The sequence below is a fragment of the Myzus persicae genome, unplaced genomic scaffold (assembly GCF_001856785.1).
Source record: "Myzus persicae strain clone G006 unplaced genomic scaffold, MPER_G0061.0, whole genome shotgun sequence".
NCBI classification, from domain to species: domain Eukaryota; kingdom Metazoa; phylum Arthropoda; class Insecta; order Hemiptera; family Aphididae; genus Myzus; species Myzus persicae.
Genome location: NW_019104357.1, coordinates 1 through 68,546, shown reverse-complemented (window position 1 = coordinate 68,546; position 68,546 = coordinate 1). Strand labels below are relative to the sequence as shown.

General features: G+C 30.2%; 9 protein-coding genes, 2 long non-coding RNA genes and 1 pseudogene across 15 annotated transcripts; 3 read left to right on the top strand and 9 right to left on the bottom strand.

Moving 5' to 3' along the window:
• Positions 1-67: 67 nt before the first annotated feature.
• On the bottom strand, positions 68-1,167 carry LOC111041472 (the record flags this gene model as incomplete). Its single annotated transcript, XM_022325750.1, has 2 exons — positions 1,164-1,167; positions 68-478 (listed from the first exon to the last, which is right to left on the bottom strand). Coding segments are annotated over exons 1-2 (415 nt in total), but the record flags the coding sequence as incomplete, so codon positions are not given.
• An 8,000-nt stretch (positions 1,168-9,167) lies between these two features.
• LOC111041481 lies at positions 9,168-13,144 on the bottom strand. Of its 2 annotated transcripts, none has more exons than XM_022325756.1 (7): positions 13,039-13,144; positions 10,809-10,880; positions 10,505-10,749; positions 10,162-10,411; positions 9,866-10,067; positions 9,696-9,803; positions 9,168-9,316 (listed from the first exon to the last, which is right to left on the bottom strand). In XM_022325756.1, the coding sequence occupies exons 4-7, from the start codon at positions 10,380-10,382 to the stop codon at positions 9,257-9,259; spliced, it is 591 nt and encodes a 196-aa protein (XP_022181448.1). In that variant the 5' UTR covers positions 10,383-10,411; positions 10,505-10,749; positions 10,809-10,880; positions 13,039-13,144; the 3' UTR covers positions 9,168-9,256. The 2 variants fall into 2 exon arrangements, with proteins under 2 accessions (XP_022181448.1, XP_022181449.1); XM_022325757.1 differs by having other exon boundaries at positions 10,570-10,749.
• On the bottom strand, positions 11,329-11,697 carry LOC111041471. Its single transcript, XM_022325749.1, has one exon. It carries the CDS (start codon positions 11,695-11,697, stop codon positions 11,329-11,331), a length of 369 nt encoding a protein of 122 aa, XP_022181441.1.
• On the top strand, positions 13,046-13,809 carry LOC111041482. The gene is made up of 2 exons (XM_022325758.1): positions 13,046-13,371; positions 13,455-13,809. Exons 1-2 carry the CDS (start codon positions 13,077-13,079, stop codon positions 13,472-13,474), a joined length of 315 nt encoding a protein of 104 aa, XP_022181450.1. The 5' UTR covers positions 13,046-13,076; the 3' UTR covers positions 13,475-13,809.
• A 154-nt stretch (positions 13,810-13,963) lies between these two features.
• Positions 13,964-15,145, top strand: LOC111041474. The gene is made up of 4 exons (XM_022325751.1): positions 13,964-14,172; positions 14,346-14,512; positions 14,581-14,700; positions 14,796-15,145. Exons 1-4 carry the CDS (start codon positions 14,066-14,068, stop codon positions 15,077-15,079), a joined length of 678 nt encoding a protein of 225 aa, XP_022181443.1. The 5' UTR covers positions 13,964-14,065; the 3' UTR covers positions 15,080-15,145.
• A 5-nt stretch (positions 15,146-15,150) lies between these two features.
• LOC111041475 lies at positions 15,151-16,302 on the bottom strand. Its single transcript, XM_022325752.1, has one exon. It carries the CDS (start codon positions 16,222-16,224, stop codon positions 15,703-15,705), a length of 522 nt encoding a protein of 173 aa, XP_022181444.1. The 5' UTR covers positions 16,225-16,302; the 3' UTR covers positions 15,151-15,702.
• Positions 16,303-40,991: 24,689 nt separating this feature from the next.
• LOC111041480 lies at positions 40,992-41,896 on the bottom strand. Its single transcript, XR_002605338.1, has 2 exons — positions 41,295-41,896; positions 40,992-41,031 (listed from the first exon to the last, which is right to left on the bottom strand). It is a non-coding gene; the product is annotated as an uncharacterized LOC111041480 (long non-coding RNA).
• Positions 41,897-42,237: 341 nt separating this feature from the next.
• On the bottom strand, positions 42,238-43,374 carry LOC111041470 (zinc finger BED domain-containing protein 1-like). Its single transcript, XM_022325748.1, has one exon. It carries the CDS (start codon positions 43,372-43,374, stop codon positions 42,238-42,240), a length of 1,137 nt encoding a protein of 378 aa, XP_022181440.1.
• Positions 43,375-43,487: 113 nt separating this feature from the next.
• LOC111041479 lies at positions 43,488-45,044 on the bottom strand. Its single transcript, XM_022325755.1, has 2 exons — positions 44,250-45,044; positions 43,488-43,847 (listed from the first exon to the last, which is right to left on the bottom strand). The coding sequence occupies exons 1-2, from the start codon at positions 44,432-44,434 to the stop codon at positions 43,511-43,513; spliced, it is 522 nt and encodes a 173-aa protein (XP_022181447.1). The 5' UTR covers positions 44,435-45,044; the 3' UTR covers positions 43,488-43,510.
• An 11,932-nt stretch (positions 45,045-56,976) lies between these two features.
• On the top strand, positions 56,977-62,114 carry LOC111041478. The gene is made up of 3 exons (XR_002605337.1): positions 56,977-57,308; positions 57,375-57,626; positions 61,245-62,114. It is a non-coding gene; the product is annotated as an uncharacterized LOC111041478 (long non-coding RNA).
• Positions 58,594-61,245, bottom strand: LOC111041477 (annotated as a pseudogene).
• Positions 62,115-62,723: 609 nt separating the features above from the next.
• Positions 62,724-65,603, bottom strand: LOC111041476. Of its 4 annotated transcripts, none has more exons than XM_022325754.1 (5): positions 65,409-65,603; positions 64,844-64,993; positions 64,621-64,729; positions 64,469-64,553; positions 62,724-63,868 (listed from the first exon to the last, which is right to left on the bottom strand). In XM_022325754.1, exons 2-5 carry the CDS (start codon positions 64,882-64,884, stop codon positions 63,855-63,857), a joined length of 249 nt encoding a protein of 82 aa, XP_022181446.1. In that variant the 5' UTR covers positions 64,885-64,993; positions 65,409-65,603; the 3' UTR covers positions 62,724-63,854. The 4 variants fall into 4 exon arrangements, 2 of the variants coding, with proteins under 2 accessions (XP_022181446.1, XP_022181445.1); XR_002605336.1 differs by having other exon boundaries at positions 62,746-63,868; positions 64,469-64,562; positions 64,621-64,779; positions 65,409-65,602; XM_022325753.1 differs by lacking the exon at positions 62,724-63,868 and having other exon boundaries at positions 63,881-64,553.
• Positions 65,604-68,546: the final 2,943 nt, after the last annotated feature.

Sequence of the window (68,546 nt, the reverse complement as noted above, 5' to 3'; positions counted from 1 at the left end):
ACCATAAAATGAAAACTTTCGTCTTCAATGATGGGGTTTTTTTTTTGCGAATTTTCATTTATTTTACTAAAATGATGTAGTTTTTGTCTTTCGATATTAAGCAAATCACTAATTGCATCATTTTTATTAGTTTTTTTTTTTTTCGCTGGTAATTGCTCATAATATGAAGAATCCATACCCATTGTTGTTTCATGTGATTTTTCCGATGTATTTAAGTCTTCGTTTACGACGTCAATACAATCGCTTTCTGGTGAATTAATATCCCTAGTGTTTTCCAATTCATTCACCGACATTGGTGTTGGGATATTACCTATCATTTGTCTTGGTGTTTCAATATCCTTTAAGAAAGACAATGTTTCATAAAATCTCCACTTCGATGAGCTTCCTCCAGACCCAGATCCTGTTGGTTTTTTGTTCTTGTTTAATTCTTTTTTATAGGTATCTCTTAAATTTTGCCATTTGGTTTTTAATAGATCGCCTATATTATCAAATAATTAAATCAAATAAAAAAAATTGTAAAAATGATGTTAATATTTATTTAAGAAAAATGTTGTTTCTATAATTTTTTAAAATGTAATTAATTCTGTTACCAAAAAATCTAAAAAATATACATAGCCATAGTTTTAGATTCTAAGCAGAGCGATGAATGTGGCAAAGTGAATCTAGATGGTACATTCAGGAGGTCAGTAAAAATGTCCCAATAGTTTTCAATAGCGCCGGGAAAAACAAACAAAAAATCAAGGAAAAACGGGAATTTTAAAATTATTTTGTAGTTAAAAATTGATAAAATGTTCAACTTTTATAGCTAAGGATTTAAAATTAAAAAGAAGGTACCATGTAAGTAGGTTATTCTGTAATTAAAAATATAAACACACAGTTTTTTTTTTATAGTTATTTTTTGTTCATATTAGGACGAAATTACATATAAAATAACCAAGAAAAACGATTTTAGTTATTTTGTTGTAATTTTAATTTAACCTCCTGCGAACCGTATTTATAATAACCAATAAGTAATTACAATATATAAATATAATATAAAATATCCACATGACAAACCGTCTCAGCTCAGAATTGTTTTTCGTATACAATGATATTATATCATTGAATTCAAAATTAACATCCACTTGCACACCTACTGTACAGCAGAGCGACATCAACTTAACCCATCTTTTTTGATTTTTGAGTTACAGTATAAACTAACCTTTTTTTAAAGTTTTTAATCCTTAGGTATACAAATGTAAAATTTTATACATTTTTGCTACCAATAAAATAATTTGTAAATTTTCAATTTGATAAATGTTGTCAAAATTAGAACTTAAAATGCTTGCAAAAAAAATCTTGCCTATGTATTTTTAATATTTTTAAATGGATATTGAAACAATGTTCGAGGATTATTGTATTATAAAGTAAATTTTTTTGATGCAATGAATACAATTTTATTGACATTTGTAGAAAAAAAAACCAAAAAAAATTAAAATTGAAACAGCTCAAAAAGACTCAAAATATTTTTAGTATGTATTTCATTAAGATAAAATAAACATTTGGTGTAATTTGTATGTAACTGTGGTTATTCGTTATTAAATAACAAATGAAATAAGAAAATCGTTCCGTGAGAAATCTATTGAAAATCGAATGTTGTAAAAATTTTAAGTTTTTCTAAAAAACGCTTATAAAAATTTAACTTGACTCTCCAGGAAACATATTTTTATTGTTTAAGGTAGATAAACTTGTTAGGAACTTTGTACTTATTAAATTTTCATATCTATGATATTTTTATATTTCCAACTCATTACTCAACTAATTTTGCAACCTTCCAATGTACTAATACTAGATTCTCTTTCCCAGCAGAAAAGATACTAAAATTGAAAATCGAATCATTATTTCGATAACTTATTGTGTACACACTGAAAAAAACATCATTGTAAAATCATTACATATGCATACATCGCTCTGCTCAAAATCTAAAATAGGCTATTTTGAGCTTTAAAAAAAATGTACATAAGATATTTAATTTTTTTGTTTTCTGTAATAAAAAATAATAAACGTTGTACTTGATGTCACACTCTTATTGTAATCTATAGGTTACACCAACTACAAGTGTAACAGGAAAACATGAAAAAAAAAATGATGCTACTTCACTTCAATGTAGGACAAAAATTGAGGAAATTATATTATTAGGTAAAAAATAATTTAAGAAATATACTCATATCAGCAAATTCCTAAAAAAAATATTTTGAAAAAAGTTATTACGTTCTAAATTAATTTACTAAAAAAATATTGATATTGTAAAAAATTCTAAAAAATAAACTACTTGACTTAGATAATTAATGTTTCTACCATAAAATTGTAAATCATTTAATCTGTCAAGTCTTAATATTACACCCTGTATATGATTATGATTTTTGTATGATTAGGTGTTTTTCTTAAGTGTGTAATTAGGTTTAGATTACTAACTTACACATTTTAAATTATGTTTTAGGTTTCTATCTACGGGAACTCCTTATAGATCATTAGCATTTTCATTTCGTATGGCACATAACACGATCAGTGGAATAATTTATGAAACATGTAACACAATTTGGAATGTTTTTGGACAAATTCATATGCCTTTTCCGACGAAAGATATGTTTTACCAGATTGCTCACGATTTTGAAACTCTGTGGAATTTTCCTAATTGTATCTGGTGCATTGACGGTAAACACATCCGCATAAAATGTCCAAAAAAAACTGGTTCAATGTTTTATAACTATAAAAATTATTTTTCGGTACACTTGCAAGGCGTGTGTGATGCAAAATATAAATTTATTACAGTGGACATAGGAGCGTATGGAAAACAGAGTGATAGCGGTGTATTTACTGAGTCTAATATATATAATTACCTAGAAACAAATTCTTTTAATGTACCACCCAACAGACCACTTCCAAACACAAATATTCCAATGCCTTTTGTTTTATTGGGAGACCAAGGATATCCACTAAAAGAATATTTGATGCGACCATATCCATGCACCACAAATTTGGATCCAGAAAAAGAAATTTTCAACTATCGTCTTAGTCGAGCCAGACGAATGATAGAATGTACATTTGGTATATTAGTATCAAAGTGGAGGTGTCTAAAAACGGAATTACAAGTTAATGAAGATCACGTAGACACAATAGTTAAATGTATCTGTTTATTACATAATATAATTATCGATCAGGAAGGGATTGATGATACGCTTCTTGTAAATATTCATCAAACCAATACAGAAATTGAAATATCAAGACGAAACAATCGTTCTAAAACTGCAGCCTATGCAATACGTGATAATTTCAAAGAGTATTTTAATAATGTTGGAGCTGTACATTTTTAAAATACCTAATTAAGTTAGTAATATGAAATAATTTTAACTTAAAAATTAATAAATTGTATTGACTATAAGTATTTATTACCTATATATCTAACCTTTGATTTTAACTAAGTTGTCAGGTAGATACCTCGATAGATACCTATACCAACCTAATTTAAGATTATTAATAATTTTTAAGATTTAAAATTAGGTTAATAGTATATTGTAGGTACCTATTAGCTTTAACCTTACTTACATTATACTATTGTATGAATTATGAATAGAAAAATTAATTTTTATAATAGTTTACTTTAATTTGAATACTCACTTTTAGTTTCCATTTCTGTACCTAGCTATTTCATCCCAAAGTTTCCTAATTATGTCTCTATTGTGGTAATGTTTAGATTTTTTATTCCACAAGGCATTGCGGTCATGAACTAAACTAATTAATTTTTCTGAATCAATCATTCTTAGTTTATTATTATTAGTTTAAAAGGATACTCAAATCTGATAAAATTTAAAATATTCAATACAATTGAAAACACAGGTCCAACCACTCCTACGAGGTTCACGTAATTGCACAAAATGAACAAGGTACTGTAAATAACTTGCAAGAAGAAATATACAAAAATAATTTTATAGCCCAAAACAATTTTATATAAATAAATTATAAGTGGTAAAATATGGCCATTTTCGTCAATATGACGAAAATAGTTCATGGCTTCATGCTGAAACGGACTCCGCGTCGGGCGGATTCGGCCGGAAAAAACAAAATATTTTGATTTTATCCGACGTCGGACGTATTCGTCCGAATAATTCGGACGTAATCTGACCACAACAATTACATTGCGGGGTATTATTGTTTTCGGCCGAAGACGGCCGTCTTCGGCCGAACTCAATTCCGTCCGAATTCGGATATAGTCTGACCGTAACCTTAGAAACAGAATTAAATTTATGTGATATTCATAAAATTAAATGTTGCCATAATGCCATGGTGCAGTTTCTAGCTACGATTTTCCTGATGTTAGACAGTCGTTTGGAACTCAATACGTTGAGTGCAATGGACAATGGTGACATTTAAAATGTCTAATAGCTCTACAAGACGATGATAGGTTAAACATAAAATGATTATTGCTAATCACTCGTCAGTTTTTAATTTTTCACATTTTATATTTTTATTATAGTGTCTGTAATTTATGCATATGGTGTAAAAGATAATTATTTTCAATTCGTAAAAAAATGGCAAAATTAAATAAAAATAAACAAATTAGGACACATTATTCACCGAATAAAAAAGGAGCCCACCAAAATATGTTAAAAACTGCAAATATTATTAGGAAAAAGCATAGTTGTACTATCAATATAGCTATCTAAAGCCGTGGTCACTATCAATCATACGCATGAGAAATAAATGAGTACCATTTTTACGGCAGTTTAGTTACAGAATTGTCCACCAGGAAGAGCTAAGAAGGCCGATTTGAAAATATTTTATAAGCAATATTGTCTATTTAAGTATATTTGTTTTGAATAATATACATATCATTAACATATTGATGAACATTGTTTATTTATATTTTATTATTCTATAGTACCACAGTACCACACTACCTATAGTAGAAATATAACCATCCACACCTACCTAAAACTAGTAAAACTTATTATTATTTTTAAACATTTTTCATATTGTGCTAATTAATATGCCCAACAAATGTTTTGTTCCCGCATGCAAGTCTGGTCACTTAAGTAACACTAAAATAATAAAATCAGCAGGGAAGAATGTACCAGCCATGTTCCATCCACCACAAGTAACACTTACCCGATAGTTATTGTTTTGTTTTAAATTATAATATTTTGTATACTTAATTATGTACTGTAACATGCTTCTAACGAAACTTAACACGTTGACCACCGAGAGGAAGCCTAAGTCCACAAATTTTTTTATTATTTTACTGATCTTTATGTAACATTTTTTTTAAGACAAAAGAAAACTACACAATACATATAAGTAGGTATATAACTTAATATTAAAATAATTAAAATATACAATTAATTATACAAAAAACCAATAATAAAGAACAGTCTGATTTTTAATAAAAATTTAATGTTTGCATTATGTCATTTAAATCAAAATGTTCTCTAGGGTTCTTACATTCTAAGTTATCTCTTAGAGACATTTTATTTTTAATAAGAGTAACAAATACAATGTTTGAATATGTAGTCTAAATTATTTAAACAATATTACTCTACTGTATATTTATAATTTACTGTGCGTTAACTAAAATTTTATGTATATCATTTAAGTTCTTCAAAAAGTTGTCAAACTCTGAAAGCTTGGTCTAAAAAAACAACCAGAAAAGTTTTGTTAACTTAACAATGTTAAGGCAACAATTGAAGACTGAGAAAGAAGCTTGTTTGAAAGCTGAAAAAATCATTTTGGGCTTGAGCCATCAGTTGACTGAATTCAATACTGTTGATAATTTTCTCTCCCTGTGTGAGCAACATTTGTCACCTAGTGTACTAACCATTGTCAAATCGCATATGATGTGCACAACAAGAAACCCTCATGGATACAGGTACACAAATGATATGAAACAATTATCATTAACTATTTACTTCTTAGGCCCATCTGTGTATAGATTTTTAAAAAGTACACTAAGTCTACCTTCAGTTCGGACTTTAAGAAGAGTTACTTCAAAATATGACTTGATTCCTGGATTAAATGATTTTTTATTTGAATTTGTCAAATTCAAAATTTCTAATTTTAAAACTGAAGCCCTTGACTGCATCTTATGTGCTGATAAAATGTCATTAAAAACACATTTGTACTATTCACTTCCTAAAGATGAAATTATAGGATTTCATCAGACAAATCTCACTAAAACTTATGAGGCAGCCAAGTATGCGTTAGTTTTAATGATTAGGGGAATTAATGTATCGTGGAAGCAGCCAATAGCTTACATTTTTATGTCGGGAAGCTGCCGTAACCTAGATTTAAGTGATATTATAATGTCTACCATAAAAAAATTATTGAATATTTCTTTAAATGTCAAAGCGTTTGTCACTGACCAAGGCTCAAATTTTGTTAGCTTCAGTAAAAGTGTTTATGTAAGCCTGCATCGCCCTTATTTTACAGTTAATGGCAAAGAAATTGTGTATTTGTTCGATCCACCACATTTGTTGAAGTCAACACGTAACATGTTTTTCAAACATCATTTTGGTATTGATGATGAACTTACTGACAACAAGTATATCATACAATTTTATAATGAGGACAGCAAACTTAATTTAAGATTTGCACCTAAGCTTACTCATGCTCACATAAATCCAGGACCATTCGAAAAAATGCGAGTCTATTTGGCAGCCCAAGTTTTTAGTGAATCTGTAGCTGCTGGAATGAATACTCACTTAGAATTGGGTAAATTACCATTAGAGTTAAAATGTACGATTAATGTCATAGATAAAATGGATAAACTATTTGATATTTTTAATTCATGCAAAGTGCCAAATAGCAAATCATTCTGGAGACCTTTTAAAAATACATCAATGCAAATGGAACTTCTTTCTATGATGATTTCATTTTTTAAAAAATTAAAAGTTATTTCGAAGATAAGTGGTATAGATGTGACTAGCAGAATGAATTTTATAAATGGTTGGCTAATATCCATTAATGGGTTATTAAAGTTGTGGGTTTCTCTTCGTGAATCAATGACACATCCCAGTGATTATGTATTATTTACCAACCGTTTGAACCAGAATTGTTTAGAAAATTTATTTGGTATGTTTCATAATAAGAATGGAAACAATCGAAATCCCACTCCTGTTCAATTTCATATAGCTTTTCGGAATTTGTTTTGCTTAAACTATTTTCAATATTCACCTAATGCCAACGCCCAACTGTATAAAAGATCTTGATGACATTTTGTGCCATATGAATTCTTCAGAAGTTGGCATTACTAATGTTGTGTTGCCAGAACCTTCACCAAGAGGTACATATTTCAATTTTAAAATATTGGCACTGTTGACTATAGATACTTAAATTTACCTGAAAAAAATGCTTTACATTATGTTTGGGGTTATTTGTAAAGCAAGTGTTTAGGTCAACATACCTGTGATTTATGTGTAGATTATGGAAGGTACCAAACAAATTTAGATCAAGCATTTTTATTGTGCTATTTTAAAGCTTACACCAATACTGCACAGACAACTTATGGTAACCTTCAAATGCCTAAAGATGATTTTTATCAATTCATATTTGAACTAAAAAATATATTTGTTCAACGTTTTCCTTTATTAGCAGTTGGTAAAGGAATATCTTCTAATTTAAATGTATTTTTATGTAATGTACTTTTTAAGCACCCATGTCTAAATTTTGATTATGTATATTTAATTAAGCTATTTGTAAGGTTTAGAATTTTTTCCTCTGTTAAATTTTTAAATAGAGAATTAGTGTCAGAACGTCAATTTAAAAATAGAAAACTGACAATACCAAGACATTTATAATTATCATGTCATAATGTAAAATTCACTATATTCTAGACAAATATTGTTCAATTAATATTTATTATTTTTGTTTTTTTTATTTGTACAATTTAGTTTATAAGTACTTGTTTACTTGCCTAATTTTCAATAATAGAGCTATTCATTTCAAAACTAATAATATGAAAACATCCACTATTTTTATATCATTATTTATTTATATTTTATTAAAATACAATATATAACACCAAATAAAATTGTTCATTATAAAGATTTTTTATATACCTATAAAAATTGGTTTATTTATTATTTATTTACAATTATTTTTGTAAATAAAATTATTTGTTATTAAATCATGTTTGTTTTTTTTTCATTTTTCTTATTGATTTATTGGTTGATATCATCTACAATTACCTATTGGTCCTATTGCATAATGAAGAAAATACATTTTTACAATAGGCTGCAACATTAAATATCAAATAACCTATAATTTTATAGTAAGTTTGTTAATTAAACTTATTTATATCAATTCTTACAAATATTTATGTTTTTTAAAACATAAAACAAAAATTATTTATTACTAGAAAGTACCTATATAAATCTAATTTATTTCCATTTCAAATTGAATATAGAATAGAAATATATGTTATATGTATGTATTTCGCGTACAGTTTTTTGGTAAAACTGATCTTAATTAACTCATATCGATGAAATATACTCTAAAATATAATATAACATAACCAAATTTCAAATCAACTGCAACCGCCAACGTTGAATATGTTTCAATACAAAGTTATTGCGTGCATTTTCCCAGTTTACATGAATGTGGAAGTAACTTGTTGAACTGTTTTCAGACATACTCATATGCCTTAGCAGAGAAGAAATGGAAAGATAAAGGAAATTGTCAAACTTCCGGAGAATACTTTTTTAAGTTTTTTTTGAACCAATTCTTTATTAAGTTAGTATGCTTACCAAAAAGAATCCAACAACATATCATTTGCATCATCACTTACAAGATTCTCCTTTCTTGATTGCAATACTATTTCATTTAATGAAACTATTTTCTTATTTTTTCGACGAATAGTTTCTTGAATGAGTTATTATCGTTTATTTTTTCACTATACTTCATCGTTTGATTGTCGAATGCCATGTTTTATAAATTGACGTCTTGGTGTACCTATTAGCGTTTGTAAGTACTAGCAGCCAAAAATGAAGCCTTTACATTTTGCTAAAAACATAATAGTAAGATAAAAAAATTTCTTGTGCACAAGTTACAAAAACTTACTGTCTACCTTATATTATTGGAAACATTTAATTTGTCTTACCATAAATATTATTGGAAAATAAAAATACAAAATAAACTTCTTATATAAAGTATAGCTTCTTTATTTAAGTAATGAACAAATCACAAAATAACATAAATTGCATTAAAAATCGTCTTTGATCTCAAATTACTCAAAAAGGTAGCTTGCTCCCATTGAATATTTGAATCCATAGTTAACACATGAAACCTAAAACATAAAAATATACACAAACAAGTTAAATAATTAAGGATAATTTTTAAATTACTTGTCGAATGGCAATTTGAACTGTTCAAAGTAAAAGAATTGCTCCGATTCTACAGTAGTTTCTAGATCTTATACAAATATTGTATTCCTAATATTGGCATATATTAAAATATTCATTACATAGATAAGAATAATTTATTTTTACATTGTGAACTTTATGCTTATATGATATATCAGCTTCAGAATGACTATCATATAATAGCTATGTTCCTTCCTCAAATAAATAACTAGTTGAATATATGCATATAATTTTGTTTTGTATTTATCATTATTATTAGAGTAGCCATAAATAATAAAAGCATAAATTAATGGATTAATTTACCTTTACTAATTTCTTTTGGACTTTATAACTTGTACCACTTCCTTGCTGGACAGCTGAATTTGATATTCCTGGAATAGGTACTGTCATCTTTGAATAATCATTCTGAGCCTAGTAAATTTCAAATAATTAATCAATCTGTTTTTATGTAATGAAAACTAAGGTAAACATACAGATTTCACTCTAGAAACTATCAAGGGTGGTATAGCATTTTTCTTCAACAACTTAATAATTTTGTTGTTATCTAGAAATGAAGATGGGTGAAAATGAGCTGAATAATGAACGCTATGTTTGGTAATATTGTTCAGACTTAAAGAATTTTTTAAAACAAACTGATTCCCAATTTTCTTTATTAGTGGCACATTGACAGGACATCTAATTAAAAAATTAAAAATGTAATATTTTATTAAACAAAATTTAAATGATGTAATTTATTCACAAATAATATGTACACTGAGTTACTTCTTACCTATGAAATGTTATGTTTTCTACTTTACTTTTATTATTTCTAGATTCACCGCATACATGGCAACAGGGTATGGTGCAGAATACAGTTGTAGTATAGATGTAGAAGTTTTTGGTTCTCTTGGTCCATGAACCCTTGGTATGCATCAGCGGGGAGACCACTTCCATGCCTTCCTTTTCGTTCACCTGAATGTTAATGACTTCCACATTCTCCCGTCCCACCATCTGTACATTCTCGGGAAAACTTTATGTACCTATTGTATTTGGTTTGAAGTTTAGCATCTTTAGTTTATAGGTAGTATAAATAAGTTTGGTATGAAAATGACAGTGCAGAAGGTACTTGAGACCTGTGTTTACAAATAAGTGAATCTCATGCGGAAGGTACAGCCTGAGGATTTATGTTGGTAATTACTCATTACAGACGGCGCTGCTCTAGCAGATAGTCAACGATGATATACGGTTGCTCCTTAATCACGTCCAAAAACAGAATGCCATGAACAGAGTTTTGAGTGAGCCAGTATCTGTTGAGTATTGACACCATTGTTCTCGGCGAACATCACCCATTGACGATTCAATGGAATAGACTGGAAAACTAATTTAATCATCGTATTATGAATTGTTATGTTAAAATAATTATTGTGTTGTGAATACCAATGCACAGAAACACCAGCCACACCTTCGACGTTGCCACAAATCACACAATGCTTGAAAATAGTGATTGGCCTGAAATAATATAATATAATAACATTTTCAAACAATATAATATTACTAGCTGAATTACCCGGCTTCGCAAGTGTGTAGTTTTTGTTTTATCAAAATTAAATTCTTAAATCAACACAAATTGTTGTGTTATAAAGAATTATAAATACCACAAAAATAATAATAATAGTAGTTACAAATGATACAAATGATTCTAATGATTATATACACATATTGTTTTTAAAAAATGTTTCCATAATTATATATAACTTTTTTTATGAATATTTACAAATGATACGAAGTTGCTTAATTTTAATATGGCTTAAGTCAAAACCTCTTGGTATACCACATTTAGAGTTTTATTTTGTGGTGCATAAACGTACAAATGGTCAGGTCTTCCAACTCTAGAAAATGCCACATACAATCGTCCATGTGAGAAACAGTTATTTTCTAAATCTACTCCACAATAAGTTTAAGTCTGACCTTGAGTTTTATTTATTGTCATTGCAAAACAGACTTTTATTGGAAACTGAACTCTTCTAAACTTAACTGGAAAATTGTTGGGGTATAATAGTATTTTCGGTAAAAATATTTTTTCTCCCTTAGCACATCCGGTCAAAATTTCGGCTTCGATGACATTTTTTGTAAGAGAAGTGACACGAAGCCTAGTCCCGTTACATAATCTAGGAGAATTCAAATTTCTCAATATGATTAGAACCCCCAACTTCAGTGATATTTTATGAAGAGGCATACCAGATGGTGTTTGTGAATTTAAGAACTCTGTAGGAAAATGTACCGATTCTTCACTATCAATAACCGTATCGATAGAAAAGTAATCCATTTCTAGTGCTCGAAATCCACTAACTATTAGTGAGTTTATTGTGTCAGCTCAGTTATTGGTAGTTGTTAAAATAACGCGTTCGCATAACCATTCACTATTCAGATTTTTCAAATTTCCAATATCTTGGTACACACTTTGTATCAGTTGTTCCAACGAATTGTTGATACTGCTAGATTTTTTACCCATCCTTATCATTTACAGTTCAGCTACCAATATTTAAGAGTAATGTAGAAAATTCTCCTGCGTGTATATCTTCTGTTAATCTGGTTCGCATATTTACAGTAAGAGACAATTTTTTTACTTTCAACCAAATCGTAGATGATTTTATGCTAGCATTTATTTGATCAAATCGTGTTCCCCGTGGAACAACCGGTAATGTTTGTCTAAAATCTCACGCAAATACTAATGTGATGCCTCCCATAGTTTTATCTGATTATTATTATTTATTCCAATTTCAACCCTTTAAAATCAAAATTTTGAAAATCGGGCAATATTATAGGTAGATTGTAGAATTTTACTTCTCGGAACAATTTATATTTACATGCCGATTCAAACACAAAGTTAGACGAACAAAAAGTTATGGTTGCATGTCGCTATGGAAACCCACAGGTCGCCAAACTGTAAAACATATATATAGATATACAATTAGAACGTAAACAATCTATTTTGACCGATTTCAACCCTTTAAAATCAAAATTTTGAAAATCGGGCGATGTGGTGACACTCATGGAGGTATTTGGAACAACTTTGTGAAAAAAAATTGGAAAAAAGTTAAATAGCGTCGTCACAAAATTGGTACATAAAAAGGCCTGTACTATTATATATATAAGGATAAATTATGATCATAGTATCATAGTATAATGTATTAATATGGGAAAAAAATTGTAATTACTAATTACACCCTGTGATCATCTGAAGAAAATATTATATTACCTTATCATTATGTTATCAGTTAATAAAAATTCGTTGTGTGCACGATTAAAGATATACAGTATATAAGTATATAAGTATATCTTTAATCGTGACTAGTATATAAGTCATAAGAATTAAGAGTTCCCTGTCCCGTAAATAAGTGCACAGCTGGTTATTACACATTTTTTCACATACTGTGGTACTGCTTTTCTAAAAATAACACACAACGAATTTATATTAACTGATAACATAATGATAAATAATAAATATATTATATTATAATAAATATACCGGACTTTCTTTCGCGAAATTTCTATTGCCGGACTTTAGTGAGTACATTCCTACTCGATATCTGCTTCCCGGTTTTTTTGTAATTAATGTATTAAATTATTTTAGATGTACCAGCCAACCGATCCTTCTGCCACAAACCTGAACTCGTCTTCAATGGCGTTCTTGTACCAGGCGCAATGATGCCGGCACAGCAGCACTCTCCATATTATCCCGCAACATACTCGGTAACCACCACGTACCTGGTGCCGAGTATGTACCAGCCGCCCACCATGTGCCAGTACCAGCCGCACGTCATGGTCCAGTACCAGCCGCCTTTCATGAGGCAGAACCAACAGCCCTTCATTCCACAAACTGCCGCAACTTACCAGCAGCCCGCCACTTCAGATCCGACCGCCGTGACTTACATGCAACAGCTCGCCACTTCCGCACCAACGGCGACTCCAAAGCGGCAATCCAATAAAATGAAAATTAGTAAGTTAAATGATTTATTCAACTTCAGTTAATATATGTACCAAGATTAAAACATTTTAATTTTTAATCATAATTGATTACAGAATGTCTAATTCGCCATTAAATTGGTCACCGGGCGACGGAGTGCCGCAACGTCCGCAACCGACTACGCCAAGGCCCAAGAGCCTCGGAGACCGGAGTAAGATTTATTCTGTGGTACTGCATTTCTAAAAATAACACACAACCACGATACTAGTACAACAGAATATCCAGAACGTTCAGTTAATGAGAACTCGAAAATCCGTGAAAAATGTTTGGGATATCAGTGTAGCCAGGATTCGAAAATAATTACAAATTCTCTTTTGCTGCTGAAACTGAGTCTGCTCATTTTTGATGTTATCATTGTAAATATTTTATTTTTCAGTGATAATTTATTGATATACGACATATTTTGTTTCATGGTTGTTACTNGAGGGGGGTGTTTACAAATTCGGAGATTGGATTTACAATTATTTACAATTAATTTACAATTGTTTGCAATAATTTTGAAAACTTTTGCACAAAGTCGGGGGGCCAACTTCATGTACGTTGTTACTTTATTTGAATTTGAATTTTCTGTTGCAGATAGCACAATTTGTTTTTTATTCTGAATTCTGAAATTGTGTTTAACATTTTTAGCTTTTTAATTGTAAATAATTGTAATTGTTTTACTATAATGTATTCGGGTGGCCATTCATGTTGTTTGGCGAATTGCAGCAGTATTTTCTTTGGGAAAAAACAAATTGAAACGAGGTTTCATAGATTTCCAAAGGATCAAGAAAGGTAAGAAATACCAAAAATGTACCAACCCATTTCTTGTAACTTAATTGTATTTAGTCATTATATAGTGTATGTGTTAATGAGCAATTTCTATCAAATTCATTGATGTTTATTTTCTATCATGCATCACAAATAATTGTTTTAGTACCCACTACTAATAGTTTTAATTATTATAGATGTGCTGTCTGGATTGAAAAGTGTAAGCCAATTAATTTACCAACTATTGACCCTGATATTCTGAATAGGAACCACAGATTGTGTTCACTTCATTTTGAAAATATAATGTATGTAAATGTTGAAAAAACCAGATTATTGAGTACAGCAATACCAACATTATTTAAAAGTAAGTCAATTAAATAAGGGGTAAATAAATCTTTATTTGTATTGTAAAACAATATTTTGTTCTTTTAGATGATTGTGTCGTTACAGAAGAAACATCAGATCATGTTGATATTCCATCTGAATCTTTGGATGATGACATCCAAATTGAAAATGTTATAATTGACAATTCGCCTAGATGTTCAACTCCTGGTATGTTGATTATAAATAAATTTTATTGTTAGATATGATAACTTTTAGTTCATTTATTAACTTATTATTTTAATCCACTATAATTTTATTTTTAGTGTCATCTACTCTTAACACTACATCAGTTTCGGGTTGTACATCAGTAGATACGTGTTCCATAAGTATTCAAACTCCGAACTCATTAACTGCCAAAACTCCAAGGAAACGAGTACTTCAAGAACGACTTTCCAATGCTTTGTGTTCAATTAAGGAACTAGAACAACAACTAGAACAACTAGAGCAGACTACAACTGTTGAACATTGTATGAAAATGTGTGAACAATATTTATCGCCATCAGTCTACCTTCTAGTTAAGAATAATATTATAAACAAAGATAGGTAAAAAAGTGGACAAAAAAAAGAAAAAATAGAAAACTATCTATTTTGAAACATTTGTAAATAATTATTAGATATTGTAAGAGATTATTACAAGATATTGTATTTTTAGAATTATGTATTAAAAAAAAATGAAATTAACATTGTGAACCTACGACATACACATTTTGTAATTAATGATTTATCATGAAAAAAATAAATTACATTGATGTGACTATTAACAGTTAATGTGTTATACTACTTAAAAGTTAAAGTTCAACTTTTTTTTAGTTAAACTTAAAAGCTAAAGTTCAACCTTTTTTGTGCTAGTACTGCCATTTATCAGTGGCGTAAGACGATCTAGATATTATCTGATAATATTTACAAATAAATTTCATGAGAATTTTTTATTTTAATATTTTGTATTGAAATTATTAGTTTGGCACGATTATAGGATATTGCTTATGTACTAAGGTAGTACTCAGTCTAAAAACTTTAAAATAACAAACAACTTTTAAGTTTTTAATTTATAGGTATGTATAATATTAATTATTATAGAATATAGATATTAGATTATGATTTACAAAATTTAGACAGTTTCTTTTTTTTCGCATTTTCTTTAAGCTGTTCCTGGTTTGTTTGCCTAGTCCATTAACGCATTCTCATATTTATATAATATTTTATAATGTATGGTAAAATAAAATCTTTATGTTCCGCACATGGAAATGTGAACGTTTCACACTTGGTTATCAATGCTTCTACTGTGTCTTCAAAAACACTTGTTTTACTTAAATTGTTCATCAACTCATCTTCAACAACACTCAATAATTTATACAAATATTTACTTGGATGTTTCAGCCATCCCCTAGATTTAATATTTGTCAAATCAGCCTCGGAGGTGAAACATTCAATACTTGTGACACTAGATTTACATTTTGGACAAGAACTTCTTTTGATTATTTGGGGAGTTAAATAACTAGCTATACAATACTTTAAGCAGTCCACAATTGGAGCCAATGAATAATTGTGTTCAATTATATCAGTAAATTCCCATTCACCTTCATTAATAAGACCATTTAATTTGGTTTTTAGTTTGTCTATTGCTGTTATAGCTTCATTATTTTCATAACAATTCTTTATAACAGAAATTGTTATTAAATTTGTTTGTTGCATATTATCAACAGTAAAATTTCCATATTTAGGAGGTTTTAATATAGCATAAACTGAAAGCAGTTTATACACTTGTAAAAAAGTCGGTGTAGATGGATGGTCATTTGTACCTAAAGCCATTCTCACCGTACCAAAAAAAGGCTAAAAAAATGTTTAATTTATAATATTCAACAAAAATGTATGCCTATGTATATTTTGTTACATTACCTCTAGTGAATCTTGGTTAACTTTTCCTGTGAGAAGGTAGTTCAAATTATACTTATCTATTAAATAATCGGACAAGTTTATAGACGATGTAAGTGTAACTCTCAGTCCTTCTGTACTCTTGGTTAAAAAATCTTGAGATTCATTTTTCCCAGCTTCTAAATTTACATTGAATAAATAATTAAACACTTACACAAACACAGAATACAATTTGGATACATCTAAACTGTAAATTAAATTGTAGGTACAAACATAAATCTTGTCACATCTAGAAAGTATTAAGGTGCCTTTACATTTATTATGTCTTAGATAGAATTTAAAGGCACCTTTAGTAGTTCTTGTTACAGTAATTTTCAGTTCTATATATAGGTACTGACTAGAGAAAATTGATATAATACATATACAATTAACACAAATAATAGTTAGTCTTGTTAGTTGTTATGAGACATTCAACAGGTTGAATATACCCATATACCCCTTCAGTAAAACTGACAAAAGCAATCATTATATACAGTTGTGTAGCTGGAGTTCAATCAAGGGGAGGGCTAATTTATTACCTTTATAGGCTATAACTGTGATCAAAGCATCATCAATAAAAAAAATTGAGGGGTGTCATCCATCCCATCCCCAGCTAGATCAAATAGTTTAATAGCTTAACTTTTATAAATATTGTGCAAATTATTTCATGCATCATGCATACAAACCATGTTATAATGGAATTTTACAAACAGATTATGTGACATAAGTTAGTATTTTAATTGTATTATTATATTACATAATGTATGTAATTTCCTTGTGAATAATAATATTACATTTACATTTTACAATATAATACATTAATTAAAAATAAACAAAAAAATATAAACAATTTAAGTATAACAAACTTGATAATTTTTTAATCCAGGTTTAATACCTTGTACAGGAAATTTTGCGTTTAATGCATCAAATAAGTCATTAAAGATCAAACAAAAATCTATTGTTGTATCACAATTACTCAAACCTTCTGTATTGTGTTTTTTTTAAATTTTAAACCATCTGCGACAGATTTACTAAAAACCTGTAAAGGAAAAGAAAATATAACGTTTTATAAGTTATATTACCTAATGACCTATAGGCTATAAGTACCTGTGTTGCAAGACGTACACGCATCTTTAAACATGTATTTAATAATTTTACATGATTTTCAGTCAACTTTGGACATACTTTTAATTGGCTGTTACAATTCTTCTTATCTTGGGCGTGTAATATTTCAAAATATTCCCACTTCTCTGGATTTTCATTTAGATTTATCTGCTAGTAATGTATGGATATTGAATTGTATTATTATTGCCAAAAAAAAAACTGAATATTACCCAAAGTTGTCATTATATAGCCGGTTCCTGAGTCCTGACACATTTAATTAAATGGGGACTATCAGAAAATGCGAAAATTTTTCTACTACTGTCAGCGAAATGTTCAATATGAGTTTTTGAACTACCTAATTTTCCACTTATACCAAACTCAGACCATACTCGTCGGTTAGTTTGAGCTCCATCTGAAACGAACCCATGGACCCGAGCACCTGCTTTCTCAAGAAGCATCACAGCTTTAATAATTAATTTTGTCAGTGTTTGTCCATTAACTGGTCCTTTGGATGCAAACACTCCGATAGGTTGTGTATAATTATCAGCTATGGGTTGGAACATACAAACTAACCCATGTGTGGCTTTAGAATTTATGTCTATTGCTTTTGGTAAGTTCATTTCATCATCTTCTCCAAAATCTATTAAGCTTGTATAAGTGAGAGATGCAGAATTTACTGCAACACTTTCTCTAAGCCAGTTTTCGCCAAATATCAAAACACCATGCTTTTGAAGATCTGTTTTAGTATCTAAATGTTTTTTTAAAATATCAAAAAATTGTTTGTCAAATCCACATGTATTATTTATCATTGACAAATACTCTCTGATTCTTCTGACTGAAGGTAGTGGTAATAATTTATTATTTTGCATAAAAGAATAACCAGCTGGTGATCTAATATGTAAAAGCATACATAGCATTATCCAGTCTTCTGTATATCGATTACCTTTTGAACTTTTTCTTTTGGAGGTAGCTATTATTTCCTTTATTACCAATTGATAATTTTTTATGCTAAATTTTTTAATATAGTTGATTCATCTAAATTACTACATTTTGTTTGACAGATATTTATCTGACTTTTTAATTTTTTAAATTGTTTTCCAGCACGACGATTCAATTCTATTATATTTTTATTACACTGACGAAGTAACTTAAGCTTTTCAAGTTAACTTGGAGTACAAAGTAAACAAACACGGTATTCAACAGGTGTATTTTTCATACGCAATTTTTTTCTTTGGCATCTAATCAATGCTATCTTACAAAATTTACATTGTCTAATTATTTTATTATCATTTAATCTATTAATAGCTAATTCTTTATTAACTATTTTCAACATCCAATTTGTCGAAAATGTCCATTACTATCAATACATAGAGTATTTGTTTTATATTTCAATGCTTCTGTTGGTATATTAACTCCTTCGCACATTATAGCACTATCCAACTTACAAATCACGTCTTCTAGTTCTTGTATAATGTGTACCTAATTTTAATTTAATTTAAGATGACTTATCTGAATTGTATCATTCATATATGAACATTTTATTGTTGCATTTTCATCTATGCTTGCAGATTGCTCAAAGTATGGCTTTAAATCAATTTCTTTTAATAAAATTTTACTATATATAACACTTTTATTATTTCCAGGAATGATTCTGCACCATTTTGAAGGAAACTGCACAGAGTCCATATTTAAATATATATTTGTTCAAAAATATTTTTTATAGAATTGGTTATTTTACTATGGTCAAGTATTTTCTCTCTTATTAAATTTGTATGAACTGGAATACTACACATTTAAGTTCTATTATTTTCATATTATTTCTAAGAAAAAAGCAAAATTATGAGTGACAGAATATGTGAGTGAAAAACGAAAATATAATATAAAAATATAAAATTAATGTTAATATTTACCATTCCAGAAACATTATATGTGGAGATAGGTAAAATAGACAGAGCTAATTCATCAGAATTATCATTGGAATTCTCATGACTAATTATCAGTTTTGTACAACACTGTTTGATTTCGAAGGCAGTTGATTTGTATGTATATTGCCTTCATCGACAATTGCATCAACAGTATCAGGAATATTATTACTTAAACCTATATTCAACTATAGGATATGCATCTGCTTTTAAAAGTACCTTATTATAAAAATATATGTTAAAAAAAGAATAACGTAAATAATATAATGTAAACGTATTATATAAGACATAGTACATACATCACTATACAGTGGATATCTTAATATTATATTGATTCTATGCTTGCGTAGTAATGAACACGAAAATATAAATATATGCTGTATTAACAATGAACACGAACCATGGCACGTTTTAAAGTAATAAACAATATTGTGTGTACTGAAACGTTTGTGCACGATGAGCAATATAGAAAATGAATAGCCATTAGCCAGAGATGGACAAGATTTGGCGAATGTTGTACATACTGATAGTGCGGTTCTATTCGGTGATATTTATTTCATCAATGTATATACTTCCCTGGACAAATGTCGATGGCAGTACCGCACCACAGAATAGAACAATAAATATTTCCATATGGTGTAATTTCGAATGTGTACAATTATTTATTTTTAAATTACCTACAACCAAATAAGAAAATCGCTACATGAGAAATCGATGAGTGATTATCCAATGTAAAAATATCAACTTCTCTTTTGATAAAAGTAGACAATCTTATTTGGAATCTCGTATTAAATTTTCTAATCTTAGATATCAAATGAAAATATGTATGAATTTCCAACTCAAAATATTTGCAAATTTTAGTTATTACTAATTTTTACGAGTTTTGTCAAAAGTCTGAATTTAAACTCTCATAACAAAAAAATTGTGGATTCACTCACAACTTTTTTTAATTTCCACTAACAAAAACTTACGAGGAACTTTGCATTACATTTTCAAGTTTTTTTACAAAGGGAAATTATCGACAAAGTTTAAAATTAACTAATAATAGTCAACAATTTCATATGCCCATAAATAGTTTAACAAGAGTCAAAATATTTTGAAAATTGTATGTGATGTATAGAAAATTCTAATATAGAAATATTAAAAAAAATGTCATGTACCCAAGGTCATTTGTTTTAGAGTTAAGTACACCAAAAACAAAAATCGATTTTTTTCAAAACCCGTTTTTCCTTAATTTTTTATTTGTTTTCCTGTCGCTTTTGAAAATTATTGGAAAATTGTCACATTCGACTCACCAAAGTACCAACTAAATTCACTTTGCTACCAGAAAAATTGCTGTTGAAGACAATTGAAGCATTTTTACTGTCCCAAAACGTGATGGCGACCTAATAAAAAAAATAAAAAACACATCATTGAAAAGTCAATACATTCATCGCTCCGCTCGGAATTTAAAACGTACAACGATATTTTAAAATAGATAACTATAAGACATATTTATGGTACCTTAAAAAATCTCCTCCAACTTCCAAAAAAAAATAAACAAAATACTACTCACTCGATAAAATATCAATGGATAAATACAGTTTTTACAGTAAAATAACCCGTTGTATAGTTATAAGTTGTAAGTTTATATAAAATATTATGACAGTAAAAAAAAACCTCATGTTTAGTAGCTGCATGTAAACAAATTACTATTCAACCAGTATAAAGGTGTAAGAATTTTACAATCGTAATTTTAAATATACGTAATGTGTTTGGAAATACATTTTCCACGTATTATATTTTCAATTTTAAACAATATTTCGTTTTGTTGTCATGGATATTTAATGTATATTTATCCGTTCGATTTGTATTTTGTATTAGTTTATACTTCATCGAAACATTTCTTTTGTTACCTACCTATTAAATTTCTGTCGCGTATAATAATATATTATATTCAATTTCTGAATTCAAATCATGGACAATTCTGCCCAAGAAAACGACGTTACTACGCCAGGACGTTTGGATAGTCTGGCTGTGGAGAGTTTGCAGCATTGCAGCGATTTGCCGTAAAGTGGTTTGAATAATTCGTCGGAAAACATCGAATAATGGGCGGCGGACGAAATATCGTGCACCGCAGAAAACTCCGAACACGGGGTGAACGACGTAGCATGGACGTCAGCTGATCATGAGTACACGGACTACAACCGACCGAGACCGAAAATGGTGTGCCCCATCAGTGAGCTTCGTGACCAACAACCGAACACGGCTACATTGACTTCGGAGAATTTCAAGGTGTTGGACGAGCTGACTGAAGAGTTGCTGGTGGCCCCCGTTCGGAGGTCATTAAATGTACCACCTCCCTCTGCGAGTCCGTAAAAACGAACAGTCATCGCCAACTTCACGCGATGGTGGCATTACACGTGCGTATTCGCCGATTGAGATATTGACGCCAGTTGTCAAAAGTGCGGCCACTCAACAGATCGATACTCAGGCTCAAATGAAATTGTTAGATGTACTGATGGTCGATCGTTGTTTAGTCCAAGCCGTGGACTTTGAGAGCGTGGCCGGAAGTGACGGTGACGGGCTGGAACTTGAAGAGTTGGATGCGGTGAAGTCTGCAGCAGCAACACCAACAGAACAACCGCGGCAAAGTCGTCGTAGGTCGTTCATGTCAGCACTGAGGAGGAGACTCCTTAAGGTTGGCAGGATTATGAAATGTTGCTTCTGTTGTTGTCCCAACAATATTTAGTGTGGTACACTGGTATCACAATGTGGTGGGACGCCATTAGACGTCTGAGAGATAATGACCGTTGCCGCATTGATCAAGGAAGCTTTATGGGCACCGTCAAACCACAATAATTCGTTTACGTCTGAAGATGTTTACAGCAGCACGTGTATCGTAATTCGTAGTCGACACTCGACAACGACAACGTGCCAGACTCTGGCTGCTCGGTGACCGCCCGGCAGCAGTAGGGACAACTATCCGCGGGCAACGAAGATGACGGTACGGCGGTTAATAGAGGTACTGTCGCGGGCAACAATCCCGCACCGACTACCGATGATGACGACTTATTACGGCGACAGCGGAGACTTTTGGCGCGGGGTGAGGTGGTAGAGATGTGTGTTGGCCATTAGTATCACGGAAGTCAGCGTCGGCGTCCCTAGGAAACGATGACGACAAAGACGCGGCTGAAGCGACAACGCCAGTTCGAAAATTAGCGAGATCCGAGGTCAGCGGTGAGTTGCACCGCGGCCCGCTGGGCGTTGACGGCTGACGATGGGCTTTTCGCCCAATCCCACGTGGACAGGGACGCTTGTTCATCGTGCAGGTCACCGCCGATTCCGCGGTCGCCAAATCTCGATGAGCTCGCTCCGTTTCCGCCGGGCCCCCGCTGTCCGTTGTCTGAGTTGTCACCATAGACCATCAGAGCATACAACTTCGCGCACCAGCCGCTGCCGTTTGTCGTCTTCGACCATCGCTCCCGTGGCCGTCTAGGTCTGGCCTCTCCACTGGCCACTGGGCAAGGTCGTCACGCGTCCGAGCAAACTCGCCCGTCCGCAGGACCGGTGGTGGAAACGTTGTGGAGATGACCAGTAGCCAAACGTACACATTTGCACCCAATCGAACGTTTAATCGCCGCTACTGACTTCAACGAGTTCGACAGATTCAAGTTCATATTCAATATTTACAACTTTATTTGTGGCAGCTTGTTTCAGGTGAAAAGTATATTATTATATACATTAAATTAAATAGTGTCCATTGACGTGAATAGGACAGAATTTAAAAATAATTTGTTAAATTATGAGAGTGAAATAAGTAATAACTATAGATAGGTATAAAGTATATTTTTTTTGAGTTCTCACAAAATTTATTTAAATGCCTATCTTTTGATAATTTTTTTTAGGAATACTATACATTTTTTAAATACCTAATTGTTTTAAATTACAAAATCTGATCACATCATGCTATGAGTTAATACATATTACTAATTCATAAAAGAATATTTGATATATTTATTAGAAGTTGTTTTCTATTTTTTTATTTTTTTATTTTTCAAGTGCACATACACAATCTATACATTTTGCACAATAAGCTTATATGATATGAATGAATTGCTTGAATAAGAAGCCATTCATTAGTGGCACTTGACGTGATGTCAAGGGTAATTATAAGGAGGGATATTTAATTTAAATGGTCACTACACCATTTCCTTTTGAGTTTAGAGTTGTAATCCACATACGTCCATATTGGTTTTAGGAGAGTTTTGTATACTAGTAGTTAAGTAATTTAATTTTTAAGCTAGTAAATTTATTTTTTGTTAAAAGTGTTTTTAGCGATCTTGATCGAGCGTTAGTTTATATTGGCGTTTATTATTCTTTTAAGATGGTGTCAAACGGATTACTATTGTTTAGTTTTGATCACATAAATTCCACCATTTATGAGTCCAAACAATTTATGTCAGTACTGGTTTATCGGTTTATTATATTATTGATTATTAGGTACCTAAAAGTAATGGAAGGTATTTTCCTTCGAATTATAAACATTATATTTTTATTTATTTATTATTTTTATTGCACTTCAGCGACTTTAGCCTTTAGCTGTTGTAGGGGTTATGAACTGTAGTAGAGGTAAGTTTGGTACGGTAGGTTGTTTTTTACGATTGTTACGGTTGTTACGGTAGCTGGTAGCAAACACGTGTATGTGTGGCAAGGTTTTTAACTACTATGAACCCGGGTGGTGGTCACCAATTTTCGTCATCGCTTTTGTTGACTTCATTGTCGCTTTCGGCCTGCTGTAGTATTTTCCACGACTTTAATTGTGAGACGTGCGCTGTAGTCGCATACACCTCTCGACCGTCGGTGCCCAATTCTGCTACGCTATTCGAATAATCACTGACCGGGGCACCTGTTGCACAAGGAGAACTTTGAAGGGTTCTGTCGGCAACGAGGGATTAGTTATACCCTCAACTCAACTCGGCACACGCAGGCAAATGGGCAGGTTGAGAGGGCGAACCGAACCATACTTCCACTGCTCAGTATGATGTCTGACGACCAACAGCATTATGGGACGTTCGTTTGCCCGAATTGTAGCGACATCTCAATTCGGCCGTGAGCTAGGCCAGTAGCAATAGTCTCCGTTCGAGGTGCTGCACGGGTACAACCCTCCGGAACCACGGTAGCGTTACGTTCGACCATAGTCACACCCGCGACGATTGGACCGACCCTAGCGCGCTACAGGATCAGGCACGACCAGCCATCGAGCAAGGTCAGTCCCGCATGAAAAAGTGGTACGACCAGCGTCACCATCCGGGTGTGAGGTACGACGTCGGTGAGGTTGTGGTGATGCTGCGGCAACCACGGCACGACCAGAACACCAAGTTGCAGGCGAAATACTGCGAACGAACTCTATAGGTCATCAAAGTGCTACCAAGTGACACTTCACACTTATAGAGTAGCAGAGTTGGGCACCGACGGTCGAGAGGTGTATGCGACTACAGCGCACGTCTCACAATTAATGTCGTGGAAAATACTAAAGCAGGCCGAAAGTGGTGTAGTTTCGTGGTGGGCGGGCCGGGGACATGGAGCTTTAATATACTATTTGTTAAACGAGGACGGCGGCACACTGTGGTAATAAAATCGTTTTAAGTATATATTAACGTAAAAATATGAAATATTATATATAATTACAAAATACTGAACTGATTAAACCAAATATTATCGTAAGTAATCTTACCCGTAGAAGTAGCTCAGGGCACTGACGCAGACTTCTACCATGGCCGCCTTTTTGGTTGATCCTACAAAAAATAAATTAATAGCAATAATAATTGATTTTTGTAGAAACTATTTTTAATAGAAATATTAATTAATGCAACCAATAAAATTAATCGATATGTGTTCCAAATATTATTAAGTTTATGCTACGTGAATTGTAATTATATTTTTTATCTTACCTATAGTCATGTTTTAGATTCTGAACGGAGTTAAACAACGTATTATACTTAAAATGATGTGTGCCTTGTATTATGTCAAAATATATTGTAATTATGTAATTTATTTTACTATTAGTCTTTAGAACAATTGTACTTTGTAAACAGTAAACAGCAGGTTAAATTAATTTTTGCCAAAAAAATTACATTTGTAAATGTCATGGTGTGTATAAAATATAACAATATAATTTAAAATTTGTATACATAGGTACTCTTAAATTAAAAAAAAACTAAAAACGAACGTTATTCTTGGCGTTACTAAATATATTCATCATAGTACGAACTTCAAATTTTTGTAATTGTGTTTATATATTTTTTACATTATTTGATTACGCAGTATAAACTATTTATGAGAACCGTTGTTTTAAATTTTTATCCTTAGCTATAAATTGAACATTGTATAATCTTTTAACTACAAAATGATATGTTAATTTCGAATTTAATAAATTTTGGCAAAAATTGAACTTTGAATACTTATAAAAAAAATCGTGCTTATATGGATCTTGAATATTTTTTTTTATATTAACTTTTATTAAAAATGTCAGTACCTATACCTATAGTGTTGTAATACAAAAATATTACCTCGTCCAACAAATAATATATCTTTCATAGTCATGGACACCTCGATGACTGGTGGAGGGTTTGATCGTACCAGAGTGTGGTACCGGATTCCCGGTACCAACTGATTGAAGAGAAGCACCGGGTGGTATTCCGAAGGATTCTTCGGGAAATTTTTCATTGCCTATATTATCGTAAGTAATCTTACCCGTAGAAGTATCTTATGGCACTGACGCAGACTTTTACCATGGCCGCCTTTTTGTTTGATCCTATAAAAAATAAATTAATATTGAGTTGTCCACTTAACATTTTGAGGATGGATTAATATTATAATGTCAAGCTCCACTAAGAAAAGATTTTTCAAAATTTTGATTTTAAAGGGTTGAAATCTGCAAAAATAAATTGTTTACGTACAAATCGTAAATCAATATACCTATTTTACAGCATCTGTTTTGTCTTTTTATTACATGCGATTCCATTCAAAACTTTGCGCTCATTCAAATCCACTAATTAAAAATCTATCCACTGCCTCACTCATTCCTAGAAGTTTAAAAAGAAAATGGCCAAGAGACCTGCTCAATATGCTTAAAAAAAAAACAAAATTAAATTTCTGGTCAGGTGGCACTGCCTTCCTATTATGTTATTATGCCAACATTTGGCATATTTAAATTGACTATTAATATTTTATTATTTATTTCTTTGTTTATACAAATGCCTGACTATTAAATAATTTAATTATGTATGTCAACACACTTACTCTTACTCATTACCTTTGTATCGTATTATAGATTGTAAATATATTTTGAAATTAAGAAAAAAAATATTTATATTGTGTATTTATGACAGATATACGGCAATATTCCCGTTTTTTCGGACTACGGATAATATTTTACACGTCTTAAATTCAACACTGGCAATGAGGGTAATGGGAAATTGTCGATTAGAAGAGGGATACTTATATTATTTTATTAAATCAAAGTTTAATAATACAACAACTATCAGTCAATTGTCAATTTAGCTTAGAATACACAATAGGTATATAATTTGTTCAAGTTACAATCGTAACCGTTCCCCTTATTATAAATGTCTGACAGTTCGACCATTCTCCTCAGCGTGGACATAGGCCTAAAGTTTAAACTTGGGGAAACCACGATAAAAAAAACGCGCCACGTACAATACCTCATGCAACATTTCATTTAATGTGCTAAGGTGGTGAGGAAACTTGTGCAATAAATTATAGTAATATTTGTAATATAATATTAATATTACATAATGTACAAAATATAAACTAAATTAATGTATTATATATATATATATATATTCTGATTTCTGATACACTGATATTTTTATCTTGACATTTTTTGAAGGCATCACACACACAGCTAGTACACGGGAGTGACTCCAACCACGATATACATACGCTTACGTTTAAAAGGTCATATCGATCATTTAAAACGAATAAAATTCATAAAAAAAAATGATTATTGGTTTGTTTCAAATATTGAGATCTTATACATTCCATATAGTATTTGAGTGCCCAATAAATGTCTGTAATAATATTGTTATTTAAGATCAACTATGATAATTTTTATATATTATGATGCGCCTGAATACGGGTAAAAGTACGCAGCACACTAATTGTATATTTGCATATCTTCAGAGCCAGATTTTTTCTGCATATCATTCTACACACGTAACTGTAAACGGATATTGGGTCGTCCATAAAAAAAAGACATCGACACTGTGACGGGCTTGGAAAAGTGAAAATTATAAATAATTAATGATAATAAAAGAATGTCGCAAAACCTTGATTAAACTGCCAGTTTAGTAGGTACTTGCCTAACCAATTTAATTTTTGATATACCAACCTGCAGATTGGACTTCATTTTGTTGTCCGCAAACAGAAGCATTGATCCGAGTTGATCATTTTTTGGGAATCCCGATGCAGTCAGACATTTATGGACTTCCCAAAAATGGTTTGACCATTCACCATTGTGTATGTATTTTTATAACGTCAAACTACGCAATAATGTTCAACAAATTTAATACATGAATAAATGTAATACCGTTCATAAATAATTCAACAAATGTATTGCAACAACAAATGTAGACTTAATCACAAACAAAAACTAGCAGGTATATCATAATTCAATACGAGAAATGTAAAAAGTGCAAAACAGTTGTTATGATAGATGGGTACGCCCATGCATATTTATTATATATAATGCAACAATGACCTGAAAACTCTAAAAAATAAACTTAAGAAATGATCAAAAAATGTACTTCGATGAGCGAATAAAATGTAATTTTAAAATCTATGATTTTTAATGACTATATTTTTAGTCCTTCTGCGGTGACGATTTTTTTCATAATGTGTCACTATGTGCTGGATAAAGTTTTTCCAACTATATTTCTATATTTTATACTAAATTAACACTGAAAAGTAAATAGTACTACATATTAAAAGTATGTATAATAAGTAACACGTAATATATGAGTACAGTGAACTTCAATATTTCATATGGACAACTACGTAACATTACAAATATTTGAAAATTATTTTTAAAAAAGTGTCTAAGCAATAGGACATTTTGGCAGATAACCGAGCTTTAAAATACGTTTTGACTGGTTTACTGGTTAAAACATTTATTTAAAAATAATCTGAAACATTTATGCCAAAACAGCTTCACGGCTTCACGGCTTCGCCAAAATAGTTTCACGCCAAAACGACCGCGCCAAAATGTCCCATTCCCGCCAACAGGTGAGCGGTGAACTGGAGGTGGAGTCATCATAGGTGGCGGTTGCAGTGTCAGTGACGGCGGCGGACCAATGAGAAACGGCGATTTGCTATGTAACCTTCCATGGGTAGGCGGAGGGAGGATGTAAACATTTCTTAATTAAAATAACAATCCAAAAGAAGTACCCATATTGATAAAAAAAACAGTTTTTAATTTAATATTAGGCATTTGTAAGCTAAACTTTTTAAGACAAAAATAAATTGTATTTATTTTAAATTAGTAATTTCTATAAATTCCATTCCATTATGTTCCTACAGAGGTTATTTCTTCTGTAAATACTATAATTATTTAAACTACCTTTTCTTCCTTAGATGAGTGAATTATTTGAAGAAGGTATGTTACAGAAGTAATGGATCGAGTGGTGTGACTCAAATGTCTAGACATTAACAGTATGGTCAACTGGTGGAAATGTGGAATGGCTATAAACACTCAAACAATAACATCTTCTTCCATCAATAGATTATATTCAGAACGCATAGAAATGTTTTCACCAGTTTTTGAGGGTTTCTATTGTCACAGACATTAATAAAATAAGTCCAAAGACATGGATATTTTCTATATAGGTACCTAATTGTAAATTAAATTTTTTTCATTTTTTTCCTTTAATGTTTTAGACATACTTATAATATGTTTGTTTGAGAACATTTGATTCATACAAACTTCGACAGGTTCAAAATGATTTTCATTATTTACAGCTTTATTTGTGTCTTTAAATCTGTGAATTTAAAAGTTATTTAATACATTTATTACATTTATCACATTTTGTTTCATACCATTAAAATATCATTTGTATTATATTATTTTTTCTTAACACCCTAATTTACAATACATTTTGTTTTAGAACGTGATATTGCTAAAAATTAAATTTATTGGATAATTTAAAATGCGTAATTTTTCATATAACTCATAAATCTTATATATTACTAACTAGACAAACAATGAGTGTATGTAAATTATAAAAATAAATAGAACGCTTTTTGATTACTCAATTACTCATATACACGGTAGCAGGATAAGATATTATATATAGATTATTGTATTTTTTTGTAAAGGTAGTTACTGAGCCCTCATGCTGTTGTTATAAACAGTTCTTGTCTAATAGTATAAGGTTATGATTTTGCAAAGTGATTTGATTTTGATTTCATCTATATTTACTGTTATTCCAATAGTTTATTTCAATTTAAAACATTTGCTTCTGAGGGAAATATTAAGCAGCTTCGTTCATAGATGATTAAATCCAGTATTAATATATGGAACCAACTACCAAGTGTTGTTGAAATTATTTGTTTAAGAGATTAAATACTTATATTCTGTATTTTGTATTATATAATTTATAACTGTTTTGTATTTATGTAAAGTAAATTATACGGTATTGTATTAATTATTCAAATGTTTACTATTTTATAGAACTTATTTTATTTGTTAATACTATTGTTATAATTAATTTATTCAGTGCCATATTTCCCAGTAAACACTATAAGCTAGTGCTTAGGGCGGCAATTTCTCAAGGGCGGCAAATAATTTTTAATATTACATTTTTACTTCTGGAACTAGAACTAAAATAAAATGAAACTAATTATAAAATGTTTTTAGGCCAATGGGATTGTGGTAATATTTATATATTATGTTTTCCAATTTCATAATCGTAGAGTTGTATGTTTTTATTGTTCATCATCAAAATTTTAAGTAAAACATAAAAAAACTATAATTATATGCTTTAATAACATTTTTTAGACTAGAAAAATATTTATAATAAAGGCGGCAAATTATTTAGTGCTTAAAGCGGCACAATGGTTAAATCCGGCACTGAATTCATTAAATAGTAAATCTTAACATTGATTAATTGGGAACATTCATATAAAACCTACAGCATTAGTTGTACGCATTAACAAGTACAATTATAATATATTAATATATAATAGTAAAAATTGTGGCGTGCCCATAAAATCTTTTCGCATGCCACCTCGGGCCCGCGTGCCATTTATTTGCCATCCCTATTCTCTGGTATAAGTGCATTAGTGTCAAAATTGTATTATCATGCTTACTTTAAATTTAAAAACACCTTTTGTATTGAGTTTGTTTATTGTTGCACCATTCAAGTTTAAGTTACAACTTACAACTGCAGAAGATATACAAACATCACTAAAAAGTTGATATTGATAATATTAAGTTCCATAAATTCGAAACCTAACGAAAATAACTATACTAAAAACTATAACTAACTTGTCCTTACAAGAACAAATTTGATAGTTACGTTACCACATACAATGTTCATACAATTAATAATATATACTAAGTATTAGTATATATTATAATTGAATTACCTAAAAAGCCTTTTCGATAAATCGATTTCCGATTAATTTAAATTAGACACTTATTAAATAGTTAATAATTTGAATTATTTAAAATGTATAAACAGTTAAATGTACCTAAATTGTCTTATTTTAATTAAATATATTCATGACTTCATGAGTAGTTTAAATATGTAACGATGAGCACCTGTATATAGCTATAAGCGCGAATTTGTGTAAAAACGATAATGTAGTAACTGTTAAATTTTTCAATGGCTAGAAATGAAATATAGCATTCAAACATGTAAGATGTAACCATGAAGATACCGGGCCCGCTGTTTGGTCTCGACACAAAATTACACAATATTTAACATTGAGTTTAATTTTTTTTTTTTAATTCTCTATAGGTTTTTGTACTGATTATAAATCAATTTATTAAATACAATTATTATACATTTTGTAATACCAAGTCTACGGGAAGGACTGCAAGCTCGGTCAATATGATGGAGACGATGACCACATCAGAAAAATCGTGAAAGCTGGCAATCTCGAAGGTAAGTCGTACAAGTCAGGTCATCGGTTTGGTATTGTTCCATTCCTTCTTCTGAAAATATTTTTTAACATCTCAGCAAGGCCAATTTGAACATATTGAGCTTACTAAAATTTCATTTCTTAAAATTTTATTCACCACTACTACTTTATGGCTTAAATGCAGTTTGGCTCTCGAGCGATTTTTAAAAACATTTTTTGGAACTTATGTACTTCAATGAGTTAAGAACAAAATATATTGTATTCAGAATTTAGTTTAAAACTTATAACTTTTAAAATCCACAAGTTTGCGTAATCCCAACCGTCAGTAGTTTTTTATTCAATTACTTTACTATCAATAAAAATAATATGATTGCGGTAATACCTGATTCCAACAAAATGTTTAGGAAGTAAAAAGTAAAAATTCGCATATAAAAAAAAATGTTATTTAATGATAAAAACAAATTTTGAAAACAAGTTTTTTGAGCGAGTCTTAAGAAATTAATTTTAATCTTACCGACTCTTTTCAAGAATAAGTACCATTGTAACATTGAACATCCAAAGACGTGTAGTGCGTGGCATCTCAACTCAAGTCACCAGAGTACAAACAAATTTAAAAATCATTTTTACAATTTGAACCCTAAAATATGGAATGCAAATAATAAAACACAATATTATAAATTGACATTTGACATTGTTGATGCTGTCACAGCATCGCTATGTAAATGTAATAATTATGTGTGTTATCACATAGGTGCCTAATTACATAGGTATAAGTATTAAAATATAATTTAATTAATGCGTAATAATGAAATTTAGTGTAATTTAGTAAATCACGGATATTTACTCAAAGTTTAAATAATACTATAGTCGATATTTGTTACGAGCGTGAGTCTATGGAAAAATACCTTAGTAAAAAATAGTCGCTGGCTGAAGATATATAAAAATCAAACGTGACAACCATAGATGTTTCCAGGCAGGTCGGTAACGACGTCGAATAATAAACAATTATTATAATTATTTAGTTTAGCTAAAAAAAAACAGTTTATTTTATGGAATGCGTTACATTAATTATTTTTAAAAAACAATTTTTCTTTTTGCAACTTCGCTCGCTAGTCGCTACCTATTATTATAAAAGTACTCAAAAATGGACTACAAGCGACGGCGATCAGACGATGGAGATGATGACCATATCAGAAAACAGTCGAATATCCATTATTCCGTTATGTCATAGGTAAGTACTTACGACCTGAAACGTAATCAAAACGAAATTGTTATGTACAGTACGATTGAGAACAGTTATTATTATACCTACATGACAACTTCTACGGTTTAAAATCATATTTTTAAAAATATTAAAAGACGATTTGTAAGATTTGAACATTCTATGTTTTTCCAACGTTTCCAAATTGAAATTTAATAATTGTTTTTTTTTTAAGATTATAATTATAATTTTTAACTCATGATTTTTTCAAGAATATTAATTTTATTTATTAATTGTACACATTCAGTGAATCGTTCGATAACTAAAACATAATAATAGACCTAAACGTTATCAATCGTTCCATAGCCATAGTATTAAATAGGATGATATTGAACAATGTACAAATAATTATAGATCACTTTCTACATACATTTTTTTTCTGAAAGTAATTTCGTTTTCGGAAACATAAATCAACAAAAAATGCACTGATATTATCTTTGAATTTTATAAATATACCGATATAGTGGATATTAATGCAAACATTATTTTTTTTAAATTCATCACAACCATTAGAAATAAGGATTCGTTTTCTGCATTGGGAGACTGGGAGAGTACTATAATGAATACCTAGTGTGTTAAATATATTTATTAATAGTTAACTATTTACTGACTGTAACTAAATATTAACTAATTCTATTATAAAATTGAAATTCAATTAACTTCTCAACTCATTAATGTCCATCCTTATGTACAAGTATAATAAATAAACATTATAGACTATGCTTTCATCATTACAACGATAAAGATAGCTTTGGATGAGGTACCTATTATACTGAATAATTTATAGATTGTTATAAAAAACTATTATTTAAATAACATAACTTACTAACGAACTCCCCCGACGGGATCCACCTTGATGTGGTGGGGGAGCTTGCGGGCCTTTAACTAGGTCTTACCAAGTGGTCCCAACCCGGCTGTGACCTTAATCGGTTGGAGCCGGAGTTTCAAGAGCCGCCCTCGCCTTAACTGGCTGGGGTCGGCAGGTTGGAGGTAGCCTGCTAGCGCCAGCAAAGCCCTAGTGGAAGGAAAACCACGATAAAAAATTCTGAGCCGGCTCTTTCTCTGAATAGGTGATAGGAGAAAGGGCCGGTAAGGTCGGAGGCAGCCTGCTCGCGCTGAGCAAATGCCCTAAGGGAAGGACAACCCTGAAAAAAAACCCCTCAACCCCCAAACGCGTGAAGGGGGAGTACTTGGCACAGAGGTCAGTGTGTGTCCACGTGGAACCTGTGGGGACTTGGCACCCCCCACAGTATTTGCCTTCACTGCGGTACGCTGCACTGCCGCAGTGCGACGTTTTATTTCATGCCTACTCGTGGGAACAATATGGGGACAAAAGACCGGCTTGAGAAATTGGCAACTACAAACGAATCGGAAATTGGAAACCTTGGAGAAAACGGAAAACGGAACTACAACACTACTGCCCATGAAGGGTCAATTGTTTTTATTGAAAAAAAGATGTACGATGAGACCGATGAAGACAATGACACTAATGACGACCATGAAAATGACGACTATAATGAGACTATTGAGATTATTGAAGATGATGAAGATGACGACGATGATGAAAATGACGACGACAACGACGATGATGGAAATGACGACGACAACGACGATGATGGAAAGGATGACGACGACGACGATGATGGAAATGACGACGACAACGACGATGATGAAAATGACGACGACAACGACAACGACGATGATAAAGACGGCGACGATGATGACAACGACGATATACACAGCAGATCTCCAGAGCGGGTATGTACCTACATATGATATTATATTGTATGACTTAAGTGTATAAGAATTTTACACTTTTTATTTTATCATATATTATTAGACCACACCAATATCAGTGCAACTCCATCACCGATCCTCACTGATCGACGCGATGGACCTGGCCGTCGATTGCAGGATCGAAGCTTTCTGCGGGCCACTGCAGCTACGGCATAAACTAGCAGTTCATATCCAGTCATCTCCAGAGATCAATATTCTCCCACCCAAGTATGGTGGAGTGAACACTATCCCGCAAGTGCAGTCAAAAATGACCGAAATCCCAAGTAGACCTGCGCGCAGATCACTTTGGAAGAGGTCCAAAAGACGCGTCTGGAAATGTTTCGTGAACGTGGCACGTAGAATATGTTTCTGCCAGAGTATTGTAAACGTGGAATAAAATTCGAAAGGTTCAACCTTCAATGCTTGTATTACCGGTAGTTACCACAGTCAGCCTGCAGTATTTGGAGTACCGTTAACTACCATTCAAATTGACGGTTTGCACATTTTTATTAACTTTTTTCGGAACTATTTTTTTTAAAATTACAACTTTTTTGAAATCTTTGTATTTTTATTCACTTTTTTAGAACATATTTTTTTAAAACTTTTTCTTATTGGTTTTCAAAATTTATTTTATTCAGATATTGAATAACAAATTAATAATCTATAAACTTTTTTTCATTTTGATAATATCATAGATATATAAATATATAAAATATATATTTTCATGTATTCGATCATATACTTTTTGATGTACCTATTCAATTTTTTCATATTTTGTTTTTGATATGCATGATAGATAGGTGCATATACATATAATAACAATTGTTTTGCATTTTTTACATTTTGTGTAATAAAACATGATATACCTGATGATTTTTCTTTGTTTGTGATTAAATATACATTTTTTGTTGCAATAAGTTTGTTGTATTATTTCATATTTATTCATAGTATTATATTCATTCATATGCTATATTGTTTGGACATTATTGCGTAGTTAGACGTTCAAAAAACATATTATATTATAAAAAGAAAAACATTTATGCACAATAAAGTCCATAAATGCCTGCTAGACAACCCGAATCAGATGCTTTTTCAGATTGCGGACAACTACAAAAAAGTTGAATCTGGTTGGTAAGTCGTAAGTTAGGCAAACACCTATAATTAAGCCTACCTACTACATTATATTATATGTGATATTGTGATCGGTAAAAAAAGAGTAATAAAATAACAATATCTGTTTTATCTAAAATCAAGATTTGCATTATATTGGTAGTTAATAGTTATATTAAAACTTTAAGAAATCTATCAAATTAATAGTTAGGTACAGTATAGGTACAGTGGTACACATCACAGTATACGTTCGACCAAACCGATAACGACACTTAATAGACCGATGGCAATGACGATGATGAATATGACGTCAATAATGAAAATTACGACGACATAGACAATGACAACGACAAGTGACGACATACACATCAAATATTCAGAACAGGTATAAACAAATACATTGTTTAACTTAACGAATTTTACATTATTTTATTTTATCATTTTGTGTTATATTTGTTGATATCTTTAACTCGATTACAGACGGACTAGGAAGAATCCAAAAAACAGCCCTCGATCGCTAACATAAATTCAAGTATTCAACGGATAAAAACTCCGCTTAGTCAGCAGATAAAGTAAAGTTTTGACCAAGGCGACGATGATGTAGATTGTAGACCACTACGCAAATGAATTCGAGATCTACGGCAGTTGGGTATGGATATTGGATTCCTATATGTCGCATAACTTAACGAATTGCACGTAATTTTATGATAATTGTATGTTGTTTTATCCGGTATTTTATGTTGGATTAGCTAAACATGATCGACTTGGCATATTAGAATCATAGTGTAATTATGTGTTTAAATTGTTTACTGTATACTCTATTATAGACATTGGTTTAATAATTCTAAAAAAAATTACAGTAGATACATGACATTTTCACTAAATATTTGTGTAAGCATTTTCTATATACCATAATATTAATTCAACTTACCAGCTACCATATTAATCATAAGTACCTAATAACAATATAAAACATCCTAATCTGACATATCGTCTCTGCTCAGAATCGTTTTTCATAGGTATACAATGATTTGAAATGAAATTTGTTACATAGATAGTTCAGACACTGTGAAAGGACATGAGTGGTTGAAATGGGGGATGGTAATAATATATATTTATTTATTTTACAAAAATAATAATACGCATCAAGTGTATAGCAACACCATGGTTACTGAATATTAGTATCAATATAACTTTTAAATGATAAAATACATATGATTGAAATAAAAAAACAGGGCATTGCAATAATATTAGGAGGTTTGGTAAGTTTTGATGGAATATTTTTGTTCTTAAAAATGCCGGCAATTTGTGTACAATGTATACATTTATTTTAGTTAATAACTCATTTTCTTAATTCTTTAGTGGAAATTATTATTTTTTTTTGTTTTTTGGTTGCAAATGATCCATGCTCCGATCACTCATCAGTTCTCTTCACAATACACACCGTAGTCACAAATAAGCCAATCAAACCCTATTGAAGGCCATATATAGAATTCAACTGTCTAACCAAATTGATCTCGAAACTAGATTAGATAAAGATAAATTAGACAAGGTATAGATGATGTTGTTAACACCCTGACATTGTAAATTCAACAAGGAGCATAGTTATTGGCTTACGGTGTCTTAGAAAAAGTGAACATCTATAACTCCATGCTCAGGCTCTCATACTTCCCTCTACTTTGGAAATTCTCGATCATAATTATGATTTATGATACTCAAGTCTGGGAAACCACCTGACCTCCCTAGCTAGAACGTACCAATTTAGCCTTCCACCTTTCTTCTTCAAAGTACTTGAAAAACTCATACTCAAACATATGGTCCTACGTAATTTAACTTTAAGAATCAACCAAAGATTCCAAATCCCTCCGGAAAATAATTAAATCTTCTTTTTTATGTATCTAACTATATATTACTAAATATTACTACCTACGTCATGAAGTACTATTATTAAATAGTTTCTCCAATCAATCCAACCAAACCCTCTTATGTACCTATTCCGCTTAAAATGTATGAAAAAAATATTTTGTAGATATTGTAGAAATTAAAAAATATGATAAAAAAAATATTTACTACCTTCTACATTTTCCGTTAAATCTAGAAAAAAAAATATAAATTTTATTTTTTTAGGACAGTATTACCATAATTGTATAGATAAACACATTATACCTGTAGTAAGTATGTAGTAAGTACATAATAACTCTAATAACATAGAGTTGTCTTATATAAATAAGATATCTAAATTAAATATCTACCTACATACTTAATGTAAAAAACACACCGCCAGTCACACAATTATCGGGACGAATAATGGGACATTCGTTGAATAGGAGTCAGTGAACCTAGTTCTATAATATATTCGTGTAGCTCACTGTGGCCATGTTAAATGTGCATTTAATGTTGATTTTTAATCATTACATACAAAAGCCATTCTAGGTTAACAGTTTAAAGTTTCCGGAAATATTATTAAATAAACAACAAATTAATTAATAAAAAATATTTTCTTTGTTTAAATATTACGTAAAGTGTCTTTAAAAATAAATTTTGTACACAGGATGTAACATAAATACTTCACAAATTAATAACTTTTGATCAAATAAATATTTGTTATTTATTTTTAATTTTTTTTAAATTTTTTGTTGTTCGCATTATATGATGTATGTTATAACATTTTTTAGATTCTGAGAGAAGCTATGGATGTAATAATTTTACAATGATGTATTTTTTCAAATTTGAAACATTTTTTTTCTTGTCTGTGTCTTTGTACACAATAAGTAGACAAAATAATGCTTCGATTTTTCACTTCAGTAGTTCAGTATACTTTTTTCGGTAGGAAAGTGTACTTAGTTAGTGAAACTTTATAATTAATAACTTTAGATATTTACGTATAATTTTCACTGAATGTATTTTCTACCCACAACATTTTTGCTAATTTCGAGCTATTTATAAAGGCATATGAAATTGTCGATAGTTATAAGTTTTTTAAAAATCAATATTTATTAATGTTCATTATTTCCCTACACAAAACTTGAAAATGTAATTCGAGCGGTCACAAGGTTCTCGTAAGTTGTTGTTAAAGAAAATATAAAAAATGTTGAGCGTAAGTCTACAATACATTTTTATGAACGTCTGAATTTCAAATTTTCGACAAAATTCATCAGTCTAGAAAATTTGTAAATTATTTCGAGTTCAAAATTCATTAACAATTTGTCATTATAAATCTAAGATTTAAAAATATAATATTATAATTCAAGATTCGACAGAAATGATTTTGGAATCAAGGGCACCTCTTTTAATTAACATCCATGGTTAGGTTATACGATCGTTATTAAGAGGATGTCGCACCCGCATGTGTTGTCTCCGTCTTACACACGTACGACATATCAAATCGTCATTCTCTAGTTTCAATAGTTTGCTGTTAGTTTTGATATTAGAGTGAATTAACCTGTTACACAATTGAAAGGTAATATATTATTATCTAGGGCCCCGAACTGTTTTTTATGGATATTATAATTTTTAAGTAAGTTATGATCATTTTAAAATGTAGAGTTTCAAAAAGGTCATAACTTACTTAACAATATTAATATCCATAAAAAACAGCTTAGGGCTCTATAATAATCTTACCTTTTAATTGTATTAAATGTCATTTCACTCTAATGTCAAAACTAACAGCACACTATTAAAACTGGTGAATGCAAAATCGGTATGTTATACGTCACTACGTCAGTAAGATAGAGACGACACATGCAGGTGCGACGTCATCTTAATGATTTTTTAAAGTAAAAGGTTGTAAATTGCTAAAAATTTAATTATAAACACAATTAATACAAATTTAAAGCGTTCGGTTAATGGAACTTAATTAATAACAAAACCTAACGTATAGAAAGGTTCTAATTAAATTATACACTAACAATATAGTATATACCAATATTATTTTACGATATTGTTTTATGATAATATGATGACACACAATAATTGATAAAATTACAGTTTTATAAGTTTTATTTGTTTCATGGATACGGTACGGAACGAATTTCCTTTCCATTTTTTTTTTTTTTGACTATTATAACAAATTTACAATTTACGCATTATACCCATAGTAAGTACGTCGTTGATATTTTATTATCTGATAATTGTTACTGTTTACAATATTCTTGGATAAACGTTTTTAATAAGTGGCTATAATGCCCAATTTTTATAACCACAGAACATCATAAGTATATTCATATTCCGAATCATTAATATTGGTATCTTATAATATAGTCTCACTATACAGCGTAATTTTATTATTTTTTCATACATTTACGTATTTCGATTTTTGATGTAACAGAAATATTTTACAAATTAAATAACTTGATCACAGCAATATTTAAAAAAAAAATTCTCTTATATATAATTTGTTGACGTTTGCACTAAATATACAATATTACATTGTTTAATGCTAAAAATAAAAAAATTAACATTTTAATAAATGTATTCGTACAATTTGAAATAGCCAATTTTTAAATCTGGTTTTAGGAAACATTTGATTGTAAAAACATTTCTTGAAGTCAAGTGGCTTATTTTTTGTGACTTTCAAAATGTTTTAAAAGTAACCCATTTATTTTAAGTGGTATTTTAAAAAGTAGTGTAACTTAGAAATTCTCAAAAAATGTTGAAATAAGTTTATACTTATTAAATTTAAAATGTTTTTTTACAACTGTATTCACTTAATTTAACGCCAGAATGAGATTAAAATTTTTTTTTTAATGAACTACATGACTTACATTAACATTTTTACATTCCACATTTTTCAATAAACCAGATTTACGAATTGAATATTTTGAATTTAAAATATGGATTATGGATATAAAAATTTTATTTTCAGTATTAAATAATAAAAATAAAATATGTTATATTATAAATGTAGCGCAAATGTCAATAAACTATCTTTAAAAAAATTAAATAAAAAAATATTGATTAAAACAAATATTATTTCTTTTGCCTAATCTCCCTATTACTTACACTCTGTATATATTTTTAGAATATTCAATTTTATTAGCTATTAGCTACGCATGAAAACCCTGGTATTAATTTTTTCAAGTCTCATAGCTATAAAAATAACAATTACCTAACGATTTTATATGTTTATCATCAGTATTTTAAAATTTTAAATGTTGTAAAATAATGTTGTTATTATAATGTTGGACAGGATAAAGATCATAGGTAAAAAATAATGTAGAAATTAAAAATTGAATTATTTGCCTTTATTTGATTCTACTTCGTCGTCACCTAGAAAAAGATTAAAATTTTAATTTTAAATTACAGTTATTACATATTTACACATATACACATTATACATGATATTTTAAGTACCTATATCGTAAATATTTTATGATCATACACAATTGATATTGTATAAGATTCCAGAGTAAACGATTATAATATAATATAACATAATATAATTATCTTGTAAACGTCAAACGGTTAGGTGTCTAATTTTAATTAATAAGAGTAATCTAAATGATAGTTTGTAAAGACAAAATTATAGTTACTTCCTCCTTGTGACGAATTATGGATCAATGTTATGCAGATAAACAGTACAAAAAACTTAAACAGCGTTGAAGCCATATTTTTCAGAAAACAATTATGATTTTCTGCACAGTATTACTGCTCATGAATTTTCACCAACAAATAATAATTTAAAACATGCGAGAACTTGTCATTTATATAAGCCCTTCTGATTGTTCAGTTCTTGTTGCCTTGTTGGTACATATTAGAGCTCCTTATTTCACGTGTACACATTTTCACGGGTTCACGTGAAATTTAGGTTCAATTTATACAACCCGTTGCTTAAAATTTCACGTGTATTTATAATTTTGTTTACGTGAATCCGTGAATTATTATATTCACGCGACTCCGTGAATTGGATAATCACGTGAATCCGTGAATTTTTATAATCACGTGAACTATTAATTTATATAATCACGTTTGTCACCATTAGTCTTTGTATGTAGTGTCTATGACGTGTGAACTAGGCTTAACATTAAGTATAACTGTTTAGGTACCTACGCTCAGTAAATAATATTAATAATTAATGTTTTGTATAATAACTTTTATAATTTAATGTTTTTTAATAAATATATAAATACATGAAACAAATTTAACCAAATAGATAATGTAATAATAAATAATGTATAAGTAAATATTAGTAAATATTATAACAAATAGATACACAAAATAATGGACAAAATCACATCTCATTAATAATTTTTAATTATTTTTTAATTATTTAATAATGGAATTACATCCATGTGATGCTCATCTAAACTCAAAAATATATTTAGTGCAATAATTCTCGATTTTGGTATAAAAATATCAGCATGTTTACATTTTTAGTCAGTAAACATGTCCTTTTCGAAGTAACTATGTTTCCAGCAGTAGAAAAACATCTCTCGGAGCTGACGGACGTGGCAGGAATAGCTAAATATTGCTTCGCTAATTCTGCAAGAGCTGGATATTTATTCTCTCTAAATTTCCACCATTCAAATGCGCATTTAGATCGAATCTCAATTGAGGTTCAGCTATATAATTTTGAAATTGAATACTTCTGTCATTACTGTCTGTAATTATATTTCCATACAAAAATTCGAGATCGCTCCTTTGAACTGGTCGTTCTTGTTCCAAATTATTGTTTTGGGTTCTAAATCTTTCAAGTAAATCCTTTACAACCGTTCGAATTTTTTCTCTTGCACCAATCGGTTCAAATTCTAAATCTTTATACCGAGGATCTAGAAAAGACGCGATTTGTTTGACAGAGACGGAACTTGTTTCAGTCCAGCCAAGTTTAAATTTTTCTTTAATTTCATGTATTATTGTACGTTTAAAATACGTGACATTTTGATCATCATTTTCTTTTTCTTTTAAATGATTTTCCATTAATTGCAGTGCGAGTAATGATCTAACCATCGATGCTGGTGAATGATTCTCAGAACAAAATAAATTTGTCACAATAAAAAGTGGCTTCAGAAGACTTACGAGAATTTCTATTTTTAACCATTGTGATTCTGTTATTTCTAATTTTTGAGCAATATACAAAGACGTAACGGTTCTGTCTGTTAATACATTTAAAATTGCGGTTCTATTTTGTAAAAGGCGGTCTAACATTAAGTATATTGAGTTCCATCGTGTCTTACAACATTGAACCAGTGACTTATGAGGAATTCCTAGTTGTTCTTGTTTTTTAAATAATGACTGTTTAGCTACATTTGAATGTTTGAAATGCCCAACTAAAGAACTGCATTGTTTTATTAGTTCTGAAAATATTTCATCTTTTAGTGCAATACTAATGGCTAATTGTAGACTGTGAGCTGCGCATGTCACATCCATGTTTTCATTGTCTATATTAAGAGGTAGTAATTTGACAGCATTTACCACATTTTTTGCATTATCTGTGATAACAGTTGAAACTTTACCATTAATTTCCCAGTCATCTAATATACTTGTTAATTTTTCTGCTAGATTTACAGCCGTATGTCGTTCTTCCATCTCTTGTGTGGCTAAAGTAAATGACTTTGGCAACCATTCGTTGTTTATTATGTGAGCAGTTAATGATATATATGAATTTTGTACCATTGAAGACCAACCATCAGTGGTACAAACTAAACTTTTCACATTTCTTAATTCATTTTTTATTTTATTCTCAACTTTTAATTTCAATGAATGTAGCCTTTTTTTCATTACTTCATCTCTACATATACATATTTTATAATTAGGCTCTACAACAGCCATGAATTGACAAAACCCAGGGGCCAGGACTCGAGCAAAACGATATAGGTAACTGATTCATTGCAATCAATGAAGCCAGTGCCTGGTGAATTTGTTCTGTTCTTTCAGGATTACATTCTCGATTAACACTTGACCCACATGTTTTAGGAACATAACGACGTTTTCTAGGTATAGATTTTTCGATATTTTCAGAATTTGAAGAAGTTGATGTAGTATTGTTAATTAGAATTGTATCATCATCTTTATCGGTAAAAGTTGTATTACTCAATGTAGAATCTACTTCTAAATCATTAGATACACGTTTGAACCCCAATTTCGACCTACAAAATGTATTTATTTATATTATAAATATTAATTGATTATGAAAATTTGACTCTAATAGAATATTATACTAATGTACATGTACACTATAGGGATGTCTTTATTTTTAAATTTAAATTTTTGATTCAGTACCCTCCCATTTTTTGGGGACTATTAAATCTTTCATAAAAATGTATAGAACATTTGCGTCCAGATAATATTTAACAACTACACTAATTGTGTCCGATGTAAATACATTATTTAAAACCCAGGACGCAATTAATATGTTACAAACTCACAAATCGCAATTTTTATATCGGGGACGCGATTCGTATGCAGGCCTTAAAAATGTTTTATTTAAGAAAATTAACAATTATTTTACTTGAATAAATGAATAAATAAAAATATAATTTATTAATTACCTCTTTCTTACTGACTCATCTGGTGGTGCCATACCATGAACATTTTGTAAATGTCTTATTAAAGACCCTGTAGTGCCGCCAACACAAGAATATTCATTATTATTTTCACCGTCACATAAATCGCAAAAGGCGCGATCACCTTCACGTTTGGCAAAATCCCATACCCAACTTTTTCTTTTCACCATTTTGTCAAGAAAACTTTTATTTTTGATGAATGCGATCACTTAATGGTTGCACTCCAACTAAACGCATCGTATACTCGTATACTACATTAATATCTTATTATCAACGACGATAGAGTTCTATTTTCGCAACCGGACACCGTTAATTATTACGTGCACAGAAAAATTTCCCAGCACACCACTACTTATCCAACAACCAGATAAGATAAAACACGCAACGGGCCAAGTGGTGAAATTTAACAATACATTTAAAATAGTTGATATTGGGCATATTTATCATTCAGTTTTCACGTGAATATACTAATTCACGTATTCACGTGAATATGATTCAAATACTTGTTCACGTGATTAAGCTTTCGTTGATTCACTTGTATTAACTTTACGTGATTTATTTTGTTTCATTCACGTGATCACAGTATCCGTGAACACGTACATTCATATTCACGTACAAAAACGAGACCCCTAGTACATATGTTTTCAACGCAGGTTTCGATCATGACGTGTGCCATTAATTTTGTTTTCGATTAAAATATAATATCATAGAGCAGGGAGGTTCTTGTAAAAGTTGAAAATATACAGCACACAAGAGATCGTCGTTGCGCCGTATGCCACCGTCACAGAAGACAGTGACCACGCCCATCGTCTACGAGAGTAGGTCCACGCGTCGTAATCGCGGGAGAGGTACATTATAAAAGCATTTATAATATAAAAGTTTTTATATAATAAAAGCTCCCGTTCGGTCAAAAATATTAACCAATAAATAAATCATACACAAACTGTTAAACACCATATAACTTGATTTATATTTCTTTGTTTTAACTTTTCAATGCTTAGCTATGTAAAAATTGAATATTTTATTTATTTTTGAGTACAAAATAATTTGCTGATTTTCAAGATTTTGATGATTTTTGTCGGTTTTTGAACTTAAATCCATTTAATTTTAGATACTGAGCGATGAATGTATTGATTTTACAATGATGTTTGTTTTTTAACATAATATGTTTTTGTGTTTTGTACATTTTTTTTATTTTTCTAACCGATTTTTTCCGACGTTTTGTGTATCACCATAAAAACGAATACAATGTAAAAATTACCTAATTGGCTAATTCCCATTTGGTAGATATACACACAATTCATTCGATGAATAATTACTTATTCCTAATTATTAAATATTTATGATTAATACATTTTCTTCGAAAACGAAAATATAGAGTATCGTGCTATGTGTATAAGTCACACAATCAACACTTAATGTAAAATAACAACTTTTTTTTTGTGTATATACGGTAGATTGTCGAAATAATGTTTCGGTTATCAACTTCAGTACCTATCTTTTTAGGTGTTTAAGTGAATCTAGTTGGTATTATTGGGGAAACAAAATTAAAAACTTATCACTAGTTTTCAAAAGCGGCGGGAAAAAAAAATTAAAAGCAAGAACTTATAAGCAAAATCGATTTTGTTTTTTAGGTGTGAAAAAAAAACATTTTTTAATTAATGTATGGCGTTTTTTACGTTATTACTTTCAAGTAACCTAAAGTACTTTCCGTACGATAGTTTGAAATCTTATAAACTTAAGTATTAGGTTTTAAATAGTTTTGATAAGTATAAAATATATTGATGTATCCATCTACTTTTTTCTTCTTTTGAAACATAAATGAAATAGGTATCTATAAAATAAGTACTATAAAACTATAATTATTCATATTATTTAATCATGATAAATAATATCTATAAATATAAACTAACTAAAATCATATTATTCTTCGTTTCAATATCTAATTTCGTTAAAATTTAAAATTCAGATGACTATATATTTTATAAAAACAATGTGTTTATTTATTATTTTAGATTTTTTGGTTACAATGTGAACTATTCATAAAAATCTTCGTTTTAACTTTTCAATTTATTGCAAATTTTCAATATTTTGATGAATATTGTTAAAATGTGAACTTATAATAATTTTAAAAACCACAAAGCTTATGGATATTTAATATTTTATGATATTTTATTTAATACATATGTAGATATTTTTTTATGCATACCTATTTCTTTTTCGTCTTAAACAAACGGTGTTAAATAAACACTCTAATAAACATATTATGTTGACACAGCTTACATGCTAAAAATGGTGCACGAGTGCCTTTTTGTTTTTTAGGTCACAAACATAAATTTAAGAATATTTATCTTTATGAACCAGATACTTAAAATAAAAACGATAAACAACATAAAAAGTGGGTATGAGGAGCTCAGTATTGGGAATAGATAACTAAATATTTATCTAGATAGAGATAAAGAATACATGTTTTATTCAGATAAAAATAATTAATTGACAATTTTATCTAGATTAAATTAAGATAAATTGTAATATAAAAAAATGTATAGTTTTTCAGTAAAAATGTTTAACGGCATTATTTTCATAACAACATAGCTATAGAAATCAGTGTCATTTTAATAAAGTAGAGAGATCAGGATGAATAATAAATATAAAATATTTATTAATATTTGTCGTACAATATAAGGGTGGAATAATAAATCACAGCTGGTGACCATTTACTACAAATCAAGTCTCATTTTTAATGTAGAAACAATAGTAAAACTTTCATTTCAAAGAACATTATAATGATATATTAATAAACTTTTAAATATAATTGCATGTGAGAAAATCTTTTTATTTTAAGTAACACAATTATGTACAAATAGGTACATCGTACATATTAATCTAGCCATTTCATAATAACAGAATTAAAATGTATGTTGTGTGGAGTATTGCTAACTTAAAGTACCTCAACACTTCAAGTTGACACAACATTTGTGAAAGTTAGAAATTTGATCTTTTTTCAGTATTTGAAGTACAAACAAAAATATATGTATATATTTTTTTTATTGAAGTTAATCCCGGTGACTAAAGCCATTAGCTTGAAAAATGTTATGATGTACGCATAGAAAATGATAATATTATAAAGTGGCAACTCTGTATACCTATCTTAAGGGACATTTTTTTTAGAGTTAACTAAAAACCAAAATCGACTTGAAAAGTCTAATTTATAGTATTTTATTTTATTACTTTTCCTAATGCTTTAGTTAGAATATTGTTACTGGAAAATCGAAGCACTATTTTGAATATGTAAAAATACATCATATCCTATGTCCTACAGACACAAAAAATAAAAAACTCACCGTGACTCCACTTGGAATCAAAAAATGTATAATGTATTAATGTCCTTTTTTTAATATTTAGTTTCAGTTGGCCTTCTGCCGTCTCAATGGAAATGGAAAATGGAACTAAAAGTGGAAACACAGTTAGGTACTATTATCAAGTTCAGGGAGAAATGCAAATTTCTGATATTTATTTGACGAATCGGATAGAACTATAAAATATTATTATTGATGATTTTTTCTGGCGCAGAAAAAAATATTGAAAAATTTAAGGTATATTTTACCTATAATTTTAGACTCTAAGCTAACCGACGAATATATTGATTTTACAACGATGATTGTTTTTTTTTCACATGTGTTGTGGTGTTGTGTTATATTTTTTGTTTTTCTATGTAGGTAATCGGTTTCCGATCAAATCGATTTTGTTTTGTAGGTGTAACTCAAAAACTACATATGATGGCTGTATAATCAAATTCCACCAAATTTTTTAATGAGCATTTTCCATACAGAATACAATTTAAAAAATATTTTGTCATTTCTTTAAGCTATTTCGAGGAAAAAAATCGTGTTTCATTAGTTTTTTTTATAATTAACGTCGATAAAATATGCTTTCAGTCAAAAAACCTGAAAATTTACAGAAGTTAGATAAAAATTAAATAATCATAATTATATTTATATTATATAATATATTATGTTTTATAAAATAGATATTTCATTTAGGACTTATTCAATTTATCTAAAAAATTGAACTTACTAAAAAATAAGGATATTATTAAAAATAATTCAATAATATCAAATAGCGAGAGCACCTTCACGCAAGTCAATCTTTTAATTTATTATTTTGGACTTGGAAAATATTCAGATGAAACCGATTCCTTTTCTAAACAATTAGAATAATGCTCTTTGAAAAAAATTCTTATACAGACTAATAGTTTACCCGTTACATTTAAAGTGCCTATATATTGAGAATAATACAATAAATTATAAAAACATTCTACGGTATTCGAGTTCATTTCATAACTATACCTCATCCTCTTCCTCTCGACGACACCTGTAGTTGTCAGACCACTACCAACACCTGCAACATATCATTTTACCTTATTTATGAACACTGTATGCAAACGTAAAAAAGCATTACTGACAAAATTGTATTATCAAGCTTAATTTAAATTTAAAAACACCTAAGTAGAAAAACATCTATATTGAGTATTTGAGTTTGTTCATTGTTTCACTATTTAAGTTTAAGTTATAACTTACAACTGTAGAAGATATAAAAACATAACTAAAAAAATGATACTCATAATGTCAAGTACCATAAATTACGACGTAACGAAAATAATTATACTAAAATCTATATAACTACTACCTTGTCTACTAAGGAAAACAATTGAATTGATGGTTACATTATCCTATACTACGTTCATACAATTAATAACATATAAAGTATTAGTATATATTATAATTGAATTAAATACCAATATTGTGGAATAAATCGATTTCTAATACACTGATAGCCACTTACGCCGACGACACGGCAATCCTCTCATCCCATCCCGATTCCACAACAGCATACCAAAACCTCCAAATTCATCTTGACAATATTTCACAATGGTCCACCAAATGGAGAATAAAAATCAATACAGACAAGTCCTTTAACATTCCTTTTACTTTAAGAAAAGCTGTTCTTCCTACAATCTATTTTCAAAACAATCCAATCCAAACCACAACTCAAACCAAATACTTAGGTCTAATTTTAGACAAGCGTCTAACTTGGGGCCCACACCTCAAAACTAAAAGAAAGACTCTCAACACCAGACTTCATCTACTACGACCTATCCTCAAGTCCAAACTCTCTATTGACAACAAATTACTATTATACAAATCAATGCTAAAACCTATCTGGGCATATGGCATACAAATTTGGGGATGTGCCAAGCCTTCCCAAATACGGACCATACAAGCCTTCCAGTCTATTTCCCTTCGGCCAATAACATCCGCGCCATGGTACGTCTCAAACCTCTCACTTCACAAGGATCTTAAAATTGAAACAGTCTCCAAAACAGCCAAAAACTACTACAAAAAGTTACACACCAAAACAGCTAACCACACAAATCCATTGATTTCCAACTTGGCCAGTGAATTCATGCCAAATAACCCCCCACGTCGATTAAAAAGACACTGGTGTCGTGATCTCCTAAATCCCGAACTGCACTAATTGAAAACAAAAATAAAAAAAAAATAAAAAAAAAATAAAACTCTCTCCCCCAAGTTAGTGAGTATCCACACTGGTGGACCTCCCTCCTCACGCCATTCATGTTATACCTACCTTTTCTTTGTTATCATATTTACTTATTGTATGTATATAAATTACAGATTGTAAATATTCTATTTTATCTAATAAAAAAAAAAAAAAAAATCGATTTCTGATTAATTTAAATTAGATACATAAATAGTTTATAATTTGAATTATTTAAAATGTATAAAAAGTTAAATGTAAATAATTTTTCTTATTTCAGTTAAATATATATTCATGACTTCATGAGTAGTTTAAATATGTAACGATAAGTTACCTATATTTAGCTATAAGCACAAATTTGTGTAAAACTAATGTAACGATAAAAATTGATAGTTTAATAAATGTTAAATATTTCGATGGCTGAAAAAGAAACAAAACATTCCAACAACTAACCATGAAGATACCGAGCCGTCTGTTTGGTTTTGACCTGAAAAACATACACAACATTTAACATTGAGTTTTATTTTTTTTTTTAATTTATTAACGGTTTTTGTAGGTTAATAGTTAATATATTAGTATATTACATACAATTATTGTATATTTAGCAATACCACTACTTTAAATTAAATTAAATAAATAAATTTACTATCTAGATAATTTACTTAGATAATTTATCTAGATAATGATCAACACTGGTTTTGGCCATGAATATATTATTTCGTATTTTCTCATAGTTATTTGATTTCCATTCTAACATAGGTATCTATATACTAAAGTCTAATACAGAGTGAGTTGAGTTAAGAAAAACCAAAGTTTTATTTTTATTTTGAATTATAATATTATAGAAGATCAGTTTAAATAACTTACTTCGTCTTAAATGCCTGCTGTAGCCTGTAGGCAGTATAAACTATAAATGAAATTCAGAATTTAAAATGTCGCTCCTCCTGATGACCACAACGTATTTTTATTACCACTAAAGTAGCACAAGGTATTAAAAATTGAATTCAAAAAATAATTTAAATAGTTGAATTCTTGAAATATATGTTTACCAATAATTAAGTATTTAGACCAGTAATCGTATTGTTAAAATTAAAAACTAAAAAATGTAGAAATCGAACAAAACATGTTCTACGAAGACGCGTATAACATAATACAATGTATAATATTTCACATTATATTGAATATTCTTTTCGGAAATAAAATGTATCGGCTACAAAGCTCCGCAATATGCGTTTTTTTCGTTGCCCAGGAGATATTCTACACTATGTGTTTATACGTTCCTCCTATTTCAATTTTTCGTCATCAATATTGTTTTTATTTCGTACGAATTATTTTCTAGTATAAGAAATTTGATTTTAGTTTCACTTTATAACAATATTATAAATAGCAGTTCAATAATGTGTGTAATGATTATAATTTTTTTCTATAAAACACAATTTTCAAAACAGTTAAAATTCATTCGAGTCTGAAAATAACTTGAACGTGTACCATACGAAGGTACTATAAATGTGGAACGACGACGAGCTACCACTACGGATATCATGACTGTGCTTTCAGAACACTTCTTACGGTCGGCTGTAATATCTCACATTTCACATAGTATCATCGTTAAAAACCAATAAATTGGATTCTCACAGTAGCAATGAATTATGTTTTGGTTTTACAAGGTTGGACGTTTTTTAAAAATAATTTTTAGTATTTACAATAAATAAAAATAAAAATGTAAATAATATTAATTGTAGAGATTTGAATTTTTCATCAACTATTTGTCATGGCTTTTTCTAGACAAAAAACAATTTTAAAAATATTTTGGATCTTCTTTGAGCTATCTTCTTTTGCTTATAAATATTTTAAGTTTACTTATTTTAGTTTTTTTTCACCGTTCAATTTGTGTTTAAAAAGTTATAGTTAACATTAAAATATTACATTTTTCTTGTTTGATATTAAGACAATATTATAATATTACACGAGGACAATTTAAATAATTAACTTCGGCTCCAATAATAAACTACATATTTTATGATGTATAGGTACAGGTAGATAATTATTATATATAGACAGTTTTTGTCAATACATATAATATTATTATTATTCGTTTATATTTTAATTATTTTGCAGTACACAATGGCTTATTTTAAAAATATTTAGATTAGTTTTATGATAATATTACCTATATCACTAACCTATTCATACCGTTCTATGGTACGTTGGTATTGACTTGAGTTGTTGTAGATGTTTATATTGTTTATAGATGTAACACCTATTGTTATCTTAGATTTTTATATTTCCAACTTATTTTAAATAATTAGTATTAATCTATTTTAATTTTAATTGTATATAGGCTATTAGGCTTTGTGTATATGCTTATAAATTACGACGTAAAAACTTAATTTAATTTATTTAACATATTTCAACTAATTATAGTCTAGGTTTCAATCTACGGTATATCGATATTTTTTTTGCATTTATCATTGCAACTATCTATATGAATATAATATAATGAAGCCTGCAATGGCCCCTGTAGCCGGAGCTAATAATCAATTTTAAAAAAACATATAATTTTGTCTTTTTCACAATGTTTTTAACTTTTTCGGACCTATTAAAAATGTTTAAATTCTAAATTTATTTTATTCTTTGCATTAATAATTGCAATCACCGACGAATATAATATAATAAAGCCAATGGCAACGGTCGCCGGAGCTAAAAGACAATTAAAAAAATATATATAATTATATATTTTGTCTTTTTTACAATTTTTAAATTTTTTTTGGAACCACCACAAATTTTTAAATTCTAAATTTATTTATTTTTTCATTTATCATTACCTATGAATATAATATAATAAAGCCAGTGACCCTGTCACCGGAGCTAACAATCAATTTTAAAGAAGACATAATTTTGTCTTTCTTACACATTTTTTTCGGAACTACTACAAGTTTTAAATTATAAATTCATTTTTTTACATTTTTCATGAATACATTTTTTTTGACTTTTCGGATCTATTAAAAATGTTTTAATTCTAAATTTATTTTATTTTTTTGCATTCATCACGCAATCATCCATGAATATGGCATAATAAAGCCAATGGCCCCTGTCGCCGGAGCTAATAATCAATTTTAAAAAAACATATAATTTTGTCTTTTTCATTATTTTTTAACTTTTTTGGATCCATTACAAGTTTTTAAATTCAAAATTCATTTTATTTTTACATTTTTCATTCATACATTTTTTTTTGACTTTTCGGTCCTATATTACACAATTTTACATTATTAACTAATTTTTTTTTTGCATTTATTATTGCAATAAATAACCGATGAATATACATGTATATTTATTATATTGCAATATAATAAAGCCAATGGCCCCTGTCGCCGGAGCTAATAAACAATTTATAAAAAAAAAAAAAAACATAATTTTGTCTTTTTCACAATGTTTTTACCTTATTCGGATCCATTCACAAATTTTAAAATTCAAAATGTATTTTATTCATTGCATTAGCAATTGCAAACACCGACGAATTTAATCAATTAAAGCCAATAGGAACCGTCACCAAATTATAGTCAATTTAAAAAAATACATATAGTTATATATTTTGTCTTTTTCAAAATTTCAAAATTTATTTTATTGTTTGGGCACACAAGAGCGCAATTATGGGTACACTTATTCATTATTACTTACATCGATTTACCTTATGCTTATATTGTTGCTCCTTTTTCGGAACTTTTTTTAAAATTATAAATTGTTTGCATTTTTTTTTTTTGCTCTCTCGTGCAAACACATAATTTTGGTAACACATTGTCTTTCACATACTTTTTTTTCTTTTTGCGAACCAGTTTTCAAATATTAAAATGTATGAGTGTATGACATTTAAATAACAATATATAGTAACGAATAATTCAAACAATATCGATTATACCTTTTGATGAATACGTTTTTTTCATGCATAATTTTTGACTTGTATACAAATTATCATAACAATCGTTTTGCATTGTTTGTATTAATTATATTGCATATGTTGTATCATCATTATTATTAATAACCCCAACCTAATGGTTTTTTGATGTTGTGTTTTATATATTTATTATATCTATTGTTGCAATATATATTTGTTGTATTATTTGTTCATAGTATTATATTTATTTATATTAGGTATATTATATTGTTTGACATTTTGTGTTGTATGACGTTCAAAATCCATATATTTTATCAGTACTGTGATCAAACCATTTTTGAAAGTCCATAAATGATTGGCTGCCGTTGGATTTGCAAAAAAAAAGAAGACAGACTTGAATCTTCAAGGCTTTATTTTGTGGATAGCAAATAGGTTAGGTATTTACCTACCGCATTATAATATAGGCAATCGAAAAATTTCGAGGGATAAAAAACAATATCTGTTTTCAACCGAAATCAACATTTTTTACTATTGGTAATTATACCTATTCAATGTTACCCCAACACATCCATTATTATTTTATATCCATTTGAACATTTTACCTCTAGAGATCTAGCGTGTCCGTAATTTCTCCCCCATGTTCCGGTTTCCACAATACTATACAACTGAATCTGAAGGGATTTTTTTTAAAAATAAACACATCAAGTATAATATATAATAAATTTACAAATAAATAATAGTATCAGTTTACTCTGGAATCCACTTGTTTGGAGCATGCTGGAGGTTTGACATTACGTTCAGTGGCCAGCCGAGAACAGCGTTTCAAGTACCAGACGGTAACGCATCCGATACCTATCGGCTATCGAAGCACTTATTATGATAGCAGACGAAAACTTCATAATTGATATATATTGGAAAATATTTTTAACTATGAAGAGACAACCTTCCTTTATAAATTGACAGAGTCAATGTTTTTTTTTCGAATTCGATCAATCGATGCTTTTGTTTATTATTAAATTGGTAGCTATAGATATAAACTATTACTATTATATTGAAAATATGCTACAAAATATTTATTTTATTGCAGGGTGGCACGGTCGTACACTTAATCTGTGGAAACGTTCTTTTTAGGAATAAAATCCTTGCCACACATCATACGTGTTCCAACCAACCGTCCCCCCCACACAGTACGCCTGGCTAATGACTAGTAGTAGTTGAAGCCTTAATTGTAATACAAAAAAAAAAGTATTTATTATTTTTCCGCCTAAACAATTATTTAAGATTCAGATAATACACCTTAAATATATAGTATATACTGTATAGTTTATATATATATTTAAAGTATATCTTAAACCGTAATTCTATAATATCTTGCATAAGAACAATGTAATTTTTCAGCAGGGCCGGAGACTTGCAACATTTGCAAATTATTATTGGCTCTAGCAAATAGTACCACGGAGACTCATGTCAATATGTTACAATGATCTCAGATATTAAATTTGAAAATTATTTTTGTGTTTTGTACTTGTATCATCTTAAAAACCGGCCAAGTGCGAGTCGGACTCGCGCTCGAAGGGTTTCGTACCATATTCTATAAAGTATTAAGTACGGCAACAATATCATGTAGGGGAGCCCCACTCAAATATTTATTTTATTCTGTTTTAATATTTGTCTAATATTTGAATTTATTTGTCTAGAATTTATTTGAGGAAGGAGAAAAAATAAAAAATAAATTATTTATTTCTGAAGTAAATATTATAAATCAATATTCTGTGAATATTTAAAGCGTCTTCTTGTTGCCGCTATAAATATTCAGCAAAAAACGAGTAAAAATCACGTTTGTTGTATGGGAGCCCACTTAAATATTTATTTTATTTTATTATTAGTATTCGTCATTGTAGTGGGAATAGAAATACGTCATCTGTAGAAATTTGAACCATCTAAGTATCACGGTCCATGAGATACAGCCTGGTGAGAGACGGACGGACGGACGGACGGACAGCGAAGTCTTAGTAATAGCATTGATTTTGAATATATTTAATCAATGGTAATAGGGTCCCGTTTTACCCTTTGGGGACGGAACCCTAAAAAGAGGGTCATGTTTTATACCTAGGGATTTATACCATATGTATACGTGGTCTAAGTAACAGAATGGTATACTTGGAAACTGAAGGTACCAAAATATAATCTTTCTGCACTGTTATAACGGTAGGGTTTGCATTATATCGTATCTATTTATTACGCATCACAATAGGTATATAAAAGAAAAAATACATACAATTCATTTAAATTCGTATCTTTCCATTTACCAAGCTTAGAATTTTTTGATAAAACTGTATTCCTTACTAAAAAATGGTAGAACTTATTTGTCTCATCAACAATATGTTGCACCAAGTCAAAAATGTGTTTGAAAATACATAGTTCTAAATTTTCCGATTTCCGATGTCAGAATTAATATCAAAATAACAGTTGTTACTATTGTTATTTTGTGTAGTGCTGTATATATTTTGTATTAGTGTTTGGTGTTGCTGTATTTGTATAGACTACATAATTGTCATCAAAGACAACTGCCATATTTTCTATGTCAAATGAATTTATCTGTCATTCGAAATAGAAATTTCTGGAGAACTTAAATATGAATACGGATCATCGTCATTATTATAGCTGAAGCCGAGTGTATTATCAAATGTACTATTTTTTTTTATCCAATACATTTTTTGATGTAAAACTTACGTCACTAACAGAATTTGAGGAAATAATAGTACTTGATCTGTTATTTTTGGTCAATTTAAATACTAGCTGTTCCCTAATTTCTTGTGCTAAGTCTTCACAATCAGATTCATCAGAACTACTATCATAATCACTAGGCTGGTCGGCTGATTCATCATTAGTTATGATTTCGGCTATTTGATCGCAAGTTAGTTTATCCATGTTAACTTATAAGCTTAGACAAGCTAAAAGGCTACAACGAATTAAATAACAGACTAACTACAGAGCACACAGCATTGACTATTAACTGCATTCGATAATAGTATAATAATATTAAGTAATAACTAATAATAATAAATGTTAAACGTGCGCAGAAGAACAGCACAGCGCCACAGCATGACAGCATAATGCAATAGACTATAGCCTATAGGACAGCGCCGCGGCCGCGTGTATTACAACTTACATTACCAAAGCCAAAATATTATGATACAAATTATACAGTATAGGCAACATATACACAAAGATTTGATACACTTTTTAAAATAATTTATATTGTAATAGGTAACACTGTTAGAAATGTGGATTTTAGTCACGGACACGGTTTTAGATATACAGGTTACTCAACGGAGCTCAACCGCTAGGCGCCAGCCCTAGCGTGACGTGTGTCATCACTGCGGTACACTGCACTTTCACGGTGCGACTTTTTATTTCAGGCTTACTCGTAGGAACAATACGGCCAATACGGGGAACACCCGAAAACTAGAGAAAACCGGCTCGAAAAATTGGAAAAAACAAATGAATCAGAAACTGGAAAAATTTGTGAGAATGGAAAACGGAACCACAACACCCAATATGAAGCAGGGTCAAATGTTCTTATTGAAAAAGTACATTTTTCTCGTAGTTACGATTTACAATTATAGTATTTAACGCAACATAATTGGTCTGATTAGATAGCTTGGGTGACCCCATGAACATTAGATTATTATCAGATATTCTCTAGTGAATTCCACCATAGTCATTAGTCACCCACCCTCACACCGCTTAGTCAGCATCATAGACCTAAACATTCGACCAAAATGATGATGATGAGACCGACAACGATACTGAGACTGATGATGATGATGGAGACGGCGACGATGATTACAATGACGATATACTCGGAAAATCTTCTAATCGGAAAGATACTAGTATCTATATCCGTGGTATGTACATAATATAATTATATATTAAATTGGAACTTGGAAGTGGCTATTTCCACGTCCGACGCGTATTTACCTATTTCCGCGTCCTATGCTGTGATTGGTCTAAATATTGATAATGTCTTATGATTACTGAATACCGACATAATTGAAATTTAAAATTTACATCGCCCCCTTTCTTTATTCTGTGTTCACTTATGACATCCCCAAAACACCCTTCACTTTTCTTGGCACATATGCCGATGACACACTAATTTCAGCTTCACACCAGGATTCCGGAACTGCTTGTCGGATGATCCAAAGTCACCTTAATATGATAAACTTATGGACAAAACGTTGGAAAATAAAAATTAACGAAACGAAGTATACTCATGTAACTTTTACATTGCGCAAATCTGTCTGCCCTCCTGTTACATTTAACAACCAACCAAATAATTCCTTCGTCAGACGAAGTTAAATACCTAGGGTTAATTATTTGACAAACGCCTCAACTGGAACTCGCACATAAAACATAAACGTAAATCAGTAAACTCCAGACTACATCTTTTGAGACCCCTATTAAAATCAAAACTTTCTTTAACCAACAAACTTACGATATATAAATCGATAATCCGTCCGGCTTGGCTCTACGGCATCCAACTTTGGGGGCCAGCAAAACCATCAAATACTAAAACTCTCCAAGCATTCCAATCCATATGTCTACGCCTAATAACCTCTGCCCCTTGGTATGTTACCAATAAAAATCTCCACAAAGATCTGAACATACCAACCCTCAACGACTTAGCCAAATCCTATTACTCAAAATTCCACTCAACCCTCCGCGCTCATTCAAACCCCATAATTAAAAGTTTATCCTCTGCCTCTATTATTCCTAGAAGGTTAAAAAGACAATGACCAAGAGATCTGCTCAATACCTAATTAAAAAAAAAATAATTATGATAAAATGAATTAAAATAAAATTCAAACCGTAATTTCTTGTCAGGTGGCACTGCTGGGAGCCTTCCTTCTCTTTTAATTGTTATTATTGTTAATTGTTATATTCTTTAAGTCACCACACTTACTTATTATACACTGTATGTATAGATTGTAAATACACTTTTATTTAATAAAATAAATAGAAAAAAAAAAATATTTTAATTAAATCATGGTTCAGTAGTATAAGATTGGTATATTACATAAATATTTATAAAATAAATGTCAAATGCCTAATGTAATTCAGTCATTCATGGTTAGGTTAGATTTAAAAACATCGCTTTATAAAATTAAGTATAAAATTCTAAAAATCACAATGTATAATGCATATTATTTAATATGGAGTCATAAATAGTTATGTGTTTGGAGTTCGTTAAGTTATAAATCATAAGTTACTTTACAAATACTGCAAGACCGTATTTTTTTTTTTAATTTTGGTTTAACATTGGCACACTTAAAATGAAACCAATCTAAACATCTATTGCAACAAATTGAGTTGTTAGATGAATCCTCGTGACAAGATGTACATATCCATGAAGGATTCATTTGCTTGATCTCCATAACTTGTTGGAGAGCAGTTTCCTCGACCATCTTTCTGCGCACAATTCTGGACAATATAAGGACGTATTGTTGATCTGCCTAATTTTAAATATGTGATGGCAAGGTAAGCATAAGCTTGTTACAAACGAACAAGCACATTTGTTCTCAGAAACTTCTATTATGCCTTCTTTTGATTTAATTTTGACAGTTTTTTTTAGCTCATCAACAGAAACTATTTGTACTATATTCATTGAGTCAAATTTTGGCAAAATAAGGTCAAAAGCAAAAGGAGTCAAATGCCAAAACATCTGCTGCTGTTCTTGACTTAACTTTGAAACAAAGCTAGGTGTCTTACAAAAGCATTCAGTAGCAGCATTATCTCTCTCTGTCCTTAATGTAACCATTAATATTTCCAACTCTGCAAATGTGTTTTAATTAAGAATAACTAGTAATCTTGGTGGTTTACCTTCAAATAATTGATTAAGTCTACAAAACTTTGTTACAACTTGAGTTATTTCTTGGTTTGTACTTTCCAATCGATTGTTAGTTTTGTTGCCTAAAAATGCATGGATAATTTACAATAAATATAAAATTCAAACAGTTTTGACTTCAGTTAAATACCCAATGTCATATATTTTGACTATAAATATACAACCCACTCATCTTTGATTGGATGCCAATTTTTTTCAAAATAGTCTACAACACTTGTAATGTTGGTATCTTTTAGCTGGCCATGAATTCTTTGATATCTACTTCATTTTTTGCATATACCATTTCTTGTGCCAATTGTAGGCAAAGCGTTCTTTGTCCTAAAATAATAAAACAAAAATAAAATGCATACTAAATTGCACATAATATTTAAAGTGAAAACCTGTCGTTATTTTCATTTTTTCTATAGTTATTTCACGTGAAAATGACCTCATACTATGGAATGTACAAATTAAAATTTTAGACTGGGAAAACTGTTCTTTAAAAACATTTCTTTCTGTGAAGTCTTTGTCGGCCATAATGCATTTGATTTCTGACCATCTTGGATTATGTTGTTTAAAAACTGAAGCCATATGTGTGACAGTTTCTAAGTCTTCTGATGTTAAGATACAATAACCGACAACTTCACTTTGCCCATTGCTATCGACAACTGCAAATGTAAAATAACATATACGCTTTTATTCATGCTTAAAATAGGTTAGGTTAGCGAAACATAAATGCTGAAATTGTGCAAACCTAAAAATACATATAGTGGTAGTATCAAATCATTGACTTTATAAATTGCGTCTACAAATAGCAATTCAGGACACAACGCAAATATTCTTTTCATTTCATCATCTTGATAAAATATGGCACTTAACTCATTTTTATTATTTTTTGATATTTCCAAAGTAACTCCTTGTTTGCTTTTAAAACTTTCAACCAATGACTTTAAAGCATCTAACTTGGGGGAATTTGTTAAAGCCAAGTTGTGTATGTCCTTTAAAGTTATAATTTTATTATGTTGTGTCATCAACTCGTTTTGTAATATTTTTTTATTGACTTTCATTGACACTAACCTTGATGCTATTGACTTAGCATCAGAGTCAAGTCTTCTCTGGCGTGGGTAGTGGTCAAAAATTGCCTAATGATAATAAATAATAATAATAGTGAAAACTCATCACCTTTTTTTAATATTTCACTATTAGATTGAGCCCCTGCCAATTGCCATAACTTTTGATTATAATTTATAATATCACAGCTATTCACTAATAAAAATAAAATTGACAAAACACTTTACTTCACTCAAATATAATAGAACAGTCTATATGTCTACTGTCTTGAAAACAGGAAAAAAAATTTTACAAGAATAATCTTATTATCTGTGGGTTTATCCACTGAATAACATATCCGGTCTAGGATGTATATTTTATAAATAATAATTTATCTTAAATTACACATCCCATTTAAACATTTTAATTAAGATTTAAGGCGGAAATCAAATCAGCAATGATAATTTAGTGATAAGATATCATCAATATTTGGACCAATCACAGCATAGGACGCGGAAATAGCCACTTCCTATTAAATTACTTCACGAATTTTACACTATTTTATTTTATCTGTTTATCATATTATTAGACCACACCACCACCGGTGTCATGCAGTCATGCTTTCTCATGACTGAAGAATAGACGGTGGACATGGACTACATAGGCCGTCGATCACTGGCTTCTGCGGGCCACTGCAGCTGCGGCACAAACTTCAATTTAATATCCAGTCGTCCCCTGAGCTCAGTATACCGTGGAGTGAACTCTTTCCCGCCCGTGCAGTCGGCAGAAATCCCACGTGAACCTGCACGCAGATCAGTTTGGAAGAGATCTAAAAGATGCGTGTGGCAATGTTTGGTGAACGTCGCACGCAGAATAATGTGAACTTTGGGGCCTGTCGATGTGCCTGAACACATTCTCCGACCACCAATGTTGCTACGGGTTTCGCGGACGTAGTGCACTCGGTCGACGTTGACGTGCTACTCGTGCCAGAGTAGCCAGACTCTGGGTGTTCGGCGACCGTCCTGCAGCACTACGGTCGCGTGGAGCCACGGCCAACAAAGACGACGGTACGGCGGCTGATAGAGGTACCGGTGCTGACAACGATCCCGCGCCGACGATGACGACTCATAGCGGCGACTGCGGAGACTTATGGCGCGTGGTGAGTGGTAGAGACTAGAGATGTGTCTTGGTCACAAGGATCACGGTCCACGGAAGTCAGCTCCGTCCATCAAAGCTCACAACATCGCGCACTAGCCGCCGTCGACCATTGCTCCCATGGCCTTCTCGGTCAGACCTCGCCGGCCGAGCAAGTTTGTCACTCATCCGCCGGACCGGTCGTGGGAACGTTGTGGAGGTGACCAGTAGCCAAACGTACAAATTTGCACCCAATCGCCATATCGTACATTCATCTCCTTGTGTCTCCTGACCGGTGTTTTTTTTTTTTAGTAGCACGTTTGCTCTATTTTTTTTCCTAATGTCAAAATGTGTTTTTTTTCAAAATTGTATGTACACCTTTTTGTGTTTGAACCATGTATTTAAATTTTAGGTATTCACAAAATGTGTATGACCGACCCACCATTAAAGTGTGTGTGAGGTTTATTTTGGTAAATTAATAAAAAACATATTTTGTATACACAAAAAAATATTGTTTCTTCTCTTGTTAGATGTCAGAACAAATGTTACAGTCTAAAAATATATATTTTAAACAGAAAACTTGTAAGTCTTTGATATATACACCGACTATCAACCTATAGTCTGTATTACATGGGTATTATACTATTATGTTATATTCCAAGAAATATTTAAATCATCAACACTAGACGTGAAGAAAACTACTGTGAAATAAATTATGAAAGAACACATGGCATCAGCGGATACAGCAAGGATAGGTACTTAATTATAAGTAAAACGGTAAATATTTTTTCTTTAAAATTCAGATTTCCCGGAAATTAAAAATGTAGAACCTACATGTAAAAAAATTGTTGAAATTTGAAAGTATTCTTTATCTAACAAAAAAATTAATTTATACATTTTGTAAAACTAACCTAACCTTCTTTTACCCATAGGTACATTTAACATAAATAAATTACTAATTTTTAATTTTCTATTGAACGTTTTAACTAATTAAACCACTGATTATGTCAGTATGGCTGATAATATGAAACTAATGAGTACTAATATTACAAGGTTTGGATAAATCAGGATTATTGCATGAATGCAAATATCGATGTTCACTCTTATTGTGTATTTTAATTAATACCCAGTTTAAACATCGGTAGTAATATGTAAGAGAAAGTAAATAGAAGAATATTAATAATTCACTTAGATCATTGTGAAAATAGTATAAGTCGCTATGAAAACCAAGTTCTTAACATGAAGCTTAATTGAATGCTTGGTAAAATTAATATTTAAGAAAAGGTTTTAATAATTGTGTTCGGTCTATATATAGAATTATTGTACTAACAACGCAGTTCTTATATTTTTGTTGCGTGTGCCCATGTTTGTTATACATAATATTGTAACTTGCTGTAACGATGTTAACACCTGCATACCATATGTTTTTGTAAAAAATAAAACTGTAGTAGTTTAGAAAGAAAAATATGGTAGTTAGGGAGAGTGGGGAAAATTGACTAGCTTGAGGTTTGAATAGTTATCCTGCTACTTCTAATGGTTAGATTTTCTTCGTTTTTTTGCAGATGATTCACATATACTAAGAATATATGGCAATTTGTTGGTTTGTCGTTTATTATTTAGTATCTAATGTTTTAGAAATAATTTATGTAGGTTTGTCAATTTCATCAACTTGCCCCATGACTATCATATTTTTATGTTGAATAAAATTGTATAAGTTTCAATTGAATCTTTCAAATAATTTTTATTTATAATAAAAAATTATAGAATAGGGTATAGTATTTTATGCATAAGTAACATTCTTTATCTCTTTAATAACATGTTCTGTTGTTTATAAAAAATGTAAATTATTTGACAAATAAAACTTAATAAGTTAAGAACTAAGTTAAATTTGCAAATTATTATCACATACTACCTATGTACTAACCTTGATATTTATAAGGAACATATTAAAGTTATTTACTTATCTCGCATTTAAATTCTGTCAAGCTTTCCAACCCTGTACACATCTCATGTACATGCAGCAAATCCATGTTTACCCCTGAGCATCATGCGTTTAATACAAACACTATTTTGCAACTTCTACAAAAAATTATTGTGATTATAATATTATAATATTATTATTGTATAATTAGGCGGTTGACAGCAGGTAAACTAATTAAGTCATTTTCCTAAAATGAATATTCTTATAATATCCATTTAATAATATCATTATAATATATTAATACAGCATTAAATGCACGAGTTTGTCCATTAGTAAACTTAGATAAAAATTATAAACTTTTTAAGGCAAATAAATGACATAGAAATTTTAAAAAAAGCTGACACTTAGGCACAGATACACTTTTTACCTAAAAGTTTGATAATAGATCAATTCACTCAAATATCAAAACTAACAGTACACTTTTAAAACTACTGAACAAAAATGTGTAATGTCGTACATGCAAAAGATGGATACAACAAATAATGCATGGGTAGTGACGTAGCGTTTTCTTATTGAGTATAATGATTTTTCAGATGACTGGCTTTTATTAAATCATGCATGTTCATATTTATAGTTATGTGGAGCACACTGAACACATATCATTTTATTGTCACATAATAATGTAATAATTATATAGTTTAAAAATAAGCAAATAACATTGAAACTAAGTAAATTATAAACATTGTTAGTGTAATTACGTTTTTTAGATGACGGTAACAGGTTTGGAGAATGAACATTGAAACTTGTTCTAGTTGGAGTCTTCTTAATTGGAGAAATTTGATTCTATAGTTGCTGACAACACAATAAAAAATTATAGTTAATCCAAATTATTAAAAAATATCATACTTACATTTCTGTAATAATGTATTTTTGGTAAGGTGATATTTTGTTTTGCAGATACAATTTGATCTACAATACTCATACCATATGCCATGGAGTTATCTCCAACCATATTTTGGCTGTTGAATAAGTCAAATCAATTATTTATCAGAAGGATAGATTCTGCAGCCTTCAAAAATTAATAGATAAAAATATAAAAATAGTTTTAAATTAACTTGTTTAATGTACAATACTTATTTCTAGTTTGATAGTTGGAATTTGTGATTGAATCCATAATATTCTATCACTTTTGATACTGTCCTGGAGAAATGTTGGGCTGCTGTCTTAACTTTTTTCAGCTGTGTGCCTGTGTACTACCATTATCAATATGAAAATCACTGACTCTAAAAGAAAATTTCATATCATTTTCACCTTAACTTTGGATCTTCAATAGTTCTTCTATTATAAATTTCCCTACATACTTATTACTTTTGTTAAAAAAAATTTAAACTTAAATTTGATGTTTTAATTGTTTAAATTAGGGAGGTCAAGAAAGTTGTTTCTAATTAGGTTTCAACAAAAATTGAGGCATCAGCAAAAACATGAATTTTAATATCAGGCATTAAAGGAAGATTAAATTAACTATTTGCATGAGAAATATTGATATACTTCCATAAACGATAAACCCATGTACATTGAACCTATATCACTTGTCACAGACACGACAGTAAATAAGTTAATGATAATCTCTAATAATATGTCACTTGTCATGGGTGTATCATATCAATAAAAAACAATGTTTTCATGATTTAAAAATACCTCTGGACTATTTGAACCGTTTTGTGTGATCCACGGTTTTAGATATAAATCAGTGGTGTGGTCAAATGACTTGATTGAATATTTTATCTATAATAAATATCATGAGACATGTAAACTTCATCAAATGATACACAATATACTAATTTTTCATTTTCATCCATAGAAATGCCTGTAATTAAATTAATATTTTACTGTACGATTAAGTAGTTGTGATATACTTAACTGTACCTAATACACACATTAAGACTCCAGGTTGAATTGGAAATTTTTGGTAACGGTCCAATATGCGGCCTACAAATGTTCCTCTACCTACCGATAAGATTGAGTTGATCTACAGGTTTCTTTATCGCGATAATTGTCATTATGGGCATTTTATTCTATTTTATTTTTGGGCCTAAGTTCGCAAAATTGGATGGACCTAAAATCGTTTTAAATTATAATCATAATAGAAGTTGTACACAAAATACTTTACAAACATGGTAATGGATACTTCTAAAATCCTCTTAAGGTTTAGGCTTTTGGTGATATACCTCTTATAGAAGGTGCTCCTGTAACGTCATCTATTCTCCATTTTACTATTTAATTCTCTGGATTTAGGAAATAGTTTATTTGGGTTGGAGTAAAAATATGTGAAAATAAATGTAAAACTTTATTTGATCATTCTAATAAGAATATCATTGGACTTGTGCCCTATTAAACGAAAATCTATTTTTACTTGTTACCACAGGTTTGAAATCAACTTCATGAAATGCGTATCTTTGACGTAGCATTTCCCACTGGCTTGCGGTCACAGAAATACAGAATATATATTAAATTATTATTAATCCGTGGTTGCGGGAACGGGTGAAGTGGTGGTGGAGTCGTCATTGGAGACGGCACTACGGCAGTATCGGCGGCGGACCAATGAGAAACGGCTATATGCTTACACCATATTCTTTTGCCGGGTGGAGGGTGGATCGTGGATGCGCGATTTGTTTCCAAATTGGAACATTGCTAACACACCTATTTAATTTTATCATGCCTCCAAACATTCAATTCAAATGGTATTTATTTTTATCCATATATAGTCGTCTACAGTTAATATTATTATTCAATAATTCGAACTTCGAACCGAATGCCCGATCTCGTACTGAAATTGACTACCTATACCTATAGTGACGAATGTAACATTACCTATTTATTGATATTTGTTATATGACATATTTAATTAATACTTGCGTATTTTTTAAACTGACACGGAACATCAAGAATTTATTTATGATAAATATTGAAAAATAAAAATAATTACGTAAGTAAACAACTTTAACGCCCGTGCCGCGTTAGTAACGACTTCGGTGAAATGTTCGGCAATTTTGTCTGCTGCTAAGACAGTAGTTATATTTTTTGGAATAATTAATTTATTGTTTATATAGTCTGAGTAAGTGCACCAATTTGGTTTACCTTTGAAAAGTGAAACATTTGGGCGGTAAAATTGCAATGGAGAATTTAAATGTATTATTACTGGATTGTGATCTGAGTCGAGTTCAGAGAGGGATTCTTGTGCGACGTTGAAATGAATTGATTTGGTTACTAGAATGTCTAGTATGTCAGCGAGTCTATTCATATCCGAAGGAAAATAAGTTGGTGTGCTTGGTGCAGATACTATACATGCAGATGTAGATATGTATTTTTGTAGTTTATTACCGTTTGGATTCGTGACACGGCAACCCCAATTAATATGTTTTGAGTTTAAATCACCGGCCATTATAATGTTATTGTGTAGGTTCATTAAATTGTCGTAATCGGCGATGTGCATTGTGCGGCTAGGTGGTTGATAAGCGCTGACGATTAGAATAGATCGATTATTAAAATCAATTAGGACCGCAGTCAGTGGCTTCTAAGCTATGAAGAACAGGAATTGGAAAATGTTGGTGTTTAATTTTGTTGCGTATCAGTATTGCTACGCAGTACGCCGCCCATAGAGCGTGCCGGTGCGTTACGATCCGCGCGGTACATTTTATAGCCGGGGAATTTAATTTTGTCCGTGTGAGATAAATGTGTTTCGGTTATGCAAGCTATGTCAATATTATGATGGTGAAGGAATGCCATTAAGGAGTTCCTTTGAGGTTTGATACCGTTGGCGTTCCAATTTAGTAAAATTGAGTTATGGGGAACCATGAGTGTTTTGATTTAGGCTATTTATGATGACTGGCAGATTTTCGATTATTTTCTGCATGAGTTGAGTGATGAAAGTGTTTATAAGTGGTAGAAGCGTTTTCATGAAGCCGTTGTCGCTATCTGCGTTGTTTGTAGAATTACTGTTGGAGTTATTTTTGCAAGCAGAGGCATACGTATAAAGGTTATTAGTGTTATCTTTGTTATTATGAACGTGCTGATTAGCCAGTTTAGGTATTGCGTTGCTATAATTATTGTTATGGCGAGGATTAGCGACTGTTTTATTTGAATCGCGGAAAAAAAAGTCCTGGTAAAAAAAGTCCCGGAAAAAAAAGTCCCGGTAAAAAAGTCCCGGTAAAAAAAGTCCCGATGAATATATAAATACATACAAAGTTATATAATATCATAAAAGATGTTAATTACTTACAATTTATTACAATAATAAATAGTCAATAATAAGTAAGTCAAATAAAAGTAAATAATAATAATATAATTATAATAATAATGTTATAAAAATGTAATATTATAATTAGGTACACCTCTTTCTTATATTATGACTTGACTTACGGCTGTTAAAAAATCTAAAACACCGATATTGCCCGCTTGTATTTGTATACATACATTTTGCAGCCGTTTTTCTACTGTCCGAGTTTGCCCTAGTTTTTTAACAGTTTTTGAATCTCCTATAGCATCTAAAGCTAATTTCGCTTCATCTGCGGAAATTTCCATTTTTATTTTCCTAATTAGTTTCCAAATAGTTGGATGTTTATGTCCACATAACTTGTTGGCTTAGCTATGTTCAAATTAGTTTTCAAAAAACATGGACACTTCATAGAGCTGTTTTTTGAACATCTCCAACGAAGAAAATTAGAGCATTCTTTATGGAAATTGTACAAAAATCCCTTATGCGCAACCTGAGGGTATTTTTTGTTAGAATTTATTAACTCCAACTCCATTTTATATACTGCGAAAAAATATAAAATT

Excerpts from the sequence above, each read along its gene's own strand:
- LOC111041470 (XM_022325748.1), bottom strand. The coding sequence starts at position 43,374 with ATGGTACAAAATTCATATATATCATTAACTGCTCACATAATAAACAAC.
- LOC111041471 (XM_022325749.1), bottom strand. The coding sequence starts at position 11,697 with ATGGATTACTTTTCTATCGATACGGTTATTGATAGTGAAGAATCGGTA.
- LOC111041482 (XM_022325758.1), top strand. The coding sequence starts at position 13,077 with ATGATGCCGGCACAGCAGCACTCTCCATATTATCCCGCAACATACTCG. Across the intron at positions 13,372-13,454 it reads ATCCAATAAAATGAAAATTA|AATGTCTAATTCGCCATTAA; the intron begins GTAAGTTAAATG and ends AATTGATTACAG.
- LOC111041476 (XM_022325753.1), bottom strand. The coding sequence starts at position 64,884 with ATGGATTCAATCACAAATTCCAACTATCAAACTAGAAATAA. Across the intron at positions 64,730-64,843 it reads AACTATCAAACTAGAAATAA|CCAAAATATGGTTGGAGATA; the intron begins GTATTGTACATT and ends CTTATTCAACAG. Across the intron at positions 64,554-64,620 it reads AAATACATTATTACAGAAAT|AATCAAATTTCTCCAATTAA; the intron begins GTAAGTATGATA and ends CAGCAACTATAG.
- LOC111041474 (XM_022325751.1), top strand. The coding sequence starts at position 14,066 with ATGTATTCGGGTGGCCATTCATGTTGTTTGGCGAATTGCAGCAGTATT. Across the intron at positions 14,513-14,580 it reads AATACCAACATTATTTAAAA|ATGATTGTGTCGTTACAGAA; the intron begins GTAAGTCAATTA and ends TTGTTCTTTTAG. Across the intron at positions 14,701-14,795 it reads GCCTAGATGTTCAACTCCTG|TGTCATCTACTCTTAACACT; the intron begins GTATGTTGATTA and ends TTTTATTTTTAG.
- LOC111041481 (XM_022325756.1), bottom strand. The coding sequence starts at position 10,382 with ATGGTGGGACGGGAGAATGTGGAAGTCATTAACATTCAGGTGAACGAA. Across the intron at positions 9,804-9,865 it reads TAGTTTCTAGAGTGAAATCT|GCTCAGAATGATTATTCAAA; the intron begins GTATGTTTACCT and ends GAAATTTACTAG. Across the intron at positions 9,317-9,695 it reads TCCAAAAGAAATTAGTAAAG|GTTTCATGTGTTAACTATGG; the intron begins GTAAATTAATCC and ends TTTATGTTTTAG.
- LOC111041479 (XM_022325755.1), bottom strand. The coding sequence starts at position 44,434 with ATGGTGAAAAGAAAAAGTTGGGTATGGGATTTTGCCAAACGTGAAGGT. Across the intron at positions 43,848-44,249 it reads GATGAGTCAGTAAGAAAGAG|GTCGAAATTGGGGTTCAAAC; the intron begins GTAATTAATAAA and ends TACATTTTGTAG.
- LOC111041475 (XM_022325752.1), bottom strand. The coding sequence starts at position 16,224 with ATGCAACAAACAAATTTAATAACAATTTCTGTTATAAAGAATTGTTAT.